Source organism: Vipera ursinii (assembly GCF_947247035.1).
Source record: "Vipera ursinii genome assembly, chromosome: 6".
Taxonomy (NCBI): domain Eukaryota; kingdom Metazoa; phylum Chordata; class Lepidosauria; order Squamata; family Viperidae; genus Vipera; species Vipera ursinii.
In genome coordinates, this window is record NC_139515.1 from 85,379,810 (window position 1) to 85,442,433 (window position 62,624).

Below are 62,624 nucleotides of genomic sequence, written 5' to 3' on the forward strand. Positions count from 1 at the left end.
AAGTGGCTGAATGTGTGGAAGATCTGGATGAAAAAGTGGAAGATTTGACTCAAAAGAATGCCATATTAGAAGCAAAAGTATTGGAGAATGAAGATTTAAGAGACAAAATGGACAGAGAACTGAGTCTCGCTCAATATTACCAGATGCAGTTTGCTGTTAGAATCAGAGGCTTAAAAGAGAATATTAAGGAAGATCTAAAGCAGCTGATTTCTGAGGCTCTGGAAGTGGTATTGAATCAGCCAGCATCTGAAATAAAGGGAGGCATGGATAAAGTGTTTCGTGTAAATTCATTGATTGCTAGACAGAGAAAGCTACCTAGAGATGTGGTGGTTTATTTTGCAAAGAGGGAAATTAGAGATGAAGTTATTCAAGCTGCCTACGATACTAAAGTTGTGATTGCTGACCAAGAAGTTTTGGTTTTAAAAGAAATTCCTCCAAAGATCTTAAGGAGAAGGAAGGATTTTGCATTTCTTGTGCAGGAGCTCAAACAACGTGATATAAGGTTCAGATGGGAGATTCCAGTTGGATTGGTGGCGATGCATGAAGGCAAAAGGTACCGTCTGGTCACTGTGACACAGGCGCGTGATTTTTATAATGTTTTAAAAGCAACCCCACTACCACTTCTGGAAGCTGTAAAGGGATCTGGAGAAGGAAAACTTCAAGAGGCTGAAGCTGGGCAGACAGAGGAGAATGGTGCTGGAGGAGATCAAGCTACAACTTCTTTGGCTGATCCTGGAGAGCAGAGGGTGACGCGTGCTGCTTTAAAACGAGCAAAAAAAATAAAAGAACAAGATCAGCAGAAGTCTATGGAACTTTCAAAACGTACTTACAGCCAAGCAGTGGGAGGAGCACGGCCTAAAGGAGATAGTGGGCCTATTAAAGATGTGCTCCAACAGCTTTGGGATGACATGCATGGCGACTAAATTTTTAACTTGGAACGTTAATGGACTAAATAGAAGAGGAAGAAAGTTTTTCAATATTTAAAACAATTCAAGATAGATGTTATATGCTTGCAAGAAACGCATATTAGGGCTGTGGACCAAAAGTATTTATCAAACTTAAGGTTGGGCACGCAATTTGTTGCTTCTGCAATGAATAAGAAAAATGGAGTGGTTGTTTATGTTAAAAGTGCTTTATCAGCGGACTTAATTGAAGCAGATAAGCATGGAAGATACGTTATGATAGAGTTGCTGTTAGAAGGTAAAAAGACGCTTTTAGTTGGATTATATGCTCCTAATCAACAACAAGCTGATTTTTTTAGTTTACTTCACGCAAAGCTTACTCAGTTGGATTATAAATCGTTTATTTTTATGGGGGACTGGAATGGTGTTTTGGATGTACAGATGGATAAGGCTGGTTCTTTTAAGCGCGTTCCAAGTCATGCTAGGCTGCCTAAATCCTTTTTTGAAATGAAGGATGATTTGGAACTGCGAGATATTTGGCGTGAAATACATTTGCATGAAAAGGATTATACTTTTTTTTCTGACAGACATCAATCTTTTTCCAGGATCGATTTTATTTTGCTGACTAATGACTTTTTTTCAAGGATTAAGAAGGTGAAGATATGTGCAAGAACTATTTCTGATCACAGCCCAGTCTGGCTAGAGATTAATAAGGAGAATAGAGATAGGCGCTCGTGGCGCGTAAATGAGAATTTGTTTAGAAATCAGAGAAATGTGGAAGAATGTAAACAGCGGATGAAGGATTTTTTTGAAATTAATATGAATAAGGACACTTCTATGGACATGGTTTGGGATGCTAGCAAGGCCTATATGAGAGGGGTGTTGATATATATGAACAATAAACAGACGTATTTTGGAAGCCAGGAGGAAAGAATTGGAGAATGAAATTAAGGAAAAAGAAAAGGCTTTGATTTTGAATCCAGCGGATGTGAAGACTAAGGAGGTTATTAAGCTATTAAGAGGACAATTTGATAAATACTGCTAAGCTTGTAAGCCGCCCTGAGTCTTCGGAGAAGGGCGGGATATAAATGAAATTAAAATAAAAAAAAAAAAATAAAATAAATAAAATAAAATTAATGGCTGACCAAGTGGCAACCAATTTGCGGTTTGCCAGGCATAATACCTTTTGCAATGCTAATAAACCAGGTAGATGGCTAGCTTATAGACTGAGGAAAAAGCAAAGGGCTTCTAATATAGATAAAATTGAGCATAAGGGAAGGGTTGTGTTTCAACAGGATCTTATTAAGGATGCTTTTGTGGATTTTTATTCTAAATTACATGCTAAGGAGAAGATTAATGAAAAAGACATTGATGTATATTTGGAGAATGCTAGCATCCCGGTTCTTACGCAAGCACAAAAAGAGGGGATTAATCAATTGATAACAGAAGTAGTTCTTATAGCAATTAAGGAACTGAATGAAGGTGGACAAAGCGCCAGGTACGGATGGTTTGACTGCGGCTTATTACAAAAATCTACAATTAGAGATGATAAAACCGTTAAAGGAACTGTTCCAGACAATTCAGAGGGGGGGAAAGGTGCCTCCGTCTTGGAGAACTGCTTTTATTTCTTTGATTCCGAAGGAAGACCAAGATGCTACTCAAGTTAAAAATTATAGACCGATATCGCTTTTAAATACAGACTACAAGATATTTGCTAAGGTGTTGGCTAATAGACTGATGAGGGTTCTGCAACAGGTGATTCATGGGGACCAAACGGGGTTTATTAGTGGTAGGCAAATGAAAAATAATGTGAGGCATATAGTTGATGTGTTAGTTTTTGGAAAGGAACAACCAGATCCCTGCGGCGCTAATTTTTTTAGATGCTGAAAAAGCTTTTGATCAATTGAATTGGCAATTTTTGATGAAAGTTTTAGATAAAATGAATTTTGGGGATAATTTTTTGCAACCAATTAGGGCATTATATCAAAAACAAACTGCCTGAATAATAGTTAATAATAGCCTGACAGAAGCATGTAATATTGAGAAGGGCACAAGGCAAGGGTGTCCGTTATCGCCCTTGTTATTTGTATTAACATTGGAGATATTGTTGGTTAAAATACGGAATTCGGAAAAAATTATGGGTATACAAATTAAAGATCAGGATTATAGATTGAGAGCGTTTCGCAGACGATCTGGTTGTTACAGTGACCCAGCCGGAGAATTCTGTTGTGGACCTGATGGAGATAATAATACAATATGGGAAGGTTTCTGGATTTAAAGTTAATACACAAAAAACTTAGGAGGATTAACTGGATTTGAGATTGTTAAAAGGGTTAAATATTTGGGGGTGCTTTTGTCGCCCTCTAATACAAAGTTATATAAAAATAACTATGAAAAATTATGGGGGAAAATTCAAAAAGAAATGGAGAGTTGGGAAAAATTGCAATTGTCTTTGTTGGGGCGAATCGCAGCAGTGAAAATGAATGTCCTGCCTAAATTCTTATTTTTATTTCAAAAGATACCGGTTCTTAAGAAAGATTCTAATTTGGAGGAATGGCAGCGAGGTATCAATAAATTTGTATGGGCAGGGAAAAGGCCACGAGTTAAACTAAAGATAATACAGGATACTCGTGAAAGAGGTGGTCTTAAAATGTCTAATTTTAAATTATATTATGAAGCTGCTGCATTAGCAGGAATAAGTGATTGGATCAATTTGACCCAAGAGAGATTATTAAATCTTGAGGGCCACGACTTGTTGTTTGGCTGGCATGCATATTTGTTGTATGATAAGAAGGTAGATAATGTCTTTAGAGTGCATATTTTAAGACAGGCATTGTTGAGAGTTTGGAAGAAGTACAGACATAAATTAGATTGTAAGATACCATTGTGGGCAATCCCAAAACACGCAATAGAAAATATAAATGTTGGTTTTAAACATGATGTGACTACGTATAAGGAGATTTTAAGCTTGGAAAGAAATGTCTGGTGTTTGAAACCATATATCTTGCATTGATAGAGATTGACTCAGAAACAGAACTTGTTAAGGATTGTATGATAAAATGGGCCCAAAATATTCAAGAAGTTATTACAATGGACACGTGGGAAAAGATTTGGGTGAGGAACGTAAAATTTACACAAGCTCAAAATCTGAGAACTTTTATAAAATGTTTTATAGATGGCATTTAGATCCTAAAAAGCTTGCAAGTATGTATCCGAATTATCAACCAAAATGTTGGAGGTGTGGTGATGAAGATGCAACATATTTTCATGTATGGTGGACTTGTAAAAAGGTTAAGGCCTTCTGGATAAAAATTTGGTGGAATATGCAGAAGATCTTCAAGCAAAGGATAAAGTTTTGCCCGCAACTCTTCTTGTTGGGAATAATCACAGATGCTATGGTTGTGGACACTAAGTTGATGTTGAATTTAATTACGGCAGCAAGACTTTTAATAGGTCAGTATTGGAAGAAAGAGGAACTGCCGACCATAGAATGGACTTTAAAGGTTTCCGACCTGGCAGAGATGGCAAAGATCTCGGCTTATTTGAAAGATCACTCGCAAGAATGTTATATTATGGAATGGAGAAAATGGATTGAGTATATCCAGAACAAATATAGGGTTAAGAAGTTTCATGTAGCATTTGAATAAGTCTTCCTTCTTTCTTTTTCTTTATTTCTTTCTTTTTCTCTATATATATTTAATATTATTAAGGTTTGTATTATCCTATACAAGCTAGAGAGTGATGGATTTTAGAGTTTATGGTTGTTTTTTTTATACCTTGTATTTAGCTCTGGGAAGTGGGGGGGAGGGGGGGAGAGGGGGGGGAGGGGGGATTGTTAAAGATAAACTGTATGTTAAAACTTTTCAATAAAAAAAACCACTGGAAGATGGACTGGTTGCAAAATAGGTTCTTAAACTACATACATGGAACGATATCATGAGTCAAACAAATTAGAATACATGTTTCATAAATGTTTTATCTTGATGTGGTTGACATAAGTACACCTATCAATTTATTCAAAGGAAATCCACCAAAACAAAAATGCCCACACACTTTTCTGATGCTGGACATTTGGCAAGATTTGGGGCTTAATGACATATGAATCATTTGTCTCACAGATGTAATTCATGCCATACTACACCACACCATGCCCTTGTTGCAATTCCTGACAGATTATTTAGCAGGATACAGAATACATAAATGGAAGGATGGCAACCTACTTCATCTGCTTGCTAAACAAAAGGGAAGAAATTCAACAATGCAGAAATGAAGTAGTGGTGGGATGGGTAGCACAACTCTTCTTACTGCTAAGGTAGCAGAGACCAAAGAGCATGAATTCAGATTCTGAAATAAATGTCCAATTTTAAACTAGCCTGCACCATTTTCAGTAATGATCCAAGCTCCTATTCAAATCTTACTAGTATGGAGGACCTTTCTATTATGAGGTATCCAGAAATTCAGATACTGCAGTAAGAAACTGGCACTTTTCAAAACTGATGCAGCCAAGTGAGTCTGCAGCAGTGGAACTTGAAAATGAAATCCTGTTACCCTGGTCCTGAAGCCGAAGAACAAAGATGGAAAGCCACTGCTGGAATAGCATTTGTAATGGATCAAACATTCCAAACCAGGGACAGGCAAGGTGTGACCCTCCAGCTGTTTTTGAACTCCATTTCCCATCCAGCATAGTCAGTGATGAAGCATAACTGGACTTGCAATCCAAAACGTCCTTATTCTGTTAAAAATGGCATTTCTAGCTAAATTTTATCTGTGGAATTCGTTTCACTATGTATTTTAGCTGTCAATTGTTCAGAATAAAAATGCAACACCTCTCCGCTTCCCTCCAGGCTGTCCTTTCCCCTCACGGGTTAAGGAAATGCAACCGCTTTGGACTTAACAGTGTTCCCAGAACACAGCCCATCACACTCACACTGCCATTATCGCAGAAACCTCCCACAATCGCTCTTCCTGACCACCCAGGTACAATTTGTACCATTTCATTCAGCCTGGACCTCATAAGATTTCAGCTGTCCCTTGGCTGTTGGGAAAATTCAAGGAAGCAATTTTGCATTTTCTGGCCTTTGTTAAGATTCTGCAAGGGTCCAAGGCCTGGAAAAATTAAAGGGTCCTTTCAAAAGGTTAAAAAAAAACTGCATTAAACCACTGACCCATGTGGCCAAGTAGGTAAGCAAGACAAAAAAATCTTTTGTATATTGTTAGTTGTTATGTAATAAATATAGGTAATAAAAAATGGTCTCCAGGGGTCTGGGTGCGTTGTAATATTTGTATTTTTTTCAGGTTTTAGGTTTGTTGTATTATTTGTATTTAAATAAAATTTAAAAAAAAAACATACGCAAGCCTGAAAACCAAGCTCAGATTCCAAGGCAAATTGAGAATTCCCAATTTTAACTTATGCTGCACGCTTTTCTATTTTGACCTCTATTGTGTTGTACAATTTAACAGCTTAGCTCAAGAGCCCTTATGAGCGCAGGTTTTCCCCTTTATTAAAAAACTTGCCAAGGTACAGAGAACATATGGGAACTGCTGATCTTGCAAAAAAACTGCCCCCAAAAGGGGCCAGGATCTTAAAGGGACTGATGTCCAGTCCCTTTTTTAAGACCTCTTCCTACTAACCAGTCCAGCAACTGATAGAAGTTGAGCAGAAAAGCAACTGAGTGGCAAGGGAGGAGCAGAGTAGAGGGATGTTGGGTTTGTGTTACTTTGAGGAATTAAAAGAGCCTGAAGCAGCCCAAGGCCAAAATAATGTTGCTTTTCTGCAGAAATAGGACTCACAAGTAGTACTGGAGCTATACACTTAAGAGTGGAGTAGTGGGCAGCGAGTACTAACCTTGAGTGCTTGTATGCATGTGCTGCCTGTGGGTTTTGGAGCCTGGGTAAATATATATAAAAGAACCAATGGAATTCTGAAAGAACCGTGTCCTATATTTAATTTGCTGGTTATTAAAACACATCCAAGCTCACTACACTACTACTGCTAACTAGTAAATCTACCTTTGGCTTACAACATGGAAATTCCACAATATAAAAACAAGCAGGGCTTATTATAACCAGCCACTTGATTCATTCCATGGCAGTTTAGATGTGACAGCCATCTAAAATTATTCAAATAAAGCACAAATTTTGCTATTTGCCTAGATACCTTAAGGCTGGGTTCTGAATCTCCTAATATTGCTGGGGGTGGGGGGAGAAATTGGGAAGTCCCCAATACCACTCAACATTTTAACTGGAACTGCAGGTTTAAGACAAATGCAGAATACTGTAAATGCAACAAGTTGAAGGCTTTGCAACATGTATTTACTTTCTATTTCTTAAGATGCAAGCACCAGAGTGGAGAAGATATAGGACTCTAGGTTGTAATTATTTTCCATGTTATTTCTCTTTTGAAACATGAGCATAAATTTTAAGAAGCAGGGACCTTATAAATGGTTGTTCATCAGAATAAGCATGATGCGCAGTTGCATTGTGTCAGCCTAAAACCATGGGTAGGTCCACCCTGGTTGTCAGGACCGACCCCAATCCACATCTTGGGAAAGAAACAACTCTTGAACCAGTTGTCCAAAAGGAGCTTTCACTAAAACATGATTGGTAATGGGAATACTAGACAGGATCTGAAATTGTGTTACAGTCAAACCCCTCCCCCTCAAACCATCTGGTCAGTCCTGGATCAATGAAAATTCAGGTGTCAAACCCTTCCATGATAAAGAGGGATCTTCCCATGCCTTTAGGACAATTACCTCCTTTCCTTTCGGATTCTAATCTGAGATACAAACCAGATCTCCCCCCCCCCTTCCTTTGTTGTTCTGTTCGAAGGTTCTTCCCCTAGTCTTTGAAGACAGCCTCCCGGCAGGCTGAATGCAATGTTTGCACCTGTTAACATCTTCTCTTCTCCTTGGAAAAATGGCAGAATCCAAGGAGAGGTGTAAGATTTTAGAAACATACAGATGAAGTGTTTTATGAATGGGATACAGTGGGACAAAAAAGTATTGTCAGCCACCAATTGCGCAAGTTCTCCCACTTAAAAAGATGAGGGGGGCCTGTAATTTTCATCATAGGTATACATACCTCAACTAATGAATTAATTCGTACATTCCTCGGTAAAATAAGTTATTTGGTCACCTACAAACAAAAGATTTCTGGGTCTCAGACCTGTAACTACTTCAAGAGGCTCCTCTGTCCTCCACTCGTTACCTGTATGAATGGCACCTGGTTGAAATTGTTATCAGTATAAAAGACACCAGTCCACAACCTCGAGTCACACTCCAAACTCCACTAAGACCAAAGACCTGTCAAGGACACCAGTAACAAAATTGTAGACCTGGCACCATGCTGGGACGACTGAATTTGCAATAGGCAAGCAGCTTGGTGTGAAGAAATCAACTGTGGGAGCAATTATTAGAAAATGGAAGACATACAAAACCACTGATAAATCTCCCTCGTTCTGGGGCTCCACACAAAATCTCACCCCATGGGGTTATAATGATCAAAAGAATGGTGAGCAAAAATCCCAGAACCACAGGGGGGGGGACCTAGTGAATGACCTGCAGAGAGCTGGGACCAAAGTAACAAAGGCTACCATCAGTAACACACTATGCCGCCAGGGACTCAAATCCTGCAGTGCCAGATGTGTTCCCCTGCTTAAGCCAGTACATGTCCGGGCCCGTCTGAAGTTTGCTAGAAATTTGGATGATCCAGAACAGGATTGGGAGAATGTCAAAACAGGATTGGGAGAATGTCATATGGTCAGATGAAACCAAAGTAGAACTTTTTGGTAAAAACTCATCGTGTTTGGAGGAGAAAGAATGCAGAGTTGCATCCAAAGAACACCATACCTACTGTGAAGCATAGGGGTGTCAACATCATGCTTTGGGGCTGTTTTTCTGCAAAGGGACCAGACGACTGATCCATGTAAGGCAGACATGTCAAACACAAGGCCCGGGGGCCAGATCCGGCCCGCGAAGTGGTTTCATGTGGCCCGCGAAGCCATCCTGGAAACAGTGAGGGAACGGCCCCCACTGCCTTGGCCCTGGCCCAGAGACCCCCCTCCTGCCAGAGACCCTCAGATCTGTCCCACTCCTGCCCAGGCCCCCATAGGCACCCTTGACACGAACGATGTAGAGCTGGCCACGCCCACCCAGTAGGCCATACGCACTCTAGCCACGCCCACCCAGGCCACACCCACCCGGCCCCCTGAGGGCAACCGCAATGCTGATGTGGCCCTCAATGAAATTGAGTTTGACACCCCTGATGTAAGGAAAGAATGAATGGGGCCACGTATCGTGAGATTTTGAGTGAAAACCTCCTTCCATCAGCAAGGGCATTGAAGATGAAACGTGGCTGGGTCTTGCCAACAAAGGGTATATAATAAAGTATTGAGATGAACTTTTGTTATTGACCAAATATTTCCCACCATAATTTGCAAATAAATTCATTAAGAAATCCTACAATGTGATTTCCTGGATTCTTTCCCCCATTTTGTCTCTCATAGTTGAGGTATACCTATGAGGAAAATTACAGGCCCCTCTCATCTTTTTTAAGTGGGAGAACTTGGACAATTGGTGGCTGACTACTTTTTTGTCCCACTGTATTGTTCAAATGGTTAATACTGAAGGGACACCTAACATGCATTTGTCAGGCAAAGGGTAGATTTATTCAGTAGGAAAAGATATCACAAATCCTAAAGTTGTAGGAAAATTAGGGCCACAATTTATCCTAGGATAGCACCAAATGGCAAGCAAAATCATTTAATGATGGGAATTGAAACTTAGGAGCCAAATGCATGCACGCACCCATCATTGTATGGAGGAGTATTGAGTTATCCTTTGCTTGTCAAAAATATAGGAACTAAATGTATGATTCTGTTCTGGGGATTATTAAATAGGAAAAAGGACTATCAAATATAGATTCACTGCCTTATAGAAAAAAATGGGATAAATGTCTAAATTAATCTTAAGAGCAGTGTTTCAGCTCACAAAAATTCATTAAAACAGGTACTAGGTACCTAATTCTCAGAGTCTTTACATTAATAGAATCTACAAATATCTCCAAAACTTAGGTAATTTTACTTAGAAATATTAAGAGGGGCTGATTGCTCATTTTATTGGCTGTTCCTGTGCAGAAAATTTTTGGAGTCTTTTGAATGTTCTGTAATGTAAAGGCTGATATAATGTATACTGAGCATGCTCCTGGACTTGGATATAAGGTTTTTTACTGCAGCAGTAAAATATTGGACTCCTCTTGCCCTGCATGGAATTTGGACACATTTTGATCTTAAATTTTTTTCTGAAGATTTGAATTAAGAGCTCTTAAAAAAAAAGCAAGGCAGCCACCATTTGAAATCAACTTTTTATGAAATATATAATCTTTAAGTAGAGAAGCAATCCAATTTTTTCTTTAAAGCCCAACAAAGCAATTCATTTTAAAAGTCCTTTTATTAGTACTCCCAGCTGCAGACTTTATTGCTAAGAACAGGTATCTCACTGCAGTTTCTAGATAGAGCTGAATTATCTATCACCTGCCCTTTCCTTAAATTGCTTCTGAATTTAAAAGGCAAGACTGCCCCTATAATAGGGAGGTGCAAGCTGTAATGAGTTCCTTGAACTTTGTAATTGCTTCAAACTGTATTTTAAAAGGTTGCATTTCTTCTCCCCAGAGTATCATTGCCTAACTTAGAAAATGAGGTCAAAAAACCAAAAACTTAGGACTTGTGTTCAAATAAACCCAGATAACCAGTTTTGAAGTATTTTTTCCTGTTTTATGTAATTTTAATAGAAAAGGTTAATAGTGTATAGAAAAGCCTAGACTTTAAAGACTTCCAACGCCCAGATTTTTTTAAAAAAAAACCTAAATCTTTTTAACACTAGCATCCCAACTTAAATGTTAGAAGTTTCCCACTAAGCCAGCATTTAACTGTCAATTGCAAGTCTACTAAACTCTTATTAGCTACTGACGCTTGGAGAAAATCTTCACCCCAGAACGAACTGCAAATTGTAAAGACCAGAGAAAAATAAACAGCTTTATTTTGGGGGGGAAATACCATTCCCAACCCCCCCTTTTCCATCAAGAAATGAACTGGGCCTCTCTCAAAACTGGCACTCTTATTTTCAGTTCAGTACCTCGATATTCATCGTGCCAATTAATTTCATTATATCGCATCCAGGAAACAAGCCTTCTTCCAAGGAATCCCAGATAATTTTTGGTCCCTTAATCTGCCAAACATAGATCCCCAAGATTGCATCTCTTTAAAACAAAAGCCGCTTTTCAATATCCCTTTATTCCTCTGAATCTTGTCCTGTTATCCAACAATGACCTTCTGCATTCAAACATGGCAATCAGCAAGCTTTTGCAATGTCCTTCTTGCAAGCATTGTTTGGCGCTCTTCCCTTCCTTGATCACGCAGGGACACTCCAGCAGACAGGCCTTCAGATCCTCGCGGATCCCGGAGCACGCCCGCTTATCCTCCTCTTTCCCTTCGTAGTATTTCGGCATGGCTTTTGGGCTTTCAGCGCACCCAGAGTCACCACAAGGCCTTGCAACTTCCTCAGCTGCAAAGAACTGCACTTCCGGAGAGCTTACCCACACCCTCCTTCTTCCCCTATTATTCCTAGAGTTACAAAAAGTATAGAAAAGGCCTATCTTTGCTTATGTTGGGAGTTTAGTTTTTAAAATCGGAAGCTATGCTGGCTGAACGTGCTGCCAACAGTGCGTAGACTTAGGTGGAAGGAAGTAGTAAGAATATAATTCAGGAAAATACCAACTGAAAAATGGGAAGAGGTTGATTTCAACAGAAAAGCTTTTAAAAATTCTAACCAAATTCTCTTTGACTGCAACCACGAAAATGTTATTTGCAATAAGTCTGTAAACTTGATCCAAGCGTGTAGCAAGTTTTTCGTAAGCTTTAAAATCTAAATTTCAAACTGTTCTCCCCCTTCCCAATTTTTATTTGGAACGTGCCACAGCCCCTGACGTTTGTTAATTTTAAAATTTGTAGCTCCCCTTCCCTTTATGGCAATTTTAACTGGGACGATTACCAAAAAAAAAAAAAGAGCAATGAATGCTAGCCTGGGTTTTTATCCTGGTTTTCTGGAAACTTGAGTCCCTTAAATGCAATTTACAGCCAGATTTTGGTGAGGGGTCAAGCTGCCTCTACAGAAATTCATTGTCCCCCACTAATTTGAAAAAGGGAGCCTGCAATGCAAATTTTAAACAGGGAAGGGCATTTAGGGTAGTAATTTTTCCACTTGGCGAAATTAACCTGGCTTTAAACACTACTGCACGTTTTTTGAGATGCGAACAGCAGTTCCCTTAAATAAATCTTGTGCTGTAATATAAAATCTTTTTTTAATATTGCTGCTACTGCCTACCTTTTTGGCCAAAGGCCACATCATAACAATCCTTGCATTTTAGCCTAGATTAAACAATTCAAAATGGCGGCAGTTAACCGTACATGGGAAGTTGCATTTTGTGTACATTAAAACAATCAGATGTCTTTTTGTAAACTGATTCTTTCAGAAACTCGATTAGTTCCCCTTAGCTATTTTTACACAATTGTAGTAAGCTGTTCAAACCCTTTTCCATTACTATTTTCACATTTTAGTAGTTTTTAACAATTAAGGGCCTCAGGTTTTAGGATTGATATTGTAGTATAATAGTTAGGCCCTGTGTAAATGACACATTGGTTGCAAATTTGTGGTTTTAGTTGTGTTTTACTACTTTATATTCTAAAATTTTAAAACCGGATATTCCTTGAGTATTTGTTCTGGTTTTCTGATTTGTATTAAACTTGTAAACTGAAATTGGTGGCAAAAAAAATTCAAAATGGCTGATACTGAAGGACACCCACCCCATAAATTTCACATATGGAGACAGAATCAAAGGTAGGGAATGATTGATTAGGGTAAAAAAAAGTATTTTAATCAGAAATTGAAGGTATTTTGTCAGAGTGGTAAGTATGTATTCAATAGGCAAAAAATACTATCAATTCCAGAGAGTAAATTTGAAAATTAAGGCAAGTGATTCCCAAAGATATCAGAAACCCAAAGTAGTATTAAGTATGCTTACTGCCCTACTTATAAAACTGGTATAAAAACCTAATTCGAGCTTCACCTCAAAACCTTGTCCCTTTTATTAAGGTAGGCTAGTGCTACACTTTCACTTCAATGAAAAAAGCCTGTCACCGCTATAAAATTATTTGAAAAAGCCTTATCTCCTCTACCCACCCACCCAAGCAAAGAAAGAAGTCAAAATGAAAGGGGGGGGGGAAGGAAATTGGCAAACTTGTGTGCAAAAAACACATGGAACTAGGAATGCATTTTTGCAAAATCAACCCAAAATGGCAATAGGAACTGGGCCAGAAAATTTAAGGACAATCCCTTTATTTGTATCTCAGCAAAATTTACTATTTTTACAGACGTTTAAAGGCCTTTGAACAATAGCAAGGCAGCCATTTCCTAACTCTAAGGCAACCTAGAAGATCCACCCAAAATCCCTTAATAAAATTAACAAAGCAGCCAATTTCTCATCTTTTGGGTTTTGCAAAAGCTTGTACTTGAGGAAAAGTATTATTGGTCTAATCCCAACTAGACTGTTGTTGCTGATTTAACTCCCTTATCTGATTGCAAAGTTGCTAAATTGAACTATCACCTTTTTTTTTCCCTTCCCAGAGGTAGAATTTAATCTAAATAACAGAATTCAAACTTTCAAACAGGGCAATTATAAATTTCTAGAACCTTAAATATCTTTCAAACTCTTTGTTTTCCATAAAATAAACGTTTTCAGCATAAGTCAAGAAACCCTGATGTTTTCTGGTCAAAGAAAACTCAAATTCTACAGAAAACCGAGATATGAAAAACGCGGTTAAACCAGCTTTTAACTATTAGTTTTAACCCAGCTAACTTTCAGGATGTGGTGCATAGAAATAAGACTATTGTTGGATTTTAGAAGACCTAGAAGCCTAGTCTTAACTGGATTTTAAAATAAACGACATAAAAACCCGGCCAGTTTTTTTAAAACAAACCCACATTCCGAGTTAAAAAAAAAAAACTCCCGCCATTGGCAATTGTTTTATAAAAAGGCTTTTCTCCTTCCACTTTTCAACTAAGAGAAATTCCCACTAACTGAGAACGGGCGTAGGAAAAACTATAGAAAAAAAATGTTTTCTTGATAAATAGCGTATCAAGCTCTCTAGGATAAAATCCCCATCTCAGAATAAACCGAAAATAACGGAAGAGAATTGCATAATAAGCCCCTAACGCAGTAAAATAAAAAGCGATTGTTTGAACGAAACAACACCGCCACTTTTATATTTCTTTTTCTTTCCCACCCCCACGCCCAGACATGAACTAAACGGATCCGGCTCTGCAGCCAGAAATATAAACTTCAGGATTATACCAACTTCAAAATGAAAGGGGGGACTCGAGGGAGAAAACTTTCTTAAGTATCTTGAAGGGACATTTCCAGCCAAATCTCCTGACTGCTACTATGAAATCGTATTTCTCCTAGCTTGTAAGTCGTTCCAACCTTGTAGCATATTTTATTTCGGGAGCCGAAGTTTGACTTTCAAGCTGTTCTCCCCCCCACGCCCCAGTTTCTATTTGGAACATTCCAATCCGGACCAATATTTTACAAAGCGGCAGTTTCAGTAAAGAAAAATTGCAAACTCTAATGGGGTTTTTTTTTTGAGTGGGTTGTATGCAAAAAAAAAGAGGAAAGATAGCCCGAATTTTGCTCTGATTTTCTGGAAAAGCTTCTCAAGTCAAAGCGATTGTCTGCTGGATTTTGCTGAGAGGGCAACTGCTCTACACAAGTACGTTCTCCCCTTTGAAAGGAGAAACTCTGCAATTTGCAATGCAAAATCTCCAATATAAATGCAAAAGTTTGGAAGGGAATAAATTTCTGCTGATGAAACTACCCAGCCTTCAACCCACCACTGTATGTTTTTCATTGTATGCAAATTGTATTGTATGCAAATTGTATTTATGGTCTGCAAAGTGCACCCACTTGATCGCAGTCCCTTTAAATAAATCCTGTGACAACAAACTTGCTATCTTCAAATAATAATAACTTGGCTATAAAGTATGTTGTGGAAACCTGTCTCCCCATGCATTGATAATACTGCATTCTCATTTGGCCAAAGGCTGATACATCAACAAAGGCCTTGCATTTTGTCAAATTAGGTCAAAAAAGTCAAAATGGCAGCTATGCCATTGTAAGTAAAATTTTGACTGTTTTTTATGTTCATTATTAAAAGGAACATTTGACATCCCTGAGTTCAGGGTGGGGGAACCCAACCCCATTTACTTTGTTCCAGAAGATTTTTATTTTAAATTGAGGTTAAATTTAAAAAAATTATTTTTAAATTCTGCTCTTGTCGTAACCTTGTCGTCTGCTTTCTACTTTATTCAATAGTGATGTCCCATACTGCAGGTAGCTCATAACATAATAAAAAAAACAAAAATGTATCGATTCAAAGGAAAACTCAGCATACAGATGAAAAGACTGAAATTCACATTATATTATAGCCTTAATTGTTATAAAATGATGTATTGTTGGTATTTGACACTGGAAAAATTGTCTAAAGTATATGAAGAAGGTACTTCACATTTATGCTGGAAATGTGAATAAGAGGGGACTTTTTAATCACTCTTGGTAGATATGTAAAAAAGCTGAAAAAATGGATTCATGTACATACATTAATTCAGAAGATTTTAAAGATTTTAAATTTTAACTGTAGCCAGAGATGTTTTTGGGGACCGACTGATAAAAAGTTGGGAAAAAATCATGGAAGTTTGTTTCTACATCTGATAATAGCAGTGAGACTTCTATATGCAGAAAGATGGAAAAATGGATGGTGAAGAGGATGGAGCCTGCTAAGATGGCATGACAACAGCCCTGTGAGGTAGGTTGGGCAGAGAGAATGTGAATGGCCCAAGTTCACCCAGCCGGCTTTCATGCCTAAATTGGGACTACAATTCCCAGTCTCCTGGTGATGGCCCAAAGTCACCCAGCTGGCTTTCATGCCTAACCCAAGACTACAACTCACTGTATCCTGGTGATTGGTTCAAACTTATCCGATTCAAAGTCACCCACCCAGCTTTCACGTCCAAGGTGGGACTACAACTCACTGTCTCTTGGTGTAGGCCCGAGCCTTCACCTCTAGACTAAACTGCCTATCAAAAATATGTGCTAGATGGCTCATGAATAGGTCACGTTTTGTGACTAATCATATTAGAGTTCCTTGTAACACCATTTTGTTGGCCTTCAGGACTGGGTTGCTTGGATTGCAGCCTCTTTATTTATACCTTTTTTTTAAAATCCCACCTCTATCCATTTATAAGTAACTCCAAGCAGTGCACATAAAAGAACAGATTAAGGCCAGAGTTGGGGAGACACAACTGTAAACGTCAGGATGAAGTGAACTGAATTGAAAAGATAAAAGGCAAGGATATCACTATTTGCACATTTTGGCCCTCAGTGCGGGCGTGCCAATTTTCCTTGGAAATCTTTATCATTGGCATGGCACCTAGAAGGATTGACTGGATGATTGATGGGCGACTTCGGCTCTGACGCCTCATGATTTGAGAACGAGCTGGTTCAATAGATGGTAAAATTGTCCACGCTGTGGGTCAGGTTTTTCAGCCACAGAGGCAAACAGCTTCCTCCAGCTGTGTAGCTCCGCTGAAACACCCTTGTTCGAAAATGCAGCTTCCTAGATGAGTAGGACGTGTGTGCCTCACTTCAGTTCCTAATCCTTGTAGGATGAAGAAGGTGTAGAGTTGAGCAGATACCTTCAAGCTGCTCTCTGCAAACTGGATCTCCAGAAGAGAGATGGGCAGACTCGCAGCGCCAGATAAAACGTCCTTCCAAATTGGTCGGAGGCTCAGACTCAAGAAGACGTGACTTCTTGAGGCTTAAACCTTGAATGAGTGGCTTGTGGTATACCCAGAACATGGCCTCCTTCTCCTGTGCGGCATTTTCCAATTTACTGAAGAGGCTGGAAAAGGTAAGTTAGCTTGTGCTGTATTGCAATTCTCATCTGAAAATATATAAGGGAATATATCTATATGTCTATACCTATATGTATATTTATCTATTTCTATATCTATATCTTTCTATATATATTTATATCTATCGAATATAGATCAATAAATTGATAGATATTATCTACCTATCTACCTGCCTATCTATCTGTCTCTACCTACCTACCTATCCATCCATTTATCTGTCTATCTTTCTATCCATCCATCCATCTATACCTACCTATCCATCCATCTATCTTACACCTACCCATCCATCCATCTATACCTACCTACCTATCTACCTATACCTACCTATCTATCCATCTATTTATCTGTCTATCTATCTATCTATCTATCTATCTCTATACCTACCTACCGATCCATCCATCCATTTGTCTGTTTATCTATCTGTCTGTCTATCTATCCATCTATCTTTATCATCTATGTACCTATCTATCACGGGGTCACGTGATCCCTTTTTGCGACCTTCCGACAAGCAAAGTCAATGGGGAAGCCAGACTCACTTAACAACTGTGTTATTAACTTAACCACGGCAGTGATTCACTTAACAGCTGTGGCCAGAAAGGTCATAAAACGGGGGAAAACTCACTCTGCAACTGTCTTGCTTAACAACAGAAACTTTGGGCTCAGCTGTGGTCATAAGCCGAGGGCTACTTGCATTCCATTCATTTGGTTTTCCGTGGATGGCTGGATAGATGGATTTGTTGTTTGTTTATAAAATTATTGGCTGCCCATCTTGCCATTGGATAACTCTGGGCGGCTTACAGCTACCTATATTATTAAAACCTCGTCACATCGTCTCTAAATGTGGCCGTGGATGAAAGCAAAATTCTGAAGCAAAGATGTTAGGAATTTTTTTTTTCTGATGACCTGGGAGGATGTTGTGTCACCAGGATGGGAGAAGTGGCAGGGAGTCCCATGGGGTGGCAAGACATCCAAGCCTCTTTTAGGATGCATCTCAGCACCGACTTTAGCCACCAGCGTGGCCAAGCGGTGAGGGTACTGGATCCTGATTTCTTCATCCGGATCCAGGAGATCAAATAATAATAATAAAGTTGGAAGGGACCTTGGAGGTCATTTGGTCCAACCCACTGCTCAGGCAGGAAACCCTATACCATTTCAGGCAAATGGCTGTCCAGTCTCTTCTTTAAAAGTTCCAGTGTTGGAGCATTCACAGCTTCTGGAGGCAGGTTGTTCCACTGGTTAATTGTTCTAACTGTCAGGAAGTTTCTCCTTAGTTCTAGGTTGCTTCTCTCCTTGACTAGTTTCCATCCGTTGCTTCTTGTCCTGCCTTCGGGCGCTTTGGAGAATTGCTTGACTCCCTCTTCTTTGGGGCAGCCCCTGAGATACTGTAAGACTGCTATCATGTCCCCCCTCGTCCTTTTCTTCATTAAACTAGACATGCCCAATTCCAGCAACCGTTCCTTGTTTGTTTTAGCCTCCAGTCCCCTGATCATCTTTGTTGCTCTTCTCTGCACTCTTTCTATTGTGAAGCATGTGGATGATACAACAGTAGTGGGCCTTGTTCAGAATGACAGTGTGTGGGCTTACTCCAAGGAGTAGTTAATTACAACCGGCTCTGTAAGCCTTGCAAGTTGGAACTGGATATGCGATCGTTTCACCACACGGCAATCAACATGGATGTACCGAGTAGGGATTGTCTCGCTGGAAGCACAATGCCATGTGTAGGATGAGACAATTTGATCTAGCGGTTAAGACACCAAGCTAGAAATCAGAAGACTGTGAGTTCTAGTCCCAGTTCTTAGCCATGAAAGCCAGTTGGGTGACTTTGGCCTATCACCAGGAGACAGTGAATTCTTGTTGCACCTTAGGCATGAAAGCTGGCTGGTGACTTTGGACCAATCACCAGAAGACAATGAGTTCTAGTCCCAGTTCTTAGCCATGAAAGCCAGTTGGGTGACTTTGGCCTATCACCAGGAGACAGTGAATTCTTGTTGCACCTTAGGCATGAAAGCTGGCTGGTGACTTTGGACCAATCACCAGAAGACAATGAGTTCTAGTTCCGCCTTAGGCATGAAAACCTAAGGTTCTCTTTTTGAACAAGATGAGAAATTGGCCTTGCAAGTAATGGAGAGAGCCAGTGTGGTGTAGTAGTTTAGATGCTAGCCCAGATATCAAGAGATGGTGAGTTCTAGTCCCACCTTCGCCATGAAAACCAGCTGCATGACTTTGGGTACCAATCACCAGGAGACAGTGAGTTCTAGTCTGGCTGTTGGCATGTAAGCCAGCTGAATGACCTTGGGCCAATCACCAGGAGATGGTGAGTTCTAGCCTCACCTTAGGCATAAAAACCAACTGGGTCACTGGGCCAGTCACCAGGAGATGGTGAGTTCTAGCCTCACCTTAGGCATGAAAGCCAATCACCAGCATTCGGTGAGTTCTAGGTCCACCTTAGGCATGAAAGCCGGCTGGTGACTTTGGGTAATCACCAGGAGACAGTGAGGTCTAGTTCCGCCTTAGGCATGAAAGTTGGCTGAGTGACTTGGGGCCAATCACCAGGAGACAGTGAGTTCTAGTTCCGCCTTAGGTATGAAAGCCGGCTGAGTGACTTGAGTGACAATCACCAGGAGACTGAGTTTTAGTCCCACATTAGGCATGAAAAGTGGCTGGGGGATTATGGGTTAGTCCCTCCCTCTCAGCCCAACCCACTTCACAGGGTTGTTGTTCTGGGTAAAATAGGAGGAGGAAGGAGCATGGTGTGTGTTCACCACCTTGAGTTACTAGTAAAAGTAATAAAGACAGGACACAAGCAAATCTTGAGAGGGATATGATTTCTCCCAGGTGCTTTTCTTGGGTTAAAACAGGGGTCTGCAAATTTGGCAACTTTAAGACTTGTGGACTTCAACTCCCAGAATTCCTCAGCCAGCATGCCTGGCTGAGGAATTCTGGGAGTTGATGTCCACAAGTCTTAAAAGTTGCCAAGTTTGAAGCCCCCTGTGTTAAAATGTAATTCACAAAGATTGTAATAAAAGATGAAAGGCCGGCACGATATTGACCTGTCTGTGTTTTGTTACCTCAGGGGTCTTCAAACGTGGCCCTTTTATGACTTGTGGACTTCAACTCCCAGAATTCCCCAGCCAGCATGTTTTCCCACCCTTGGCAGCTTGTCAGGCCCCTAAAACCAAGAAAGAGACATAGCCAATCTTTGAAACTGGTTTCTTTATTGTTTCACACCCATAGACAGAACATTGCCCAACTGAAGTAACCTACTACCTAAATCATACATATACTTTGGGGATATTAGGGAGAGGCTGTCCTCACCCTCTCTCGCACACAAAATATCCAAATTATTGTTTCTTACTCCTCCGCAATGCTGCTCCTCCCCTCTGTGAAACCAGCCCACTACATTCCACCACACAATTTTAAGATAGGTGGATTTCAACTCCCAGAATTCCCCAGCCAGCATATTTTTTTCTAACTTGGCGACTTTAAGAGGCATGTGGACTTCAACTCCCAGAATCCCCTAGCTAGCATGCTTTCCCAGTTGGCAACTTTAAGGTAAGTGGATTTCAATTCCCAGAATCCCCCAGCCAGCGTGTTGTTTTTTTTTTTTTTTATTGAAAAGTTTTAAAATACAGTTTTCCTTTAAAAAACCCCCCTTCCCCTACCCTCCTCCCCCCCTACCTCCCCCCTCCCCCCCCTAACTCCCCCCTTTCCCACCCTCCTTCCCCCCTACTTCCCCCCCTCCCCCCTACCCCCCCCCTGACTTCCCAGAGCTAAATACAAGGTATATATCTAAAAAAAACAATCATAAACAATCATATACTAACAACTATAAACTCTAAAATCCATCACTCTCTAGCTTATATAAAATAAACCAATCCTTAATAATATTAAATATATATAGAAAACTAAGATAAAAAAAAAACTAGCGTCATTCATGTTAAAAAAGAAAAAAAAAACAGAAAACCTTCCTCCACTGTCTACATTCTTCCACAATTGTCTATTTACTAAACAAATTCTCATTTACACACCACAAACACCTATCCCTATTATCCTAATCACTCTCTAACCAAAATAGTCTATAATAGATAATTCTTACACAAATTAACCCACATTAGCCCATAAAGCTTTCTTCCATTTCCTCTGTAGTAAATTTAATCCATTAGTTCCACTGCTTAACTGTAAGTATTTAGTAAATTTAGTCCATTGTCCACTGCTTAGCTGTAAGTACATTATAGAAGTTCCATAGATTTCTGCAAGTCTTATTTTTTAATCTTCTTTGAACGTTTTAAAGCAGCACGCGTCACTCTCTGTTCTCTAGGGTCATCCAAAAGATTTATGGCTTGATCTCCTCCTACACCCTTCTCATCTGTTTGTCCATCTTCATCCTCTTGATATTCTCCTTCTCCAGATCCCTCTGCATCTTCCGAAAGTATTGATGGGATTACTTTTAAAACATTGTTGTAAAAATCACGCGCTTGCTTCACAGTAACCAAACAATACCTTTTGCCTTCATACGTCAAGCTCAAGCCAAGTGGAATCTCCCATCTGAACCTTATATCTCGTTGCTTAAGCTCTTGCACAAGAAATATAAAGTCCTTCCTTCTCTTTAAAATCTTTGGAGGAATTTCTTTTAAAACCAGAACTTCTTGATCAGCAATCACAACTTTAGTATCATAGGCAGCTTGTATAACTTCATCTCTAATTTCCCTTTTTAAAAAATAAACCACCACATCTCTAGGCAGCTTTCTCTGTTTAGCAATCCACGAGTTCACACGAAACACTTTGTCCATGCCTTGTTTTATTTCAGATGCTGGCTGATTCAATACCACCTCAAAAGCCTCTGAGACCAGCTGCTTTAGGTCTTCCTTAATATTCTCTTTTAAACCTCTAATTCTAACAGCAAACTGCATCTGGTAAAATTGAGCCAGACTCAGTTCGTTATCCATTTTGTCTTTTAACTCTTCAATTTCCAATACTTTTGCTTCTAATATAGCATTCTTTTGAGTCAAATCTTCCACTTTTTCCTCCAGATCTTCCACACATACAGCTACTTTATGCACTGAAGTCAAAATGTCTACCTTCATCTCTCTAAATTTCTGTTCCATCCTCTCTTCCATTCTCTCCTCCAATTTCTGCAATTTCTCCTCCATCTGTAGAAATTTAACACCCATTGATTCCAAAATTAACTGGGTATGCTTTTCAAGATCCTTCAATGTCAATACATCAGAAGAATGCAGCGCCTGCAATAATGAATGTTGTTGCACCGGAGAATTTCCTGCACTCCGGAAAGTTTTAGGAGGAGGTTTAGCCGCCATCTTTTACTTACAGTTGTGACGCACTTTCACTTTAAGTTTTAGAAAAAGTCCATCAAGCTCGAGAGTAGAATAAAATAATCCTCTTCATCTTTCCCTCTTGTACCGCTCTGCCTGCTCTTTTCCTTTCATAGTCTTTCCTTCAGGCAGGGATGGTCACAGACGCCTGGCTCTGCTCCATAAAATCCAGAGCAGAGACGCTGGCCAGCTGGGAGCAACCCAGGCTACGGGGGAGTTCAATCCTTCAGCCGCCCAAGCTCAAAGCTCAGGCAGCCCTGGAGAACTCTACCCCTACCTGGGAGCTCACCCCCTCCTCTTCTCCCGAGGAGGGGGCTTCAAATTCGCCCGAACAGCTGATCGGCGCTGTTTCGGGCGAAAATCACACAGCTGAGCCGCGGGCAGCCCGGGAAGGCTGTCTCCAGCGCCGGCGGAGCCACCGGAAGCCGCGTGTTGTTGTTTTTTACATTTGGCAACTTTTAAGATGTGTGTGGACTTTAACTCTCAGGATTAATCTAAACTGATCAAGGAGAGAAGCAACCTAGAACTAAGGAGAAACTTCCTGACAGTCAGAACAATTAACCAGTGGAACAACCTGCCTCCAGAACTGGTGAATGCTCCAACACTGGAAGTTTTTAAGAAGAGACTGGACAGCCATTTGCCTGAAATGGTATAGGGTTTCCTGCCTGAGCAGGGGGTTGGACTAGATGACCTCCAAGGTCTCTTCCAACTTTACTATTATGATTATGATTCCCTCAGGCACCGTGTTTTTCACAGTGCACAACTTTAAATATGTGTGTGGGCTTCAGCTCCCAAAATTCCTCAGCTAGTATGTTTTCCACACTTGGCAACCTTAAGATATGCAGGCTTCAGCTCTCAGGATCCCTCCAGCCAGTGTGGTTTTGAAGCTGGGCAACTTTAAGTTGTGTGTGGACTTCAGTTCCCAGAATCCCCTAGCCAGCATGCTTTTCCATAGTGGGCAACTTTAAGGTACGTGAACTTCAATTCCCAGATTGCCCCAGATAGCCTGTTTTTCAAAGTTGGCAACTTTCAGATGTGTGCGGACTTCAGCTCCCAGAATTCCGCAGCTAGCTAGCTCGGAATTGAAGTCCAGTTGTCTAAAAGTTGCCAGGTCTGAAAATCACTGTGCTAGGTCCTGAATTCAGCTGTAATTGCGGTCAACATTGTAGGAGAAAGTTATCAATGTTGGCCAAATTTTTTTTAAAAAAATTAAATCCAGAAGGCATTTGGTAGCTCCTTTTCCAACTAAGCAATTTTATCAAATTTTGTCAAAAAGCGGCATTAGGCTCCCTACCACTATAATTGGCGGATACGTAAGTGCAAGCCTTTAATTGCGCATTTCAGATGCAAAACTGATTCATCATCGGCTTGTGATAATCATATTGAACATTTGATCCCGGGAAATTTGACGAGCATGTGAAAAGGGAACCAAAGCATGAGTTTACTCGCCTTTTACTACATCACGTTGATGCAGTGCACATGACTTTAAAACAAATGCACATGACTTTAAAACAACTCAGGAAATAATAAAGCCCTTTTATTTGGGACCGCTACCCGTAGGCCAAATTACAGCCCTGCCAGTTATCACGTAAAATGGAAACTCCTTACGTTATTTATTTATTTATTTATTTATTTATTTATTTATTTATTTATTTATTATGCAAGTTTTAACCCCAAACCTAAGTAAAGTTGGCAATTTAACCCCTGCTCCCGTGCTGATGTCTCTGGGAATCCAACAGATCAGTAGAATGCTGTTTCTCAATCTTGGCAACTTCAAAATGCGAGGGGGGGGGAATTCTGGGAGTTGAATTCCCCGCCGCCCCCTTGCATTTCCCCTTGCCAAGATTGAGAAATAGTGGCTGAATAAATTAAAACCAGTATGCTCAATTGCAACTGGAAGCCAATGTGGAGGCTCAAGGATAGGCCTGGTGGCATTCCTTGAGTCCTTCGGGAGATAGGGAGGGATATAAGTCCCAAAAATAAATAAATAATAAATAAATAAATAAATAAATAAATAAATAAATAAATAAATAAATAAATAATTCACCAGCAATTAAAGAGACTTGTGAAGTTTTTCACTAGTCTTCAAAGGCAGTCCCCCTCCCATGTAAGCACTTTGCAGTAGTCTAGGTAAGTTGCAATGAACTACAGGTAGCCCTCGGCTTACAACTCTCACTGAATCCCAGATTTTAGTCGCTAAGCGAGACAGTGGTGAAGTGAGTCTTGCCCCGTTTCACGACCTTTTTTGGCCACTGTTGTTGACTGAATCAGTTGTTAGGTGAGTAACGCCGTTATTAAGTGAATCTGACTTCCTCATTCACTTTGCTTGGCAGAAGGTCACAAAAAAGGGGACCACGTGATTCTGGGACACTGCGACCGTCACAAATACGCCCCAGTTGCCAAGTGGCCGAATTTCGATCACGTGACTCTTGGGGATGCTACAACATTTGTAAGTGTGAAAAATGGTCGTAAGTTCCTTTTTCCAGTGCTGTTGTAACTTTGAGCGGTCACTAAGGGAATTGTTGTAAGCCGAGGGCTACGTGTATCAATTAATAGGCCACCAACCGTATTGTATAATAATAATAATAAAGTTGGAAGGGACCTTGGAGGTCATCTAGCCCAACCCCCTGCTCAGGCAGGAAACCCTATACCATTTCAGAGAAATGGCTGTCCAGTCTCTTCTTAAAAACTTCCAGGGTTGGAGCTTCACTGCTTCTGGAGGCAGGTTGTTCCACTGGTTAATTGTTCTAACTGTCAGGAAATTTATCCTTAGTTCTAGGTTGCTTCTCTCCTTGACTAGTTTCCATCCGTTGCTTCTTGTCCTGCCCTCTGGTGCTTTGGAGAATGTAATAATAATAATAATAATAATAATAATAATAATAATAATAATAATAATAATGTTGGAAGAGACCTTGGGGGTCATCTAGTCCAACCCCATGCTCAGGCAGGAAACCCTATACAATTTCAGGCAAATGGCTGTCCAGTCTCTTCCAGTATTGGAGCATTCACCACTTCTGGAGGCAGGTTGTTCCACTGGTTAATTGTTCTCACAGTCCGGAAGTTTCTCCTTAATTCTAGGTTGCTTCTCTCCTTGGTGAGTTTCCATCCGTTGCTTCTTGTCCTGCCTTCAGGTGCTTTGGAGAATAGCTTGACTGCCTCTTCTTTGGGGGCAGCCCGTGAGATACTGGAACACTGCTCTTATGTCACCCAATAGTCCTTCTCTTCATTAAATTAGACATACCCAATTCCTGCAACTGTTCCTTATATGTTTTAGCCTCCCGTCCCCTGATCATCTTTGTTGCTCTTCTCTGAAGGACTCTTTTCTACTGTGAAGTATGCGGATGATACAACAGTAGTGGGCCTTGTTCAGAATGACAGTGTGGGTGCTTACTCCAAGGAGTAGAGCAGGGGTGTCAAACTCAATTTCATTGAGGGCCGCATCAGCATTGCGGTTGCCCTCAAGGGGCCGGGTGGGTATGGCCTGGGTGGGTGTGGCCAGAGTGCATATGGCCTACTGGGTGGGCGTGGCCAGCTCTACATCGTTCACATCAAGGGTGCCTATGGGGGCCTGGGCAGGAGTGGGAGAGATCTGAGGGTCTCTGGCAGAAGGAGGGTCTCTGGGCCAGGGCCAAGGAAGTGGGGGGCCGTTCCCTCACTGTTTCCAGGATGGTTTCGCGGGCCACATGAAACCACTTCGCGGGCCGGATCCGGCCCCCGGGCCTTGTGTTTGACATGTCTGGAGTAGAGGGTTCGGTGACCTGGTGTAACAAAAACAGCCTCGTTTGAAACGTAGGACAAACGAAAGTGATCATGGTCGATTTCAGAAAATGCAGGTGCAGCCATGCACCTCTGTGTATTAATGATTCACCTGTGGATCTAAGCAGGATTGGACTTGGCCAAGGGTAGGCAACCTCGGCTCTTTTATGACTCATGGACTTCAACTCCCAGAATTCCTGAGTCAGCTGACTCAGGAATTCTGGGAGTTGAAGTCCATGAGTCATAAAAGAGCCGAGGTTGCCTACCCCTGGACTTGGCTAATATTTAGATGGAAAGACCACAAGGCAATCCCAGCCTGGGTCTTGATGGAGAAATTGTAAAAAAACAAATCCCTCAAAATAGGAATAGAAACCAACTCCGGGCTCTCCCCCGGTGTTTATGCTCACATAATCACACGGGAATGAGCTGAACTGGAGGGAAATTTTTAAATTTAACAACATTTGGCTCTATCGTTCCGGCTTTGGGTGCACTAATGATTTATTATGTCGCCATGTACCGTATATACTTGAGTATAAGCCGACTCGAGTATAAGCCGAGACCCCCAATTTCACCCCCAAAAACTGGAAAAAGTTATTGACTCGAGTATAAGCCGATCCGCCGTTCTGCAAGCCTCTGCCGCCAGCAGAGGCTCGATCCGCCATTTTGCAAGCCTGAATACACAGGAATACCCTGTGTAGCCGCGGCTCGTCGGCAGGTCTCCGTTCCTCCTGCCGACCTTTGGGGAGGTTTGGGCGCCTCCCCAAACCTCCCCAAACCTCGGCAGGTCTCCGTTCCTCCTGCCGACCTTTGGGGAGGTTTGGGCGCCTCCCCAAACCTCCCCAAACCTCGGCAGGTCTCCGTTCCTCCGCGCAGATCTGCCGACCTTTGGGGAGGTTTGGGCGCCTCCCCAAACGTCCCCAAACCTCGGCAGGTCTCCGTTCCTGTTTGGGGAGGTTTGGGCGCCTCCCCAAACGTCCCCAAACCTCGGCAGGTCTCCGTTCCTCCGCGCAGACCTGCCGACCTTTGGGGAGGTTTGGGCGCCTCCCCAAACGTCCCCAAACCTCGGCAGGTCTCCGTTCCTGTTTGGGGAGGTTTGGGCGCCTCCCCAAACCTCCCCAAACCTCCCCAAACCTCGGCAGGTCTCCGTTCCTCCGCGCAGACCTGCCGAGGTTTGGGGAGGCGCCCAAACCTCCCCAAAGGTCGGCAGGAAGAACGGAGACCTGCCGAGGTTTGGGGAGGTTTGGGGAGGCGCCCAAACCTCCCCAAAGGTCGGCAGGTCTGCGCGGAGGAACGGAGACCTGCCGAGGTTTGGGGACGTTTGGGGAGGCGCCCAAACCTCCCCAAACGTCGGCAGGTCTGCGCGGAGGAACGGAGACCTGCCGAGGTTTGGGGAGGTTTGGGGAGGCGCCCAAACCTCCCCAAACAGGAACGGAGACCTGCCGAGGTTTGGGGACGTTTGGGGAGGCGCCCAAACCTCCCCAAAGGTCGGCAGGTCTGCGCGGAGGAACGGAGACCTGCCGAGGTTTGGGGAGGTTTGGGGAGGCGCCCAAACCTCCCCAAACAGGAACGGAGACCTGCCGAGGTTTGGGGAGGTTTGGGGAGGCGCCCAAACCTCCCCAAACAGGAACGGAGACCTGGGGAGGTTTGGGGAGGCGCCCAAACCTTCCCAAACGTCGGCAGGTCTGCGCGGAGGAACGGAGACCTGCCGAGGTTTGGGGAGGCGCCCAAACCTCCCCAAAGGTCGGCAGGAGGAACGGAGACCTGCCGAGGTTTGGGGAGGTTTGGGGAGGCGCCCAAACTTCCCCAAAGGTCGGCAGGAGGAACGGAGACCTGCCGAGGTTTGGGGAGGTTTGGGGAGGCGCCCAAACCTCCCCAAAGGTCGGCAGGAGGAACGGAGACCTGCCGAGGTTTGGGGAGGCGCCCAAACCTCCCCAAACGTCGGCAAGTCTCCGTTCCTCCGCGCCCTGCCTGCCTGCTTCTTTCCGCTGCGGAAAGAAGCAGGCAGGCAAGGCGCGGAGTTTGGGGAGGTGCGCGCGCACCTCCCCAAACCTCCCCAAACTTCGGCAGGTCTCGGACGGCGGTGGCTTGGGAGAGGTGCGGGCGATCCCGGAAGCACCAAAGCCTCGGCCGCGCACAAGTCCTCGGTAAGTTTTTTTTGTTGACTGGAGTATAAGCCGAAGTGGAATTTTTCAGCCCAAAAAGTGGGCTGAAAAATTCGGCTTATACTCAAGTATATACGGTAATTTGTTTACATTGCAATAAATTGCAAGCCTACTAATCTGAATAGACAGTCCCCAACTTACGAACCATAACTAAGCCTGGCAATTACAGTTGTAAGTTGTGACAGTTGTAAAGCAGGGCATCACATGACTGACCTTATTTTTTTCTCTCTACCTTTTTAGGGAGCAGTCATTAAGCAAGCACAGAGGTCACTAAGCGAGCCCATTGTTTGCTGTGGGCTGGAGTGGCTGGAAACCAGAAATAAACACGGATTTCCGGTAAAACCGTCATAAACTCCTCGTCACATGATCAACGTGCTGCAAATGGCCGTAGATGTGAGATAATAATAATAATAATAATAATAATAATAATAATAATAATAAGAAGAAGAAGAAGAAGAAGAAGAAGAAGAAGAAGAAGAAGAAGAAGAAGAAGAAGTTGGAAGGGACCTTGGAGGTCATCTAGTCCAACCCCCTGCTCAGGCAGGAAACCCTATTCCATTCCAGACAAATGGCTGTCCAGTCTCTTCTTAAAAACTTCCAGTGTTGGAGCATTCACCACTTCTGGAGGCAGGTTGTTCCACTGGTTAATTGTTCTCACTGTCAGGAAATTTCTCCTTAGTTCTAGGTTGCTTCTCCCCTTGATTAGTTATTTCCCTGAGTACTCAAAATGTGGTCAAATGACTCTGTGTGTGTGTGTGTGTGTGTGTGTGTGTGTGTGTGTGTGTGTGTGTGTATGATGTTGGAGGACTAAAACCAAGTTTTAAGTTGTTTTTGGAGGGTCTGTTGCAACTTGTCACTTTTAAGAAGAGACTGGACAACCATTTGTCTGAAATGATATAGGAGCTCCTGCCTGAGCAGGGGGTTGGACTAGAAGACCTCCAAGGTCCCCCCTTCTAACTCATCATTATTATTGTTGTTGTTGTTGTTATGCCAGGGGAGAACCACTTGTATTAAAATATTTATTTTTTACTTTGTGACTGCATGGGTTCCAAAGGGAGCAGGCCTCTGAGCCCATGTTGATGGCTGCCATCCTGACTTTAAATCTGAATATTGAAATGTTTCACATTTAATCTGAATATTAAATGTTTCACATTTAAAGTGAACGCAGGTAGTCTTGACTTAAAACAGTCAAGCGGCACTGGAAAAAGGGACTTACGGCCGTTTTTCACACTTACGGCCGTTTCAGCATCCCCCGTTGTCACGTGATTAAAATTTGGACGCTTGTCAACTGACTCGTATTTATGACGGTTGCGTTGTCCCTGACATCATGTGATCCCTTTTTGTGACCTGACATTCTGGGGAAGCCAGATTGATTTAACAGCTGTGTTATGAACACAACAATTGCAGTGATCCACTTAGCAACAATGGCGCAAAAGGGTGTAAAATGGAGCACAACTCACTTAACAACTGTCTCACTTAGCAATGGAAATTTGGGGCTGAGTTATGGTCATACGTTGTGGACTACCCATAATTGAAATATTTCCTATTTGATATGACTATTAACGATATTTGTATTTCATATGATAAGGTAAGGTAAGATAACCTTTGCTATCTTTTTTTTTTACTGTGGGCACAACGTCACACGTTAAAAATGAAATTTAGTTGCTTGCTCTCAAGAGTGTACATATACATAACACACATTTAAACATGCCACGAACGTTAAAATTTCCGCATTGAGTAAGAATCTTAAATTATTCATATGCAATTCATATTAAGTAGGTAAAAAGGTCCGTGGCCATTTGCCCTGTAAAATTCCCATTCTTTCATCAGGAAACATCCAGTGTTCATTATTCCTTGTTTTGGAGTGTTTCCAATTTGCAAATAGATATGTATGTATGTATGAAACTTTGAGAGTCCAAGGTTACAGGTTGAAACTTTCCCAGTAATTGGAAATCAGGAACACACCATCAATGCTATTTTCCATTTCTGTTTCTCTTTCTTGTTGGCGTTTCCTTTTCCCAGATTCTACAAAACAGTTTACAAGTTTTTGTTTCCCACCCCCCCACCCCCCCCAATAGAATTTTTCTATCTGGGCCACACTCAAACCCCACCCAAAATGATAGGTGGATTTCTGCAAAACCCATCACAAATCGTTTGTTTCCGGGTTTGTTTTCCTGTCAGAAAGTCAAGATGGCAGATGGGAGCCACTGATGGGAGTGATTGGACAGCCATGTAAATTTCCTGAAATGAATAAATTAACGGCAGCTAGGATCACGTGCTCAAAGTCCGGTCCCCTTTTAACGCAGCTGGGACACTTGGGGCCTGCCAAAATAGTCATTGTCCGGTGCCTGATAAGAACTAACCAAATCTCCAGGACGAGAAAATTCCATAAAGGAGAAGTCACTACCAAGAAGGTCTTGTCTCCTGTACCAAGACCCTTTGATAAATTCCTAGAGATGGGCAGAATTATGTTTGGAAGGACATTCTCTCGTAGGACCATAACAAATAGGACCAACCTTCCTTCCTTCCTTCCTTCCTTCCTTCCTTCCTTCCTTCCTTCCTTCCTTCCTTCTTTCTTTGTTCCCTTCCTCCCTCTCTCCCTCCTTCTCTGTCTTCCTTCCTTCCCTACCTCCTTGTCCATTCCCTATCTTTCTCTCCTTCCTTCCTCCCTCCCTCCTTCTTCCCTTCCTCTTTATTCCCTTCCTTCTTCCTTCTCTCCCTCCCTCCTCCTTCTTCCTTTTTTCCTTCCCTCTCCATTCCCTATCTTCCTTCCTTCCTTCCCTCCCTCCCTCCTCCCCTCCTGTCCCCTTCTCCTTTTCAACCTCTTCCTTTTCCCCTCCTCCTATTCCTCCTTCCTTTCTTCCTTCTATCCATCCATCCATCATCGATATTTATAAATGATATGCAGCACCACTGAATCACTGCGCAGCCACCACAATTAGTTATTTAATTCATCAGTATAATGGATGGAGAAACACACGGTTTACCGCCTGGATCTGGGCAGCCTTGCCAAGCCTTCCGGGTCACACCAAGACCACCTTAATCCAGCCTTTAGGTTCCCATCCAGTCCAACCAGACACCTCTGGGGTCCGCAGAAGCAGGAGGTGGAGGCCTACCTTGGTTCCACCACGGTTCAGCCGAAGCTGAGATTTGAAGGCAGGCTGAACCCGACTGGAGTCGGGGCTGAGCTTTCAAGAATCATGACTCCTCGTACATCAGCCCTCCAAGAATTTACAGTATCCAACCCTCTCTTAAAGCACCTGCCAATCAGGTCCTGGGTTCGAAGGCTACGCTGGAGGAATTTCAAAAATTAAAACTCTCCCAATAAGGTAGTCCTTGACTTACGACCACAATTGAGCCCCCAAATTTTCATTTGCTAAGCGAGACAGTTAAGCGAGCTTTGCCCCATTTTTTACGACCTCTCTCGCCACACTGCAGTTGTTTTTTTGTTTTTTTTAATCCCATTTATATCCCGCCCTTCTCCGAAGACTCAGGGTGGCTTACAATCTAAAGCACAAATCAATGTGCTTAGCACATTGTTAAGCTAGGAACACGGCTGTTAAGCGAAGCTGGCTTCCCTCGTTGACTCGGCAGGTCAGAAGGTCGTAAAAAGTCGATCCCATTACCTGGGATACTACGGCGGTCATAAATACGAATCGGTTGACAAGCGTCTGAATTTTGACCGCGTGGGGACGCTGCGATGGTCTTTTAAGTGCAAAAAATGGTGATAAGTCGCCTTTTCCACTGCCGTCGTAACGTCGAATGGTCACTAACGGAACTGTTGTAAGTTAAGGACCACGTGCACATTCAAAATATTCACCCAGGGAGAGCATATTTATAAATCCATAATAACTAAGGCTTGCCTTGAAGTTCAGTGCCGAGACACAGAGGAAGGACAGGAAGAACGTAAAAATAAATATTTGCATATCCGATTCATCTGGCCAGCTTCTCACAGAAGTGACAACAGAAGTTGAACTGGAATATTTCTCTCACGGTTAGTTTAATGAGCGTTGTTTAGGTCAAAGGGCCTTGAAAAATTTTCAGAAAAACCACAGTCTAATTTCAGCAGCATTTCCAGTTTCATGTGGACTGGAAACCGACTTTTTAAAGGAAGTTAATAAGTAACTGTGGAAAACCCATGTCCTCTCCCCTCTTGCAACCTATTTAAGCCGCTTCAGGATTGGAACACAGTCCCAACGCTGCAGTGTGAAGAGGAAGGGAAGCGATCCAGAGGTTAACTCTTGACAGGTAGGATCTCTTTCTCCTATAGACTCCAAGACGCCAGAAGAATTTAAACTGGAGATATTTATTGTAAAACCCGGTGTTATAGCAGCCTTGATTAAGCTACATAGCGTCAAGTGTAAAATTTGATGGATTGCGAAGTTTCTCTCTCCATTGTAGTGGGCAGAATAAATATAGCCTTTTGATGTATTGTAGGTAGCCAGAAACTTTGAAAGAGGAACTTCCTGTGTTCTAGAAACAATGGAGCTTAATTGAACATAATTGCATGTTTGGGACGTTAAATGCCCTTCAATAATGAAAAGCATTGCATCATCGTTTTACTAATTCCAATGCGCTGATCAGAGTAATTTCTTCTTTCAGATTATATTAAGCCAGTAGGTCTCAAAAGCTGGTCTGGGGAAAACCTGGGGGTCCCTGAGGCACTACAGGAGGTCCTTGACTTACAACATTTTGTTTAGTGACCGTTCAAAGTTACAACAGCGCTGAAAAATGTGACCTGGGGACGTTGCAACCGTCATAAATGTGAACCGATTGCCATGCATTTGAATTTTGATCACATGACCATGGGGTACTGCAACGGTCAGAAGTGTGAAAAAGGGTCACTAACTTCATAACGTGAAAATAAATGAACCCAGTATAATTTTCACCCATCTTTAGCTTTGCCAATTCAGGCAGTGCCTTCCACGTTCAGGGATGCCATTCCTTTGAAAAATACACTTTTAATTTTCTCACAATAGCGTTGATAGTATTTGCAGATTAGGTGAAACTTGGGTCAATAGCGGTAACTGCGAGAGGGATCTTGGGATTCCTAGTGGACAATCACTTACTGTAAATATGAGCCAGCAGCGTGCAGTTGCAGCCAAAAAAGCCAATGCAATCCTAGGTTGCATTAACAGAGGGAAAGAATCAAGATCATGTGAAGTGTTAATACTGCTTTATAATGCCTTGGTAAGGCCACCCTTGGAATATTGCATCCAGTTTCGGTCACCACCATAGAAAAAGGTTATGAGACTCTTGAAAGAGTACAGAGAAGAGCAACAAAGATGATTAGGGGACTGGAGGCTATAACATAGGAAGAACAATCGCAGGAATTGGGTATGTCTAGTCTACTGAGGGGATGTGGTGGCTCAGTGGGTTAGGACACTGAGCTTGTCGATCAGAAAGTCGGCAGTTTGGCGGGTCGAATCCCGAGTGCCGCGTAACAGTGAGCGCCTGTTACTTGTCCCAGCTTCTGCCAACCTAGCAGTTTGAAAGCATGTAAAAATGCAAGTAGAAAAATAGGGACCACTACGGTGGGAAGGTAAGAGCGTTCCGTGCGCCTTTGGCGTCTAGTCATGCCGGCCACATGACCACGGAGACGTCCTCGGACAAGCGCTGGCTCTTCGGCTTTGAAACGGAGATGAGCACCGGCCCCTAGAGTCGGAAACGACTAGCACGCGTGTGCGGGGGAACATTTACCTTTACCTAATCTACTGAGGGGGAAAAAAGACGTGGGATATATGATAGCATCTTCTAATATCTGAGGGGCTGTCACAAATAAGAGGGGGTCAACCTATTCTCCAAAACACCAGAGAGCAAGACAGCAATGGACTGAAACTAACCAAGGAGAGAAGCAACCTAAAACTAAGGAGAAATTTCCTAATTGTGAGGACAATTAACTAGTGGAAGTGCTTGCCTTCAGAAATTGTGGGTGCTCCATCACTGGAGGCATTTAAGAAGACACTGGACAGCCATTTGTTTGAAATGGTACAGGGTCTCCTGCTTGAGCAGTGGGCTGGACTAGAAGACCTCCAAGGTCCCTTCCAGCTCTATTCTGATTAAATTGATTGAAGATAGATAGATAGATAGATAGATAGATAGATAGATAGATAGATAGATAGATAGAAGCAGTGGGTGCTTCATCACTGGAAGTTTTTAAGAAGAGACTGGACAGCCATTTGTCTGAAATGGTATAGGATCTCCTGCTTGAGCACGGGATTGGACTAGATGATCTCCAAGGTCCCTTCCAACTCTATTCTGTAAAAAAAAAATCCTCCACTGTGAATCTTGACTTTGAACTTGTTACCTCTGATTGTTTTCCTTTTACTCATCCTCACAGTGTAGAGAAGCAAACGGGGAAGGAAGTGGGCTGGCACAAAATTTGTAATTGGTAAATTAGGGAAAAAAAATGGCGTAATCGCAGGTTATGTGAGTTGACAAAAACCACGGAACAAAGAAGCCTGAGCTTTAAAAGAAAATTACACGACAGGTAGCCCCTGGCTTACCTACCACAATTGGGCCCAAATGTTCTGTTGCTAAGTGAGACGGTGGTGGTGAGCTTTGGCCTGTTTTGCGACCTTTCTTGCCACTGCAGTTGTTAAGCTAGCTTCACAGCTGTTAAGTGAATCTGGCTTCCCCATTTGACTTTGCTTGTCAGAAGGTCTCAAAAGGGGATCCCATGACTCTTTAACGGTCATAAATACAAGTCAATTGCCAAGCGTCTGAATTTCGATCACGTAACCATGGAAGCGCTGCAACAATCTTAAGTGGGAAAAACGATCCTAAGTCACTTTTTTTCCCACTGGTGTTGTAACTTTGGATGGTCACTAAAGGAACTGCGGGACCACCTGTATTTCGGATGAAACTAAAACCAGGCCTAACTTGAGGCCCTGTTTATTTATTTGACCATCTAGCAGCAACCATCTTTGCCATCACTAACAATGGGAAGATGCTGGGATGTCTAGGGAAGATTTTTCTCCATCCTGTATCCCTGAGCGGAACGTGGCCTCCATTTTTGCAGGAGAAAGCTTTCCATGAAGTCAGGGTCAACGCAGAGGTGGGGAACCCTGGCCCCTTTACGACTTGTGGACTTCAACTCTCAGAATCCTTGAGCCAGCCAAGCAGAATCCACAATTCATAAAAGGGACATAGTTCAACCCCCCCCCCCCCCGCCGCTGCATAGGGCACAATGACTATGTTAGATGTTTTTGTGCCAGCCATGGCAGTTACCCAAAAAGGTCATCAGATGGGAGCAAAGAGGCTTCTTTGCTTCCACTGATGAGTCAGGGGTCCCAGGCCCCTGCAGCCCCAGTGGCGAGAGAGTTTTATGGTTAGGGAGGGGCTGAGACCCCCCATAAATACCTCTGCTCAAGGGGCTGCTCTTTGTTCTGCTTCTGCTTCTACTTCTTGTTCTGTTCCAGTTATGCTATGCTAGCTTGCTCTCTGTTCTTTTGTTCTCTCTCACATGCAGGCATGGATGCCTCCATGCCAAGTAATTCTTTCTCTCTAATCTATCGATAAATAAAGATCATATGATTGCATCTCTGTGTTCTACTTTTCACTTGGAAGCACCTTAACGATCCATCAACCTCGTGAGACCACCTCACAAGACTCCCCAGATGCTGCAGAAACGGCCCTGGCTCAGGCCAAACGCCGCATGAGCCAGATGACTGAACAGGAACGCGAAGAGCTGCTTCTAAAGTTCCTTACAACACAAAGGACGCCACAAGCCTCTCCACGGGGGATCCCAGCGCAGAGGGACTCTGGACGCCGGGTAAGCCCTCCCCCAGTGCCCACGAGGCCCCCTAATATGGCACCCGCCACCCTGAGTGACCCCGGGACCCCAGAGCTTTTGGCGCGAAATTTCCCGCCAAACTGTAACCTACAGCTTCCTGGGGCAACCGGAAGCAAGATGGCGGCCCCCAGGGCACCCACATGGCCTGATACCAGAAACAAGATGGCGGCCCCCAGTACACCCACACGGTCTAATAAAGATAGGCCTCAACCAAGCCTGGAGGCACAGCAATCTGTGGCATCCAGCCAAAGCAGCATGGAATCTCCCTGGTCCTCCCCACCAGAAAGCCTTAGGGCCTATAATGACAATGAAGCCTGCCCAGCCGCGCCTACTGCAGCAGAGATTGGAGCAACTATCCGGACCCTGGTTGCAGCTCTGGAGGCTAAAACGACTTCAGCCTCAACATCGGGGGTAGCCAGCCTCCCTCCAAGGCCTCCTACCCTCTCCCCAGGGCCTAACCGCCGGGAGGCGTCCAGCCTAGAGCCTCCCAACTACATCCAGCAACCCCAGAGGGCCCCTAGTGAACCCCCGGGGCCCCCAGCCTACTTTTTGGATTGTGACGTGTTCCTGGACTGTGCCATTTGCAAGAAGACAAAGAGGAAGGCTGCCCCCATCCCTAAGATGTCACTGCGTAAGGCCCAATACCTGTACCAACTAAACATGTTGATTTGGTTGGGCCTTTCACACCATCCCTAGGGAAAAGACAGTATTTTCTCACTGCTGTTGATGATTTTTCACGATACGGCCACGTGTATACCCTCACAGAAAAATCCGAAGCCTTTGATGCCATAAAGTCACTGTACAACTTTGTAGAGACCCAGTATAAGACCAAGATCGCACAACTGCAGAGTGACCGCGGGGCTGAGTTCATGTCCCAAAAATTTCAGGACTGGGTAAGGCGTAAGGGCATCCGCCATTTTCTTACTGCACCATTCACCCCTGCTCAGAATGGCGTAGCAGAGAAAAGAAATGGAATCCTGCAAACCATGATGCGTAGTCTGATTGCAGAAGCTGGGGTCGCAGAATCATACTGGGCAGAGGCGGTGTACTACGCCAATTACACCTTAAACCGCACCTGGAGCAGTGTTGTGGACCAGACCCCATATTTCTGTTGTGATTCAGGGCCAGCCTGTGGGTCCGGCAGCCGGCTCGGATGTCTCGGATGACTCAGACGAGGGGGAGGAGGAGGGTGTTGAAGACGAACTTGCTGATGATGGCTTGGAGGCTTCGCAGAGCCCCCAGCCAGGGCCCTCTTCTCAGCTGCGCGAGCCCGACAGTGCGGATGATGATGACCCACAGCTGGCCCTGTTCAAGGACGCCCGACGCAGGAGGCAGTCAAGCAGGAACAAGCAGAGAAAGGCTGTGGGACTCCTCGGAAGGAGGCACAGGGAGGCCACGCCCTGAACTCTAATAAAGGGAGTGTTTGGGGAAGGGCTGGTTGCTGAAAGCAACCGCTCCGTTTGAGGATCACAGTTCCAGTGTTTTGTTTCTTGTTCTGTTGTTTGTGTAATAAATCTTGGCTGACGCCTTCCAGCTTCAGACGCTCTCCAGCCTCTGCCGTTTGTACAGGGGTTGCCTTTCTGCAAGGCCGGTAGTAGGCTGGTTCAGAACAATTTCCTGGTCCACGGTAGGAAACCAAATCTGGGACATTTACTTGTTTTTGGCTCTTATGCATGGGTGCACATCCCCAAGCAGCTGCGGAAGAAGGGGAGATCTGTCTCCCAGAGACTGAGGTTCTTGGGCTATGCTCCTGGCTCCAAGGCCTATCGTTTCCTGGGAGAAGGGGGCAGGCCTGTTACTTCCCAATCTGCCTCTTTCGAAGAGGACTCCAATTGGACCCAGATCCACTCGAATGATCTGAGCCCATATGTCAGCCGACCCAGCAAGGACATACCGACCACGACATCACCTGAGATGACCACATACCCTGCCACCGACGAAAGTGAGGAACAAGACGAAGATGCGTCCAGTCCCATGGGGGAAGACACGCCGTCTTCATCCCCAGCGACGCCTCAGAGAGCCACGGAAGAAAAGGGCGGTGAGTGGCAGAAGGTAAGGAGGTCAAAGTGGTCCAACAAAGGGATCCTGCCAAAGAGAATTGACATTGGGCACATCGCGTCCGTCAACAGCGTTGTGGTCACCCCAAAATCCTTCTCTGACATCCAGGAGCTGCCCATCGAAGAACAGGAGAAATGGCAGCTCGCGATGGAGAAGGAGATGCAGAGCCTAAGGAAACTCAAGGTCTTCACCCCCCAGCAACCACCAAAGGAGAGAAAAGTCATTGGCACAAGGTGGGTTTACAAGGCCAAACCACTTGCCAATGGCCTCTACCTGTATAAAGCCCGTTTGGTAGCTCAGGGATTCGCTCAACGCTACATGGAAGACTACGGGGAGACCTACTCTCCAACCATCCGGGCAGAGAACGTCAAGGCCACCCTCGTAACTGCAGCCGCTCTGGGGGAGGAAGTTTTTCAATTCGACATCCAGACGGCTTACCTCCACGCCAACTTGGACCGGCAGATGTACGTGAGGGCCCCTCCTGGCTACCAGCAGGAAGGGGGAAATACATGGTTGCTCCACAAAGGGTTATATGGCCTCAAGCAGTCGGGGAAATTATGGTATGACTGCCTTAGAAAAAGTTTAGAACGAGTTGGTTTCACTGCATCCCATGCAGATGAATGTGTCTTCACACGCAACTCCAAGGGTACCACAGAACGGGTGTTAGTTTATGTGGACGACCTACTATATGTAGGGCCTGACAAGGAAGGGTGTGATGAATTTGCCAAGGCCCTGGAAGAAAAATTTACCCTGAAGTCTTTGGGGTGGGTTGACAAGTACTTGGGTGTGCACATTTTGGCCACTAAAGGGGGGTTCGCTCTATCTCAGAAAGAAAAGATAGAGGAGTTATTGGCCAAATGCAAAATGGCAGAATCTAACCCAACACATTGTTGTTGTTAGTTGCGAAGTCGTGTCCGACCCATCGCGACCCTATGGACAATGTTCCTCCAGGCCTTCCTGTCCTCTACCATCTTCTGGAGTCCATCTAAGCTCATGCCTACTGCTTCAATGACTCCATCCAGCCACCTCATTCTCTGTCATCCCCTTCTTCTATTGCCCAACGCATAGCCCGATGCAAAGTGACTATTACAATCACACTCACAAGGACGGTCCTGAGTTCACAGATAATAAGCTTTACAGATCTGTGATTGGCTCCTTGCTATACATCAGCAATTGGAGCAGGCCTGACATAGCTTTAGCTGTGAATCTACTGTCCAGGCATGTGGAACACCCAAAGGAATTCCACTGGACTGCTGTTAAGAGGGTACTTAGGTACCTCAGGGGCACGACCGATGCTCTCCTTGTGCTAGAACCAGAGAAGGGGAAGAGGGCTCAGCTCTCCGCTTACTCAGACGCAGACTGGGCTGGTGACACCAAGAGTAGACGGAGCACCTCTGGTTTCCTCATATTGCTAAATGGCTGTCCAATCCATTGGCATGTTAGGCAGCAAAAATTTGTTTCTTGCTCCACGGCCGAGGCTGAATATGCCAGCCTGTCAGACACGGCCAATGATTTGATTTGGTTCAATGATCTGATAACGAGCATCTGGGCATCTCCTCTGCCCATCCAAATTCAAGAGGATAACACAGCTGCAATTGCAATCTCGGGGGCATATGCTGTGGGCTCTAGGTCCCGCCACATAGACATACGGTATAAAATTGTCAGGCAGCTTGCCAAAGAGGGTTTTATACATGTTGAGCATTGTAACACAACTGACCAGATAGCTGATCTGTTCACCAAACCTGTTCCCATTGACCGGCACAACCTTCTGTGTAAGCGTTTGTGTTTGGTCGTCTGAACGTTTTTATACATGTCTATGACACCTGCTCGCCCCCTCACACACATTCACTGGTCCCTGTCATTGGCTGGCAAGAAGGGAAATTGTTAGATGTTTTTGTGCCAGCCATGGCAGTTACCCAAAAAGGTCATCAGATGGGAGCAAAGAGGCTTCTTTGCTTCCACTGATGAGTCAGGGGTCCCAGGCCCCTGCAGCCCCATTGGCGAGAGAGTTTTATGGTTAGGGAGGGGCTGAGACCCCCCATAAATACCTCTGCTCAAGGGGCTGCTCTTTGTTCTGCTTCTGCTTCTACTTCTTGTTCTGTTCCAGTTATGCTATGCTAGCTTGCTCTCTGTTCTTTTGTTCTCTCTCACATGCAGGCATGGATGCCTCCATGCAAAGTAATTCTTTCTCTCTAATCTATCGATAAATAAAGATCATATAATTGCATCTCTGCGTTCTGCTTTTCACTTGGAAGCACCTTAACGATCCATCAACCTCGTGAGACCATCTCACAGACTATCCACCTGAGGGGTAGGCAACCTATGACTCGTGGGCTTCAACTCCCAGAATTCCTGAGCCAGCCATGCTGAGGGGAAAGGGAGAGGTTTCCATGCTGAGCCACACTGGCTGAGGAATTCTGGGAGTTGAAGTCCACCAGTCATGAAGGGGCCATAGTTCCCCCTATGTTGGCTCAGGAATTCTGGGAGTTGAAGTTCACTTGTCATAAAAAGAGCCAAGGTTGCCTACCCCTGATCCACCTTGATCAGAGTCAGGATGGAGAAACTGTTCTGTCTCCTTGAAAGAGAGACATGCTTTGACATACCTTGGAGTATGTCATGTGCATGGAATGATATGATATGATAGAATGGGATGGGATGGGATAGAATTAGAATAGAATAGAATAGAATAGAATAGAATAGAATAGAATAGAATAGAATAGAGCTGGAAGGGACCTTGGAGGTCTTCTAGTCCAGCCCCCTACTCAAGCAGGAGAATCTATACCATCTCAGACAGGTGATTATCTAGTCTCTTCTTGAAAATTTCCAGTGATGGAGCGCCCACGATTTCTGGTGGCAAGCTGTTCCATTGGTTGCTTGTCCTCACTGTCAGGAAGTTTCTCCTTAATTCCAGGTTGCTTCTCTCTTTGGTCAGTTTCCAACCATTGTTTCTCATCCTTCCATCTATCGCTTTGGAGAACAACCTGACCCCCTCTTCTTTGTGGCAGCCCCTCAGATACTGGAATACTGCTATCACGTCGCCCCTGTTTCCTCTTATTTTTAGACTAGCCAAACCCAAGTCCCGCAGCCGTTCTTCGTCTGTTTTGGTCTCCAGGCCTTGGATCATCTTAGTTGCTCTTCTCTGAATTTTTTCCAAACTCTCAACATCTTTTTTGTGGTACGGTGACCAAAATTGGCTGCAGTATTCCAGGTGTGGTCTTACTAGGGCTTTATAAAGCGGTACTAATACTTCACGTGATCTTGATTCTATGCCTCTGTTTATACAACCCAGGATTGTATTAGCTTTTTTGGCTGCTGCTGCACACGGCTGGCTCATGGTTAAGTGATCGTCCACTAGGACTCCAAGGTCCCTCTCACAGTTGCTGTTTTTGAGCCAGGTCTCTCCCAATCTGTACGTGTTCCTTTGGTTTTTCCTGCCTGAGTGTAAAACTTTGCTTTTCTCCACATTGGGACTCATTTTGTTGGATAGGGCCCATGGTTCAAGTTGGTTGTGAGTTGAATTGACAAGGCTCCCACTTTGAAATAAGACGTAATTTGCTTTCTTTGGTTCCTCTTAATGAGCATGTTAGCTTTGAATGACTAATCCATTTTATCATCTGATTAAACTCCGTTTATATCAGTATGACTATTTTCTTGACGCTCAATGTCAGCTCTGTGATGGATGGAAATTCTATGGAATTGTGGCTGGCCATGTCCCAAAGGTGCTTTCCCCCCCCCCCCCCCGAGGCAACTGGACTTCCTTGTTTTTCTTTGAAGACATTTCACTTCTTATCCAAGAAGCTTCTTCAGCTCTGGCCACGTTGACTCCATTTTGAGGCGGTTGAAACTCTGTGAATTTGAAGGCTGCGACATCTGAGCTGCAGAACCACTAGGTGTTATCAAGAGAGATACAGAAAACAGGCTCTTTGCTGCCCCCTACAGGTCACCCAGATTTTTGCACCCCAATTCCTCCCTGCAAAGGGCACCCCGATTTCCTTTCAGCCCCAAACACTGCTGGCTTGAACATAGAACATAGGATGATAAGAGTGGGAAGGGACCTTGGAGGTCTTCTAGTCCAACCCCCTGCTTGAGCAGGAGACCCATTCAGAAAAAATGACTGCCCAGTCTCTCCTTAAAAGAATCCACTGATGAAGCACCCACAACTTCCGGTGGCAAGCAGTTCCACTGGTTAATTGTTCCCACGGTTAGGAAATTCCTCCTTATTTCTAGGTTGCTTCTCTCCCAGATAGTTTTCATCCATTGTTTCTTGTCTTATCTTTTGGGGCTTTGGAAACTAGGTTGACCCCCTCATCTTTGTAGGAGCCCCTCAGATATTGGAAGACTGCTATCATGTCTCCCCTAGTCCTTCTTTTCACTAGACTGGACATGCCCAGTTCCTGCAACTGTTTTTCATATGTTTTAGCCTCCAGGCCCCTTCTCTGCACTTTTTCTAGAGCAGGGGGTCTTCAAACGTAGCCCTTTTATGACGTGTGGACTTCAACTCCCAGAATTCCTCAGCCAGGAATTCTGGGAATTGAAGTGCACACGTCATAAAAGGGCCAAGTTTGAAGACCCCTTGACTTGTGGACTTCAACTCCCAGAATTCCTCAGCCAGCGTGCCTGGCTGAGGAATTCTGGGAGTTGAAGTGCATACATCATAAAGGCCAAATTTGAAGAGCCCTTGTGGACTTCAACTCCCAGAATTCCTCAGCCGGTGTGCCTGGCTGAGGAATTCTGGGAGTTGAAGTGCACATGTCATAAAAGGGCGAAGTTTGAAGACCCCTTGACTTGTGGACTTCAGCTCCCAGAATTCCTCAGCCAGCATGCCTGGCTGAAGAATTCTGGGAGTTGAAGTCCACAAGTTATAAAAGGGTCAAGTTTGAAGACCCCTGTTCTAGAGTCTCAACATCTTTTTTATGTTGAGACTCACCAGGATTTCTCACTAGGAAAGAGGTATTCCTTCCACTTCCAGATTACCAATAATGACGAGAAAGGGATGTGGTAGAGCAGGTTCCTTGTGTTAGGAAAGCAAATAAAGAGTGTTGATAATTCCGCTTCATTTACAGAGCTGCTTAATTCAAGCTGCTGGTTAACTCTCTTCATCCCACCAGCTATTATAAAGCACCCAGAAATGTCAAAATTGTACCCCTGATCAACCTCAACTGTTTGTGACAGAGCAGCTGTAGAGATTCACAGACAGGACAATAGGCATGGAAGGGAGGGAGGAAAGAAGGAAGGGAGAGAAAGGGAAGGAACGAGAGAAAGGGAGGGAAGGAAAGATAAAAGAAAGGGAAGAAGGGAGGGATAGAAAGGAGAAAGAAAAAGCATACTTTAAACTTGGAAAAGTGTTAAGAGGTTGAGACTGGTCCCTCTGCAATTCATTGCAATTTAAAAGGGAGGGAGGGAGGGACGGAAAGAAGGAAAAAATAGAGTCATTTCCCCAAGATTCTATTACTAGCAACCAGTCCCGCGGCTGCAGCCACGTCAAAAGTTCTCCAGAAGTCACTGGCTGTAATCTTTAGACGTTGTGAATTCTGCGTATCCCTTGGGGAAAAAAGGGCCGGCGCATGCCTGCATTCAACACCGTCTCTTCAAAGGGCAAATTTTGAAGGAAACCGTAAAAGAAGAACCTCAACTGCCCTCTCCTGGTACGGATTCAGAGGGGCAGGTAACATATTCTCTCTGCTTCATTTCAAGCAATTGCAATGAGGAGGGAGGGAGCGAGGGAAGGAAGGAAGGAAGGAAAATGGGGCATTTCATCCGTCTCTCTTAGCAACAGGCAAAGCAGAGATAGACCCAAAGAAGATCAGGAGAAGATCCCACGTCTTATTCCAAAGGTCTTCTCCCAACAAGCCTGTTTCTCTCTGATTTCGTCTCTTCTTTTTCTCTTCCAGACCCTAACTCTGTCCTGGCCCTTTCAGACAATGCTATTGCTGCTCTTTCTCCTCTCTGTGAGCTGGAGTAACGTGCCCACCAACGGCGAGGTGGTGGACTCCTTCGAAGCCAATTGTCCCCAGTTTTTTCTCCGAGAAACCCCGCCAGTTATAAGGCACCCTCCACGCTCTGTCCGCATTTGCCAGCGTTACCAAAACTTGTATCGCTTTGCCACTTTGTACGATGAAGACAACCGCATCCCGGTATACTCAGCGTATATCTATAACCCTGGGAAGGCTAAGAGACCCAAAAAATGGATGATTGAACCTCAGGTAAGAGGTGATGGATGTAGGTCTTCTTCATTTATAACATAAGATACGAACATACAAAAGCCAATTGTCCTAGTGGACAATCCCTTAAATAGGAGCCAGCTGTGTGCTGCAGCGTCCAAAAAAGCCAACACAGTGCTAGGCTGCATTAGCAGAGGGATAGAATCAAGATCACGTGAAGTATTAATACCACTTTACAATGCCTTGGTAAGGCCACACTTGGAATACTGCATCCAGTTTTGGTCGACAAGGTAAAAAAGACGTTGAGACCAGAGTACAGAGAACAGCAACAAAGATGATTAGGAGACTGGAGGCTAAAACATAAGGAACGGTTGCTGGAATTGCATATGTCTAGTTTAATCAAGAAGGGCGAGGGATGACAGGATAGCAGTCTTCCAATATCTCAGGGACTGCTACAAAGCGCCTGAGGGCAGGACAAGAAGCAACGGATGGAAACTAGTCAAGGAGAGAAGCAACCTAGAACTAAGGAGAAACCTCCTGACAGTTAGAACAATTAACCAGTGGAACAGCTTGCCACCACAAGTGGTGAATGCTCCAACACTGGAAGTTTTTAAGAAGAGACTGGACAGCCATTTGTCTGAAATGGTATAGGGTTTCCTGCCTGAGCAGGGGGTTGGACTAGAAGACCTCCAAGGTCCCTTCCAACTTTATCATCATCATCATCATTATTAGGGGACAACAGTAGAAAAAGGGAAAACGAAAAAGGTGCGAAGAAGGACGAGGGCGGGGGAGAAACTGTTGCAGTAAAATTAGACATTAATCTCAACTTTTTACAATTCTATAATAGTACGCACTCGCCATTTCTGCATCGGCAAATCAGTCTAACCCAGACATGTCAAACACAAGGCCCGGGGCCCGGATCCGGCCCGCGAAGTGGTTTCATGCGGCCCGTGAAGCCATCCTGGAAACAGTGAGGGAACGGCCCCCTCTGCCTTGGCCCTGGCTCAGAGACCCTCCTCCTGCCAGAGACCCTCAGATCTGTCCCACTCCTGCCCAGGCCCCCATAGGCACCCTTGATGCGAACGATGTAGAGCTGGCCACGCCCACCCAGTAGGCCACACATACACTAGCCATGCCCACCCAGTAGGCCACGCCCACCCAGGCCACACCCACCTGGGTGCATAAGCTCTCATTGTACATACGTAATAGTAATAATAATCATGATCATATACCACATGAAAATACATTTATCATAAATTGTGAAATACAACACTTCATCATATATCATAGGATGCAACATTTAGTGATAATCATAGCTAAGCAAATGACATAAATGATACTGGGATACATATATACATACATAAGGGACGCGGTGGCTCAGGGGGTTAGGACGCTGAGCTTGTCGATCAGATGGTTGGCAGTTTGGCGTGTCGAATCCTGAGTGCCGCGTAACAGTGTGAGCGCCTGTTACTCGTCCCAGCTTCTGCCAACCTAGCAGTTCGAAAGCACTGTTACATGTTTTGTGCCAGCCCATGGCAGTTCCCCAAATAGGTCATCAGATGGAGCAAAGAGGCTTCTTTGCTCCCCTGCAGCAGCCCCATTGGCGAGAGAGTTTTATGGCTAGGGAGGGGCCGAGACCCCCCATAAATACCTCTGCCCAGGGGCTGCTTCTTTGTTCTAGTTCTGCTTCTCTTTTTTCTATCTTCTCACTTGCATGCATTCTCTATCATACAAGCATGGATGCTTCCATGCCATATAGCTCTTTTTATATAACCTATCGATGAATAAAGCTTCATAATGACTGCATTTCTGCATTCTGCCTCTTTTACTTGGAAGCACCTTAACGTCCCATCGATCTCTCCTGAGAGTTGCTTCAGAAGTTGGTAGCAGAGAGGATGGTTTAAGGCAAAGCTTCCAAGCTTGCAGATAGCAGTAAGATCCTTAGATTTGAAATTGAAATGGATGGCCGGAGATCCCAGATTGTGACCAGAAGTCTTCAATCAAGATCAACAGCTCTAGCCCCTGAAGCAAGCTCCGCTCCAGGTGAGAGCACAGATGGCTTCCTTCTGCACGCCACAGAGGGAAGCTTGGAAGTTTTACAGTCCGCCCAAGACTGTCAAGATGCAGCAGAAGCGCTCCGGGCCCAACGCAAGCAACGCGTGGATCAAATGTCTACACAGGAATGCAAGGAACTGCTTCGAAAACTCCTTGCAGTACAGGAGACCCCACAAGCCTCTCCACGAAGGACATCAGTGCAGAAGGACTGTGGATGCCGGGTAAGCCCCCCCTCAGCGACCACGAGGCCCCTTAATATGGCGCCCGCCACCCTGAGTAACCCCAGGACCCCAGAGCTTTCGGCACGAAATCCCCTGCCTAACTGTGACCTACAGCTTCCTGAGGCAACAGGAAACAAGATGGCTGCGCCCAGGGAGACCGCATGGCCCAGCACAGGAAACAAGATGGCAGCCCCCTGTGCGCCCACATTTTCTAACAAAGAAAGGCTTCAATTAAGTCTGGAGGCCCAGCAATCCCTGGCATCCAGCCGTAGCAACATGCAAACTCCTGGGCTCTCTCCAGCAGAAACCCTCATGACCTATGATGGCAATAAGACTGCTCATTACCCCCCAAGGCCCCCGACCCTCTCTCCGGGGCCCCCAGTCTTCCTTTTGCCCCCGCCCAGGTGCTCTCCTTACTTGGCCTTCGGGGGGGGGTTGGCCCCCTCCTCCAGCATCGGCTTTAGCCATCCCCAAGGTTTTCAGGACCAGCAATGGGCTTCTCATGAAAATCCAGGGCCGGGGGGGCTCCAGGAAAGATTTCCAGAGTCTTTTCAGATCCAGGTGCCGGCCGGCAATCTTGGGCAACGCCCACCCCCTGATCACATGTTTTCCGGACATGCCCAGTATGGGCTTTTTAACCCTGAAGGGGGGCCATCTAAAAATCAGAGAAAAATACCACCAACGCCCACTAGAGGGGTCCCTTTACCTTTCTTTTCAATGCGAACCTCAGATGCTCCAGGAACTGGACAAAACGTTTCTCCCTGCGTCCACGTTGCCTCTCAACTTTGAAAAACTGAAAATTGGGGGGGAGAACTACCACAGTTGGAATAGAAATGTGCAGGTATGTCTATTAAAGGATGGGACTCTTGAAATGGCCCTGAACCCACCACCTTTCCCGTGGGGATCACGAGAAGAGTGGCTCCATAGACAGGCTTTTTCTACTCTGATGGGTTCTATGGATGATAACTTGTTCCCAAGCATTCCAGATGGACTCACAGCTTGCGCAGTTTGGCGGTTATTATACAATTTATTCAACAGCAAGAGCATGGGTTCCCTCACCAGACTCACAACTGAGTTTTACAACACAAGACTCAGGTTTGGGGCCAGCATGGCAGAACATCTCGGAAAATTAAAATCCCTCAGGGCGCAACTGATGTCCAAAAATTACCGGGTACCTGAAGAGAACTTGGTCGCAGTTATCGTGGCTTCCCTGGACAAAAGTTGGAACAATTTTATTATTTCCCTGGAAGGGGGCAGGGATGAACCCATGCCTCTGTCCTATCTCGAGGGCAGACTCATTGACGAAGATAGGAGACGACGAGATACGGGAGAATACAACAGAGTCACCAGCCAGCCAGCCAGCAGATGACACCGCAACTCAGAGCAGGTTAATGCTCTACTCAAGTGTTTCACCTGTGGCTCTGAGGGGCACCTCAAGAAGGACTGCCCCCATTTTCAACAAGGCCCCAAGCGTGTTCCCAATCAAGGTAGGGGCAAGGGACAAGGAAGGGGCCGTGGTGGGGCCAAAAGTACTAACAATTTTGTGTCTACCTGTGCCCCCACCACAAAGGCTGATAGCCCCACTGACTTATGGTTACTGGACTCTGGAGCTTCTTCTCACATTACCAATATGGGTCAAGGTTTTAAAACAGGGGTGTCAAACTCAATTTCATTGAGGGCCGCATCAGCATTGCGGTTGCCCTCAGGAGGCCGGGTGGGTATGGCCAGGGTGGGCATGGCCTACTGGGTGGGCGTGGCCAGCTCTACATCATTCGCATCAAGGGTGCCTATGGGGGCCTGGGCAGGAGTGGGACAGATCTGAGGGTCTCTGGCAGAAGGAGGGTCTCTGGGCCAGGGCTAAGGCAGTGGGGGCCGTCCCTCAGTTTCCAGGATGGCTTCGCGGGCCACATGAAACCACTTCAGGGGCCGGATCCGGCCCCCGGGCCTTGTGTTTGACATGTCTGTTTTAAAAGGTTAAAGAAAATTAACTCATCTGTCAAAGTCGCAAATGGTGATAAGGCTTTAGTTATTGGGGAGGGCACGGTTTCTGTACCCGGGCTTGGAAAAGTTGAAGGTGTTTTACACACTCCCTCCATTGCCAACAACCTATTAAGCATTATCAAATTATGTGACGATGACAATGTGGAAGTTCTATTTCGCAAAGGGGGAGGTCATGTCACCCGGGACCAGAGGGTCATCGGAAATATTGCCATCATAAATGATTTGCCATATTTTTCCCCACAACCAACCCCAAGGCTGCTTAACCAGCGCAAGGCTGAAGCGGTTGCATCCAAGCCCCCACAGCAAGGCAGTGTGGATAAGAAATCTGAACCTCAGCTGTCACCTGAAGCACCACTCAAGGCAACCAATGCCAAGAGGGTGTCAGTGGGGAAGCCACTCCATGATAACTGTGCCCACATCTTACACCGAAGATTAGGTCATGCAAGCTTCCCTGTAGTTAAAAAGATGGGAGAGTTTGCTGAGGGAGTCCAGATCAAAGATTGTGAGGTATTCCTGGACTGTGCAATCTGTAAGAGGTCAAAGAGGAAGGCTGCGCCTATTCCAAAAACGTCACTGCGTAAGACCCAATACCCGTACCAACTAGTACATGTTGATTTGGTCGGGCCTTTCACACCATCCCTAGGGAAAAGTCAGTATTTTCTCACTGCCGTTGATGATTTTTCACGGTACGGCCACGTGTATATCCTCACAGAAAAATTTGAAGCCTTTGACGCCATAAAATCACTCTACAACTTTGTAGAGACCCAGTATAAAACCAAGATCGCACAACTGCAGAGTGACTGCGGGGCTGAGTTCATGTCCCGAAAATTCCAGGACTGGGTAAAGCGTAAGGGCATCCGCCATTTTCTTACCGCGCCTTTCACCCCAGCTCAGAATGGTGTGGCAGAGAAAAGAAATGGAGTCCTACAAACTATGATGCGTAGTCTGATTGCAGACGCAGGGGTCGCAGAATCATACTGGGCAGAAGCGGTAAAATACGCCAATTACACCTTAAACCGCACTTGGAGCAGTGTTGTGAACCAGACCCCATATTTCCTAGTTCATGGTAGGAAACCAAATCTTGGACATTTACGTGTTTTTGGGTCCTACGCATGGGTTCACATCCCCAAGTAGCTGCGGAAGAAGGGGAGATCTGTCTCCCAGAGACTGAGGTTCTTGGGCTACGCTCCTGGCTCCAAGGCCTACCGTTTCCTGGGGGAAGGGGGCAGGATTGTGACTTCCCAATCTGCCTCCTTCGAAGAGGACTCCAATTGGGCCCAGATTCACTCCAATGATCTGAGCCCATATATCAACCGTCCCAGCAAGGGCACACCGACTACGACATCACCTGATACGTCCACATACCCTGCCACCGACGAAAGTGTGGAACAAGACGAAGATGTCATCCCACCTGTTTCAGTTGGGGAGGATGAGCCGTCCAGTTCCCCAGCAACGCCTCAGAAACCTGCGGAAGAAAAAGGCGGTGAGTGGCAGAAGGTAAGGAGGTCAAAGCGGTCCAACAAAGGCATCCCGCCAAAGAGAATTGACATTGGGCACATCGCGTCTGTTAACAGCGTTGTGGTCACCCCAAAATCCTTCTCTGACATCCAGGAGCTGCCCATCGAAGAACAGGAGAAATGGCAGCTCGCGATGGAGAAGGAAATGCAGAGCTTAAAACAACTCAAGGTCTTCACCCCCCAGCAACCTCCAAAGGAGAGGAAAGTCATTGGCACAAGGTGGGTTTACAAGGCAAAACCACTTGCCAATGGCCTCTACCTGTATAAGGCCCGTTTGGTAGCTCAGGGATTCGCCCAACGCTATATGGAAGACTATGGGGAGACATACTCTCCAACTCTCCGGGCAGAGAGCGTCAAGACCGCCCTCGTGACTGCAGCCGCTCTGGGGGAGGAAGTCTTCCAGTTCGACATCCAGACGGCTTACCTCCACGCCAAATTGGACCGGCAGATCTACGTGAAGGCCCCTCCTGGCTACCAGCAAGAAGGGGAAAATACATGGTTACTTCACAAAGGTTTATATGGTCTCAAGCAGTCAGGGAAACTATGGTATGACTGCCTTAGACAAAGTTTAGAACGAGTTGGTTTCACCGCATCCCGTGCAGATGAATGTGTTTTCACACGCAAGTCCAAGGGTACCACAGAAAGGGTGTTAGTTTATGTGGACGACCTACTATATGTAGGACCTGACAAGGAAGGGTGTGATGAATTTGCCAAGGCCCTGGAAGAAAAGTTCACTTTGAAATCTTTGGGGCGGGTTGATAAGTACTTGGGTGTGCATATTTTGGCCACTAAGGGGGGGTTCGCTCTATCTCAAAAAGAAAAGATAGAGGAGTTATTGGCCAAATGCAAAATGGCAGAATCTAATCCCACGCATAGCCCAATGCAAAGCGACTTTTACAACCACACCCATAAGGACGGTCCTGAGTTCAAAGATAATACGCTTTACAGATCTGTGATTGGCTCCTTGCTATATATCAGCAATTGGAGCAGGCCTGACATAGCTTTAGCTGTAAATCTATTGTCCAGGCATGTGGAACACCCAAAGGAATTCCACTGGACTGCTGTTAAGAGGGTACTTAGGTACCTCAGGGGCACGACCGATGCTCTCCTTGTGCTGGAACCAGAGAAGGGGAAGACGGCCCAGCTCTCCACTTACTCAGACGCAGACTGGGCTGTCGACACCAAAAGTAGACGGAGCACCTCTGGTTTCCTCATATTGCTAAATGGCTGCCCAATACATTGGCATGTTAGGCAGCAAAAATTTGTTTCTTGCTCCACGGCCGAGGCTGAATTTGCCAGCCTGTCAGACACGGCCAATGATTTGACTTGGTTCAATGATCTGATAACGAGCATCTGGGCATCTCCTCCTCTGCCCATCCAAATTCTAGAGGACAACGCAGCCGCCATTGCAATCTCGGAGGCTTATGCAGTAGGCTCTAGATCTCGCCACATAGACATACGCTATAAAAATGTCAGACACCTTGCCAAAGAGGGTTTTATACGTGTAGAGCACTGTAATACAGCTGACCAGATAGCTGATCTGTTCACCAAACCTGTTCCCATTGACCGGCACAACCTTCTGTGTAAGCGTTTGTGTTTGGTCTTCTGAACGTTTTTATACATGTCTATGACACCTGCTCGCCCCCTCACACACATTCACTGGTCCCTGTCATTGGCTGGCAAGAAGGGGAATTGTTACATGTTTTGTGCCAGCCCATGGCAGTTCCCCAAATAGGTCATCAGATGGAGCAAAGAGGCTTCTTTGCTCCCCTGCAGCAGCCCCATTGGCGAGAGAGTTTTATGGCTAGGGAGGGGCCGAGACCCCCCATAAATACCTCTGCCCAGGGGCTGCTTCTTTGTTCTAGTTCTGCTTCTCTTTTTTCTGTCTTCTCACTTGCATGCATTCTCTATCATACAAGCATGGATGCTTCCATGCCATATAGCTCTTTTTATATAACCTATCGATGAATAAAGCTTCATAATGACTGCATTTCTGCATTCTGCCTCTTTTACTTGGAAGCACCTTAACGTCCCATCGATCTCTCCTGAGAGTTGCTTCACAAGCACGTAAAAATGCAAGTAGAAAAATAGGGACCACTACGGTGGGAAGGTAACAGTGTTCTGTGCGCCTTTGGCATCTAGTCATGCCGGCCACATGACCACGGAGACGTCCTCGGACAAGTGCTGGCTCTTCAGCTTTGAAACGGAGATGAGCACCGGCCCCTAGAGTTGGAAACGACTAGCACGCATGTGCGGGGGAACCTTTACCTTTTTATACATACACACACACACACACACACACACACACACATACATGTGTGTCTAGTTTATTGAAGAGAAGGATGAGGGGTGACATGATAGCAGTCTTCCAGTATCTCAGGGGCTGCCGCAAAGAAGAGGGAGTCAAGCTATTTTCCAAAGCGCCTGAAGGCAGGACAAGAAGCAACGGATGGTAACTAACCAAAGAGAGAAGCAACGGAGGAGAAACTTCCAGACAGTTAGAACAATTAACCAGTGGAACAACCTGCCTCCAGAAGTGGTGAATGCTCCAACACTGGAAGTTTTTAAGAAGATCTGGCCAGCCATTTGTCTGAAATGGTATGGGGTTTCCTGCCTGAGCAGGGGGTTGGACTAGATTGTAAGATACAAGCAGCAAAGTTATAGTCATAAGGTAAGGATAGGGAATAGGAAAGATGAGGAATATCATAGCAATACAGTTTTGCTAGTATTCTGACAGCAGTGTTGTGGGAATTAGTTGTTTAACCGAGTGATGGCATGGGGGAAAAAAGCTATCGTTATGTCTAGTCGCTCTAGTGTGCAATGCCCTATAGCAGGGGTAGGCAACCTTGGCTCTTTTATGACTCGTGGACCTCAACTCCCAGAATTCCTGAGCCAGCCATGCTGAAGGGAAAGGGAGAGGTTTCCAAGCTGAGTCATGCTGGCTCAGGAATTCTGGGAGTTGAAGTCGACGAGTCATGAGAGGGCCATAGTTCCCCCATGCTGGCTCAGGAATTCTGGAAATTGAAGTCCACCAGTTATAGAAGAATGAAAGAGATCGGCTTTCTCCCTCACACAGGTAAAATACACGTCGGGCAGATTTGGCTAGACCAGGGTTAGGCAGCCTTGGCCCTTTTATGACTTGTGGACTTCAACTCCCAGAATTCCTGAGCCAGCCACGCTGAGGGGAAAGGGAGAGGTTTCCAAGCTGAACCATGCTGGCTGAGGAATTCTGGGAGTTGAAGTCCACGAGTCATAAAAGAGCCGAGGTTGCCTACCCCTAAACTAGACGGTTTTCGAGTTGTGGGGAACTGGGTTTGTTTAGTCTAGTGCAGGGTTAGGCAACCTTGGCTCTTTTATAACTCGTGGACTTCAACTCCCAGAATTCCTGAGCCAGCCATGCTGAGGGGAAAGGGAGAGTTTCCAAGCTGAGTCACGCTGGCTCAGGGATTCTGGGAGTTGAAGTCCACAAGTCATAAAAGAGCTAAGGTTGCCTGCCCCTGCCCTACAGCATTGTCTTGAGGGAAGAAGTTGAAATAGTTTTACGTCCAAGATGTGAGGAGTCTGCAGATATTTTCACAGCCCTCTTTCTTGTCCATACACATCCTCAATGGAAGGCAGGCTGATAGCAATTGTTTTTTCTGCAGTTCTAACTATCCGCTGAAGTCTGTGTCTGTCTTGTTTGGTTGCGGTTCTAAACCAGACTGCAACCAAAGAAGATATTGGGTGTTTTCCTGGCTGTCCTTTCATGACCTTGTATCCCTGATTCTGCAAATAACAACAACAACAAAGTTGGAAAGGACCTTGGAGGTCATCTAGCCCAACCCCCTGCTCAGGCAGGAAACCCTATGCCATTTCAGACAAAAGGGATATCCAGTCTCTTCTTAAAAACTTCCAGTGTTGGAGGATTCAACGCTTCTGGAGGCAGGTTGTTCCACTGATTAATTGTCCTAACGGTCAGGAAGTTTCTCCTTAGTTCCAGGTTGCTTCTCTCCTTGATGAGTTTCCATCCGTTGCTTCTTGTCCTGCCTTCAGGTGCTTTGGAGAGTAGCTTGACTCCTTCTTCTTTGGGGCAGCCCCTGAGGTACTGGAAGACTGCTATCATGTCCCCCCCTAGTCATTTGCTTCATTAAACTAGACCTACCCAATTCCAGCAACCGTTCCTTATAAGTTTTAGCCTCCAGTCCCCTGATCGTCTTTGTTGCCCAAAGACAGAAGGCCACCTGCACATATTCACAATTGATGCTTCCTAGGCTGTCCCCTAATTCCAGGTCAACAGGGTTTTGGGTTGTTCCCCCCCCCCCCTGCGATCCCTTCCTTCATGCCCGTTGTTTGTGCTTCCTGCTCCACAGCTCATCAATTCCACTTTCCAACCAGAAATGGAAACAGAAGGGGAATTCCTGAATAAGAAGGGATCCAAGGAAGCCCTGCAGGAGAGCCAGGCCATCTTGCAAGATTACAAGAACCTGACCGATTGCAACAGGGGCCATCTGAACCCCAATGGACACCAGCCAGACTACAGCGCCAAGTCGTCTACTTTCACCCTGACCAACATCGTCCCGCAGTTCATAAAGCTCAACGGCGGAACCTGGAACCACTACGAGCAAACCACCATGGCTCAGATGACCAAAGGGTGCCAGGAGACCTTTGCGGTGGTGGGGGCAGTGCCAGGAGACACCTCTGTATCTGGAGGGAGGGTCAACAGGCCCAGCCATCTGTGGTCTGCAGCCTGCTGTGTGATAGACAACAATCACCTTAGATCCTGGGCCATCCTTGCTAGGAATGACCGAAACGTGGTGGAAACATTCACTCTGGGCCAGTTGGAGAACCAGCTCGCACGGCTGTATAACGTGAATTGTGTCTCTCTGTTTCATAGTGACTGCCCCCGGCAATAAACTACGTCTCTCTCTTGCACAAGGGTGGCAGATGCCACAATTGACTGAAGTTCATTTAATAATGGGTGCATTGAAATGTCCTGCAGAGGGCAGCACAGAGCCAACTTAGTAGGTGGTGGGAGAAAGTTTAAGCAGGGAGAAATCTGGTTAGTCTCTTCGGCACAAGGATTATGTCACCAAAACCCAGATGTTAGGATAGGGAAGGAAGTGGGGAAAAACACAACCACAACTTCTGGAGGCAGGTTGACCCCCTGAGTAACTGTTCTCACTGTCAGGAAATTTCGCCTTAGTTCTAGGTTGCTTCTCTCCTTGACTAGTTTCCATCTCTTGCTTCTTGTCCTGCCTTGGGGTGCTTTGGAGAAAAGGTTGACTGCCTCTTTCTCTTTTGGTAGAGAGGTTAGTTGTGTTAGACCCTGGGAAAGTGATGGTGTTACTTAGGTGGGTCACGAAACATCTGCAAGAAAGCAACCAAGCTCAGAGAGCATCAAGGACCCCCCCACCAGCCATAGACAGTGTCCCCCGCTTCTCTTCCTCCTCCTCTCTACAAACCCCACTTCCTACTAGCACTGATGACCTTATCTAGTTGGGCAATGAAACATTTGCAAGAAAACCACTTAGCTCAGAGAGCAACCAGAATCCCCCAGTCCTCCTCCTCCCTCCTCTTTGCAAACCCCACTCCTTTCTAACACTGACAAGGTTACTTAGTTGGGTCACGAAACATCTGCAAGAAAGCCACCCCACTCCTCCTCCTCCTCCCCATTTCATTCTCCACCTCTTTGCAAACCCCGCTCCTAGCACTGACGAGGTTACTTAGTTGGGTCATGAAACATCTGCAAGAAAGCAACCAAGATCAGACAGCACGAAGGACCCCACACTACTACTACTACCACTTCCTCCTTCTCCTCCTCTTCTTCTCCTCCTTCTCCCCATTTCATTCTCCTTTGCAAACCCCACTCCCTTCTAGCACTGATGAGGTTACTTAGTTGGGTCATGAAACATCTGCAAGAAAGCAACCAAGCTCAGACAGCACCAAGGACCCCACACTACTACTACTACTTCCTCTTCCTCCTCCTCCTCCTCTTCTTCTTCTTCTTCTTCTCTCCATTTCATTCTCCTCTTTGCAAACCCCACTCCCTTCTAGCACTGATGAGGTTACTTAGTTGGGTCACGAAACATCTGCAAGGAAGCAACCAAGCTCAGACAGCACCAAGGACCCCACACTACTACTAATACTTCCTCTTCCTCCTCCCCTTCCTCCTCCTCCTCCTCCTCCTCTTCTTCTTCTTCTCCCCATTTCATTCTCCTCTTTGCAAACCCCACTCCCTTCTAGCACTGATGAGGTTACTTAGTTGGGTCACGAAACATCTGCAAGGAAGCAACCAAGCTCAGACAGCACCAAGGACCCCACACTACTACTAATACTTCCTCTTCCTCCTCCCCTTCCTCCTCCTCCTCCTCCTCCTCTTCTTCTTCTCCCCATTTCATTCTCCTCTTTGCAAACCCCACTCCCTTCTAGCACTGATGAGGTTACTTAGTTGGGTCACGAAACATCTGCAAGGAAGCAACCAAGCTCAGACAGCACCAAGGACCCCACACTACTACTAATACTTCCTCTTCCTCCTCCCCTTCCTCCTCCTCCTCCTCCTCTTCTTCTTCTTCTCCCCATTTCATTCTCCTCTTTGCAAACCCCACTCCCTTCTAGCACTGATAAGGTTACTTAGTTGGGTCACGAAACATCTGCAAGGAAGCAACCAAGCTCAGAGAGCACCAAGGACCCCCCACAAGGACAGATGCCCACGTCTCGTGTCCTGTACCAGATTCGCAGTTTCAAAGCCATTCGCGAAAGAAAGCAAACCAGACGGGGGAAGGCGTTCACCATTTGCGCTATTCTTTCAAATCAGGGCAGGAAGTCCTCGGCTTACGACCACAACCGAGCCCAAAATTTCTGTGCCTATGTGAAACGTGGGATAAATTAGTACTACTATTATTTTCATACTCCTATCAAATTCATATGGGAAGCAAGCAACCCTTATTTCCCTACTTTCTCCTGAATAAGGAAGCCCTTATAAGTGTCCTCGACGTAGGGCTTCAGCTGAGTGCAAAATTTTTGTTGCTAAGCGAGACAGTCGTTAGCCATCGTACAACCGCGGTGGTTCACTTAATAACTTAGTAACTGCAGTGATTCTGCAGTTAGTATCTGTAGCGGTTTACTGAACCACCATAGTAAGAAAGGCCATAAAATGGGGGCAAAATTCACTGTCTTGCTTAGCCACAGACATTTGGGGCTAAATTGTGGTCATAAGTCAAGGACTTACCTGTACGAAGTCCAGGCCATGTAATTCACGTGGAACCTGCAGAGTAGATGACTATCTGAAGATGTTGCAATAAGGGGGCTGTTTCATGAGAGATGCCGGTGTGCTTTGGATGAGGGCAGAGCAGTTTAATAAAGAAACAATGGAATAATTAAGTACATTAAACAAATCAATAAAACCTACGTGTTCTAAAATGTAACTAAATTTTATGATATCTGTTGTGGTTTCCTGGAGCTGTTTTAAGAACTCTGGAAGAGCTGGTGAGTTGTTTAGGGATGCAGGACCCAACGCTCTACATGGTCACCCTAAGCATAAAAGGTTCTAGGAAGACCACTCAAGAGGGACAGATGCCTCTGGAGACGTCTGGATCAGAGAGGAACAGCTGGAATCTCATTTTGACAATGTTCGTTTGGAGCATGGGTGGAGCAGTTGTCTCCCAAGTGACGTGCGAAGAGTAGGTTGGATATTAAAGAGGTGGTCAATAGAGCGAGGTTTCCAGCGGGAAAGGTCATCTACCAGGTGCATCTGGAGAAAAATATGGAGACTCTGGTGGAGTAGATGACTACTCAATGGACGGAGAAGTCTTGGAGACTCTGTGCCTTGGAGAAATACCTGGAGGCTCCCTATTGCTAGTCGCTGAAGGCATAACGGGGGGGAGGGGGGAATCATGAAAAATACACGATGGTTCCAGAGTGATAGTGGCCTGTAGGATAAGACTTTTGAGTCTTGAAGGGAGGAGATTCCAGATGAGCAGGGTGTTCTTGAGGTGTGTATGGCTGTTCTGGTGGGCGTGAGGCTCCCAGGCGAATTATGGGGGCTCTGCAGGAGTAGATACTTCTGAAGATATGTATGGAAGTTCTAGAGAAGAAGGAGCTTCTCGTATGTATGGAGTGTCTAGAGGAGCAAGAGTTTCTGGAAATAGGCATGGAGGCTTTCTAGGAGCAGGATTTCCTGAAGGTGTGTTTGGAGCTCCTAGAGGAGGAGCTCCTTGAGATGCTCCGGGAAGTTCTAGAGGTATGCATGGAGGTTGTAGAGGAGCAGGCATTTCTGGAGGGGTGTATGGAGGTTCTAGATTAGTGGTAGATTCTGGGGGCATATATGGAGGTCTTAGAGAAATGGGAGCTTCTGGAGGTGTGTACGGCAGCTGTAGAGGAGTAGGAGTTTCTGGAGGCGTGTACGGGGTTTCTAGAGTAGCGGGAGCCTCTGGAGGCGTGTATGGACGTTCTAGAGTAGGAGAGGTCTCCAGAGAATGATATGGTGCCTGAAGAGATGGAGGGGTCTCCTTAGGCATGTACGGTGGTTTTATAGTGACAGAGGTCTCCGAAGGGAAGTACGGATTTTCTAGAGGAACAGAATTCTCCGTGGGGGTATATGGGGGTTCTAGAGGAGTGGTGGATTCCTGGGGAGTGTAGGGTGGCTCTAGAGAAGCTGTGGTTTCCTGAAGTGTGTATGGAGGTTCCACGGGGACAGACGCTTCTGGAGGGATGAACGGCGGCTCTAGATGATTGGGGGTCTCTAGAGGGACATAGGGGGGCTCCAGAGTGACTTCTGCTTCCGGAGGAACATATTCGTGGGGCAAAGCAGTTGTGCCTGGAAAGCGATATTGCACTGAGCTATCAACTGGTTTGTGTCCCATATGAAACGGCTTGACGGCCGATGGAAGCTCCAGAATGAGTTTTGTCTCTGTAGGAATAAAGGGAGACACTGGAGGCGAAGGAGTTGTTTCTTCTGGCACATAGGGGGGCTCTAGAAGTGGGGGATCTGTTTCTTGAGGAATGAAGGGTGGTTGTATGACAACCGTTTCCTTCAGGACGTCCGTGCTTGAAATTGAACTGCTGTCCTCAATCTTACGGTCTACTTTCTCTTTTTGGATCTCTTGGCTTCCCATCTTTCTGGAGATCCAATCCAGGAACTGCGGGACGGAGGTGTAAATCCTGGGGTACTCTGACTTGGCACAATCCTTCTCGGAGTTGGAAATGCCAACTATGTAGTATGGTGACTTGGGCAATGTCTTACACATTAAAAGACCTCCACTGTGCCCCTGTAGGGGAAAAAAAAAAGAAATGAAGGAAGGCTTTTGACAACTCTATGGCAAGCCAGTCGGGGTGCTTTTAATAGTGAATGTGTCAGAATCCATTTATATCACATTTCATAATTGTATAGGTAGAACAACGTGCTATTACTGGGGATTCTGCCATCTCTCCGAGGGGGGGGGGAGAGGATGGTTACTAAAGCGATTTTCAAACAACAGGGGATGTTTTAACGGGGGAAGGGAGGGGGACAGACAGATATGGTTTGTGTCTTCATTTACAACTGAAAAAAGGGAAGCAATAACCATAAAACCAAGGAGAGTTCCCTTTCCCATGGAAGAACCTGACACCTAGCAACTGACGACAGCCTGACCAAATGGATGAGGGGAGGGGCTGGAATGGGAATGGTTTATATAGGATTGAAATGTAACTTTTCTCAGATTCCGTCTTGTATTCCCACAATCAATTCCTTCCTAGTAAACATTTTCCTTTTGGACTAAACTTGCATCCAAGAGTTCTTATTTCCTAAGATGTGGATTGAGGTGGGTCCTGACAGAATGTTATACTTTGAGCACTTGTTCACCTGTGTAATCAAAGGCTGCATTCACACAAAAATGGTAAATGTAATATATTTTTTTAAAAAATGGCTTAGCATATAGCTCAGGGGTGTCAAACTGCCGGCCTGTGAGCCGGAGCGTCACGGAGAAACCGCGCCCATCCCGTTGCCGGCAATGGGAAAAAGTTCCGATACGTCGCGTGACGTCACGTGACGTCGCGAGTTTGACATGTCTGCTGATCTTGGAAAGCTTGGTAGAGGGATACCTGGCTAATTATGGATGGGATACCACTTAGAACTGTCAAGACTAGACAAAAATATTTTGGAAGAAGGCAGAAACAAGCCACTGGCAAAAAAAAAAAAGAAATAATGCAAAGAGGGTGGGACAGCAGCCCCAAAAAGCCAACACAATCCCAGGTTGCATTAATAGAAGGATAGAATCAAGATCACGTGAAGGTCTAATTCTGCTTTACAAAGCCTGGGTAAGACCTCCTTAACTACTGCGGCAAGAGAAGTCATAAATATGGGGCAAAATTGACTTCACTATTCTTTTGCTTAGCGATGGAAATTTTGGGCCCAGTAGCGGGGGTTGTAAATTGAGGTCCATCTGTATGGCAAAAGTGGAAATAAGCTGTGATGTATTTCAACTGCTCTGGATAGAAGAAGGAAATGTACCCCTGTCTCTGAAAAAAAGCAGCCGACTGTTTTGATATAGCTCGTCCTCGACATACAACAGTTTGCTTAGGGTCCATTTGAAGTTACAACAGCACTGAAAAAAGTGACTTACGACCGGCTTTCACAGTTAACGACCATTGCAGCATCCCCAGGGTCACGTGATTTATATTATTATTATTATTATTATTATTATTATTATTATTATTATTATTATTATTATTATTATTATTATTTATTAAATTTATATACCGCCCTTCTCCCGAGGGACTCAGGGCGGTGAACAGGGCACATATAAATAACAAATACAAAAATTAAAAGAGAATTAAATAATCGCCCAATAAAACAATACAGCAGGGGTGTCAAACTCAATTTCATTGAGGGCCGCATCAGCATTGCGGTTGCCCTCAGGGGGCCAGGTGGGTATGGCCTGGGTGGGCGTGGCCTACTGGGTGGGTGTGGCTAGAGTACGTATGGCCTACTGGGTGGGCGTGGCCAGCTCTACATCATTCGCATCAAGGGTGCCTATGGGGGCCTGGGCAGGAGTGGGACAGATCTGAGGGTCTCTGGCAGAAGGAGGGTCTCTGGGCCAGGGCCAAGGCAGTGGGGGCCATTCCCTCACTGTTTCCAGGATGGCTTCGCGGGCCGCATGAAACCACTACGCGGGCCGGATCCGGCCCCCGGGCCTTGTGTTTGACATGTTTGCAATACAGTATAAAAACCAATTAAAAACCCTAAAATCCCCCCATCAGGCCAGGCCAGCTTGTTCGAATAAGTGGGTCTTCAGACCGCGTCGGAAGGAGCGAAGGTCCGGTGCCGTCCGGAGCTTGACCGGCAGCTGGTTCCATAAGGCCGGATGTGGATGCTTGACAAATGACTCCTGTTTATGACCTTCGCAGCATCCCGGGGTCACGTGATCCTCTTTTGTGGCCTTCTGACAAGCAAATTCCGGGGGGGGGGGCAAGCCAGATTCACTGAGCAACCGTATTATTCATTTCTTCTTTTCTTTTCTTTCTTTAATCCCATTTATATCCCGCCCTTCTCCGAAGACTCAGGGCGGCTTACAAGCTTAGCAGTAGCCTTCATTCTATGTATATGCCTGCTTATTAGGGCTTTCACACACACACCCCAAGCGGCATTATTACAAAGTCAGCTTATTGCCCCCAACAATCTGGGTCCTCATTTAACAACTGCAGTGATTCACTTAACAAACGTGGCAAGTAAAATCATAAAATGGGGCAAAACTAATGAATTTCTCACTTAGAAACCTAAATTTTGGACTCACTGTTTGCGTTTGTAATTTGAGGGCTGCCTGTAAAGTAGAATTAGCTCGTCAGGTCATGTTACTATCTGGTCTAAAGAAGAGTGGGGGGGGGTGTCACATTATTCTCCAAAGCACCAGAGAACAGGACGAGAAACAATGGTTGGAAACTAACCAAGGACAGGAGCAGCCTGGAATTAAGGAGAAACTTCCGGACAGTGAGGACAATTAAACAGTGGAACAGCTTGCCTCCAGAAATTCTGGGCGCTCCATCAGTGGTGATTTTTAAGACAGTCACTTGTCTGAGATGGTATAGGTTCTCCTGCTTGAACGGGGGGCTGGACTAGAAGACCTCCAAGGTCCCTTCCAGCTCTATTCTATTCTACTATTCTACCTTGCAAGGCTGATACAGACTGAACCGATGGAAACATCAACAGGGATAGAGTTGGAAAGGACCTCAAAGGTCATCTAGTCTAACCCCCTGCTCTCACAGGAGACCTATACTATTTCCGATGGAGGGCTGTCTAGTCATTGAGGCTTCCAGTGTTGGGACATCCATAATTTCTGAAAGCAATTTGTTCACTGGTAAATTGTTCTCACTATTAGGAAGTTTCTCCTTAGTTCCAGTTGTATCCTGTTTCTGCAATCGTCCTTCCTAGGTTTTGGCTCCTTTGAGAAAAAGAAATTTAGAATAGATGTTGTGATTCAGGGTCAGCCTGTGGGTTCGGCATTTGGGTCGGATGATTCAGAGGAGGAGGAGGGGGGTGTTGGAGAGGTTGCTGAGGGGGGTTGGAGAACTTGCTGATGAGAGCCCTCAGCCAGGCCCCTCCCACCTGGTCACGACGCAGACCCAGCTGTGTGAGCCTGACAGCGTGGATGAAGATGACCCACAGCTGGCCCTGTTCAAGGACGCCCGACGCAGGA

At 45.2% G+C, this 62,624-nt stretch overlaps 1 protein-coding gene across 2 annotated transcripts; it reads left to right on the top strand.

Moving 5' to 3' along the window:
- The first annotated feature begins 32,139 nt into the window (after positions 1-32,139).
- On the top strand, positions 32,140-55,796 carry LOC310642432 (endonuclease domain-containing 1 protein-like). 2 transcript variants are annotated; one of them, XM_083366150.1, is made up of 3 exons: positions 32,140-32,417; positions 43,914-44,225; positions 54,327-55,793. In XM_083366150.1, exons 2-3 carry the CDS (start codon positions 43,944-43,946, stop codon positions 54,867-54,869), a joined length of 825 nt encoding a protein of 274 aa, XP_083222276.1. In that variant the 5' UTR covers positions 32,140-32,417; positions 43,914-43,943; the 3' UTR covers positions 54,870-55,793. The 2 variants fall into 2 exon arrangements, with proteins under 2 accessions (XP_083222276.1, XP_083222277.1); XM_083366151.1 differs by lacking the exon at positions 32,140-32,417 and adding an exon at positions 43,541-43,687 and having other exon boundaries at positions 54,327-55,796.
- Positions 55,797-62,624: the final 6,828 nt, after the last annotated feature.

Coding starts and splice junctions, on each gene's coding strand:
- LOC310642432 (XM_083366150.1), top strand. CDS start 43,944: ATGCTATTGCTGCTCTTTCTCCTCTCTGTGAGCTGGAGTAACGTGCCC. Junction 44,226..54,326: donor AATGGATGATTGAACCTCAG/GTAAGAGGTGAT, acceptor CCTGCTCCACAG/CTCATCAATTCCACTTTCCA.